The 60,948-nt window shown below is 30.1% G+C and overlaps 5 protein-coding genes across 7 annotated transcripts; 2 read left to right on the top strand and 3 right to left on the bottom strand.

Moving 5' to 3' along the window:
• Positions 1 to 6,944: 6,944 nt before the first annotated feature.
• On the top strand, positions 6,945 to 9,836 carry LOC113853208 (protein NRT1/ PTR FAMILY 5.1-like). Its single transcript, XM_027483706.1, has 4 exons — positions 6,945 to 7,047; positions 7,190 to 7,407; positions 7,775 to 8,331; positions 8,963 to 9,836. The coding sequence occupies exons 1-4, from the start codon at positions 6,945 to 6,947 to the stop codon at positions 9,834 to 9,836; spliced, it is 1,752 nt and encodes a 583-aa protein (XP_027339507.1).
• A 9,878-nt stretch (positions 9,837 to 19,714) lies between these two features.
• Positions 19,715 to 21,797, top strand: LOC113867161 (peroxidase P7-like). Its single transcript, XM_027502255.1, has 4 exons — positions 19,715 to 19,980; positions 20,418 to 20,609; positions 20,786 to 20,951; positions 21,094 to 21,797. Exons 1-4 carry the CDS (start codon positions 19,768 to 19,770, stop codon positions 21,483 to 21,485), a joined length of 963 nt encoding a protein of 320 aa, XP_027358056.1. The 5' UTR covers positions 19,715 to 19,767; the 3' UTR covers positions 21,486 to 21,797.
• A 1,713-nt stretch (positions 21,798 to 23,510) lies between these two features.
• On the bottom strand, positions 23,511 to 25,320 carry LOC113850591. The gene is made up of 6 exons (XM_027481178.1): positions 24,780 to 25,320; positions 24,576 to 24,690; positions 24,145 to 24,329; positions 24,015 to 24,076; positions 23,777 to 23,926; positions 23,511 to 23,675 (listed from the first exon to the last, which is right to left on the bottom strand). The coding sequence occupies exons 1-6, from the start codon at positions 25,318 to 25,320 to the stop codon at positions 23,511 to 23,513; spliced, it is 1,218 nt and encodes a 405-aa protein (XP_027336979.1).
• A 6,777-nt stretch (positions 25,321 to 32,097) lies between these two features.
• Positions 32,098 to 33,388, bottom strand: LOC113852547 (LOB domain-containing protein 15). Its single transcript, XM_027482853.1, has 3 exons — positions 33,221 to 33,388; positions 32,665 to 32,914; positions 32,098 to 32,550 (listed from the first exon to the last, which is right to left on the bottom strand). Exons 1-3 carry the CDS (start codon positions 33,232 to 33,234, stop codon positions 32,158 to 32,160), a joined length of 657 nt encoding a protein of 218 aa, XP_027338654.1. The 5' UTR covers positions 33,235 to 33,388; the 3' UTR covers positions 32,098 to 32,157.
• A 13,813-nt stretch (positions 33,389 to 47,201) lies between these two features.
• On the bottom strand, positions 47,202 to 53,294 carry LOC113869707 (probable inactive receptor kinase At5g10020). 3 transcript variants are annotated; one of them, XM_027506165.1, is made up of 3 exons: positions 51,923 to 53,294; positions 49,337 to 50,938; positions 47,202 to 48,008 (listed from the first exon to the last, which is right to left on the bottom strand). In XM_027506165.1, exons 1-3 carry the CDS (start codon positions 52,860 to 52,862, stop codon positions 47,431 to 47,433), a joined length of 3,120 nt encoding a protein of 1,039 aa, XP_027361966.1. In that variant the 5' UTR covers positions 52,863 to 53,294; the 3' UTR covers positions 47,202 to 47,430. The 3 variants fall into 3 exon arrangements, with proteins under 3 accessions (XP_027361966.1, XP_027361973.1, XP_027361980.1); XM_027506172.1 differs by having other exon boundaries at positions 52,067 to 53,248; XM_027506179.1 differs by having other exon boundaries at positions 47,203 to 48,073; positions 51,923 to 53,248.
• Positions 53,295 to 60,948: the final 7,654 nt, after the last annotated feature.

Raw genomic sequence — 60,948 nt, 5'->3', positions numbered from 1 at the left:
GTCTTTTGTCCTGGTATGGATAATCAATGCAAGTATTCATGCGTATAGGTATTTTTAGTCATCGTCCTTAGTCACAAAACAACATGCTTGCTTTTTTCATTAACTAAAAATGATTATTTTTGTTGTAAAGCTTTCATACTATGCAGTTTTATTATAAGCCACTATTTATGTTTGATAAAAAAATATTTGTTTTTATCTTTTTAACCTGATGATATCCAATTATTTAACAATAAGAAATATAAATATTTTGTTATCTATATATGCGTGTCTTCGTGTTAGATTTAATAATAGTTGGCAAATGTAATTATGGCAGCAGCAAATATCATAGTAAGAAATTTAAAAAAAAGGGGGAATAATTGAAGCAATTATGATTTCTTCTTGAGAATAGAATCATGCTGGCCTCTAAATATATATAACTGCTGGCCACTGAAAGATTTTCTTTTATTTGAACGATTATGACAAGCACAAACGAATAAATCTCAAGGGATTTGGGCAAAAAGCAGGAGTTGAATGTTTTATCATTATTTCCCCTTTTTCTATTAAAATAGTTTGCTTACCCACATGCGACCTCCAAAGTTATCCTAAAACATAAAAAAGGTTTAAGTTAAGAATGATTTTCTAAATAGGCTATGGTTCAGACAAAAATCTTCATTCTGAAAATTCTGTGATAGCGATTGATAGTATTAGAATCAAGAAAGGTTTTAGGAAGGCAACAAAGATGAGATGTGATTAGTTCTTGGCAACTTGTTACTAGTCATGCTAGTAATGTTAGTAATCATGCTAATATGGACGTATGGATGTTTTTCATAAGTTTCTATGAACTTAATCATTAAGTTGTCACACTTCAATTGACTGCTTTATGGTATGATTAAGTAGGATCTTTAATATCTCGAGACATTTCTTATTCCTTAATCATAAGGGTTTCACTGAATCCCTACCAGCTTTAGACAAAGCAGAAAAGTATGCGCTTCAAATCAATATCCAATTAGAAGAAAATATATTAATTTATTCTAACTATTGGGTCCCATTGTCCCATGGTGTGAGTGTTTGAATGGTCCTGAAGCAAATTGGAGGTCCTTTTTGCAGCCCTTCACTATAATGGATTGGAAGCACCAAAAAAGGCTACTTCTTCCTTTTCTTTTTTGATTTGTTTGGCTTAAACTCATTTTTCTGGCTTTGCTAGTGAAAGGTGATGCTGGCGTCAAAGTACAAGTTGGCTACAAGTCGCTTCGATTTAGCCTTAAAATCTATCTATATCATATTTTGTTGGTTCGAGGCATCAAAAAATCCTCTCTTTCCTTGTGGATGTAACATAAATTGAGCACTTTCACCGCTTCTCTTCAACACTTGACACGCATCATGTGAAGTTCCCTCACTTTTGGCTCCTTTCTTCCACGTTAGGGCTACGCCTGTGAGTGCTTCTTCACCTAATATGCTACATTACTAGCCCCTGATTTCAAAACAAATCACAGATTTTTGCTTACGGTAAAATAAGTACCAGTTTATGATCTTTTCATTTATTCCCACTTCAGCAAATACAGATGATAAATGTCATCAACCACCCCAGACTTTACTTTTCCATTAGAACCCACGAGCTAAATTAAAGATCAACTTTTTATGTATTTTAACTCTATATCATAAATCAATTCTTTAGATATCTTACATTATTAAATAATGTTACACCCGCGGACTATTTTACATAACTTCCATCTTTAACTATAATGATTATTATTTGTAAGATTTAAAAACAAAAATGAATCTTTACAAATTCCTCTAAAAATAATATTATTAACCGGCTTCAATCCGTACAATACATGACCCCTCAACCTCTGAATTAGAGGCGAAGGAGCTTAATGAAGTGACATGTGAAACTATGTTACACCAAACTTGCATCCGAGTTTGATTTAGATAGTAGTTTAAAGAAAAATGAGCTGAAAGAAGATTTCAAATTTGTGATTAACAACATTAGGTAATCAGTGGTGATTAGGATTTTAATAAATTAATTACTCTCGGTCTAATTAGGAAAGGTTTAAACTAACAATCAAATAGAAGAATAAATCCGGCGGTTGAAGCATTTCTTCCTAACCTCCACATCATTGAGAGATTAAACCTCAGAACCTGCCTCCACATATTCTGGACCAGATCATAAACAATATATAATACAAAACAATGAATAAACTATGCATTCGAAAAAAGAAAAATGGAGATTGGGATAATTAAGTGTCTTGCTTTCAAAAAGTGAGCGTTATGGCGTTCACAGATGTTGGATGATATCAACACAAGTAATAGACAATTTCAATCAAACAAATGATGGAATCTGTTGAGTGCTTCAGACTTGCAAAGGCAGTAAATGGACAATATAGCATTATGGCATCAATTAGCTAAAGCCAATAAGTAAAATTTATACTTGTGGCCCACTCAGAAAAAAGTCCCTCAAAGCCACCACCTCATTCTGCAACATGACAAGTGGAAAAATTTTTCATAAACAGTTCAATCTTTTAACATGTTTTTCTTTTTCTTTATAGTTTAAGGGTATATATACGCAAAAAGAATACTATTGATCAAAGCCATTTAAAAATAATAATATAAAACTATAACTTAATTAAAATGAATTACACATATCAAACAAATTATAATCTTATATTGTCTCAAGATAATTTTAGTTACTCAATAAAAATATCAAATAAAAATAAATAAAATATTCAATATTATCAAAGATTGAAATCACTTTAAAGTTATAAGAGAACACAATTTTTTTTATAATAATTTTAAAAAACGACAATGTCTCATTTTAAAAATATATTTAAATGGCTAACACAAAAGATTACGCAGAGTTGTCACGTCAGAGTTTGGAAGTAGGAGTTGGAACGGCTTATGGTGCTCTGAGTAGTGGGAACCCTCTTCTTGGTGGGATACAATTGAGGATCATATTTCATTCTGTGTGCCTCATATTTGTCTTGAATGGGACAGGGAGAGAACATCTTTTTCCTTTTCATTTATTATTCTTCAGGTATTTCTTATCATTTGAGGACATGTGGGCTCATCATTACTTTCAATGTTTTCTAATTTGCATTTACTCCAAAGTTGAAACTTGAAAGTTCAAACATATGGCAAACCATTAAATGGGATTTTTTGTCCCTTTCTTCCAATGTGTTTGTTTATGTAATATAATAATCTCTTTCATATCAGCATTTGTAAACACGTTTAAGATATGTGGTACGTCCTTGTGGCTCATGTAATTAGTTTACTAGGATCTGTGAAAATGAACAACAATGACTAATTACCTACCTATTTTGTTTTAATTTCATAAACTAATCTCACCCCTTTTGTTCTCATTGCTTTTACAGTGACAAACTAGCAGTGGCGAATTGTGCTCGCATATCAATTTTTCCACATGCCGTGGAACTTGACCACACACACCCTCTTAATTGTGGGGTTGTGCTTTTGATCAATCACTTCAGAAATGAAGGAATAGAATCACTGGTTTGCATTTGCACAAACAAACCTGATTATGCAGAAACAAGCATGATTTAAGCAAACCACTTATTTGACATGACTGTTTGGTTTACATAAATCATGGACATATAAGAACTTTTACTTCCTGTGCAACCTCACAGATGCACAATGTCTAGTCACCAAGAATTGAAATAATGTACTGGAAGAGAGTTTGTAATATTTGTTCCCTCATTTTTGTTCTTCAACTGTAACATAATGAATATCTAAACAACACATTACTTTAAAACAATCACAAATGAGTTTGCTTTGATCATTTTTACAGTGATTTAATTTTGATATATTACTGTTATATGATTTTACGATATCAAGAAATATTTTCAAGGTACTACTTAAACAATTTAAAATTATTATTCTAAGCTAGTTAAAATAATTTATCATTAAAATATATGCTAATGTAAATAAAGGTATTTAATAATATTATCAATAAGCTATAAATGATTATGAAATAAATATAAAATATTATACATTTTACAAATGTATGAAAAATTACATAAAAAGCATATGATGTGTTAAATCATATTGTATTTCTAACAAAAGAAAAATTGTCACAATTCATATTCTTCACCATCGTAATAATAAATAACATAAAATCTCAATGATAATAAATCAAAATAAAACTTATTTAACAAAAAGAAAGAAAGAAAAGAAAAACCCATTTTATAATACGGTTAATGTTTTCCATTGTTTCATTTAAATATTCTAAGAGGGTAATTAAGCTATTGTGAATTGTCCAATACTGAAGTATTCTAATATTAACCAATTAGACAAGATACGGCCACTCCTTATATATAGCTTGTGTGCCCTTTTAAAGTTAGTATATTTGACTCTTCGTTGTTACATTTCTGTTCTGTTTCCTCATCAACCAACCATTTCCATCGTTAAAAAGAAATATACATATGTATACAAAATAATAATAATAATAATAATCGTCGATATTATGTGTGAGCTCTCACAAGCAACAAACATTACAATAAAATAAGGTGAAAGTGATTACAAACCTTTATGTACGATTGCGGTTGACGTTTCACTATCAAAGCACCCCTACTCTGTAAAACAGGCGATTTTGAATTTTCATATGCTTCATACCCAAATAAGATACAAATAGCTTTGCAACTTTGTGAAAAATTGAAATGCCCATATATAAAATGCTTCAAAAAGTGTTTTCATGACAAGTATTTATTCTACATTTTTTTGGGTATGGAATCCACCCCTATTTTTATTGATTAGAGCTGTCAACGAACAGAGAGAATATTAGTGGACCTGTTTTTTAGCGTGCTATGGTCTAGTTATATTTTGATCCTTATGATAGCCAATATTTTGATCCTTTTGCTACAAAGCTTCGAAGGAAATAAGCTTATTAATGGCCAAGAAAACAAATTAAAGGTTATTCTTTGCCACAGTCTGGAGAAGGATTCTTGGTTCATTTGTCTTGGTCATATATCTCAAGTGACTGAAGAGATTTTCCCAAGTTTATCTGGTTAGATAATCAATATGTTTCATTCACTATTTGCTTAATGCATGCATCTTTCAATGCACATGAATCATGAATGCAATTTTTTTCAGTTTAACAATCACGTGCAGCCTCAGAATTATCATCTTTTATGTTTTCTGGTTTAGTTGTTACCCTACAGTTAATTGATATTTTGCATTAATTAAAAAATGAGCTAATTTTTAAATTGTGTTAGGTCTAATATATTTTTAATGTAGGTTCTTCTATCATCATATTTTTAAATAAATAATTTTTCAATTAGCTCTTATTACATGATAATTTATAAAATAAAATTGATCATAAAATTTATTAAAATAAATTTATTTGAATAAGTTATGTTAAAAATAATTGATGAAATAAGTTAAAATAACTTGTGAGAATTATATATTGTTTTAATAAATTCTTCGTAAACTTTTTCAAATGGCACGTGATCATTCATTAGTAATAAAATTAAGAGCTAACAAATAGATAAATAAATTTCTAAAAAATAGAAGAATATAAATTAGTATTAACTTAGAAAATAAATTTAACACACGTTTTTATATTTCTAAACTAAACCATTATCTATTCATTGCGTTATTTTTTACAAGTTGAGACTTTTACGTGCATATAAGTTAACTATACACGGACCAGAGTGGTGCTCACACATTGCCAACTTCACTTGAAAGTTAACTATACAAGGTCTCTGTTTTCTTCTTTTTGGGTGGAACCACAAGTTTCTTTTTTTTTTATGCGACTTAGCAATTGGAGCTTGTGGAGCAGAGCCCCACGCTTTAAAGTATGGAGCTGGGCAAAGACTTCAACTCGAATTTAGATAGCTTGTAATTTTATTTTTGAATAATATTAGCAATATATTTTTTTAGTATACTTTTTTATAACACACTTTTTATTATTAATTAAAATTTTATTAAAAATTATATTAGTTTCACTTTTTTTCACTCATAAATTAATGTTTTAAATTTTTAATAAATTTTAACTAATAATAAAAAGTATATTAGAAATAATGTTTTAAAGAATATTTTCCTATCATTCTTCTTCATTCTTTAATTAGGACAAGAATAAGTGGGCAGAGGATTAGTGGGTATTTAGTGTTATGTGGCAATGGAATTCAATGGGCATTAAGCTAACGTAAAAACTTCTCCTTACATTGTTTTCTTCCCACATTTTCAAAGGGTAACAATCACAGCCTAACATGTGGTGTACTACATCATCATATTTTTTCTATTTTACTAAACTCATTTTATAATTAATCTTACCTGTTTAAAATAGTCAATTTTTATCAAAAAATTATTTATTACATTAAATATAAAATATAATAAATATGTTTTAATAAAATATAGTTTATTTAACATTTAAATTCAATTTTAAAGATTGAAGTTAATATTTGTTTTATTTTTTTAACAAACTTTAGTCACTTTATTATTGACAGCACGTGGAATCGGAAAATTGAAATACAAACCAATTCAATTATTATAATTTAATCCAACATGTTTTATATATTCAAATTGTATTTAAAAATTTAAAAGTTGTAATTTACTCGAACAAATCTAATTAATTGATTGGCTCTAAAAGCTGAGGTGTCGAGAAATTTCAGAATCTTTTCATAAACTCGAAAGAACGCTTGAAATTGAACCTGAAAAGTCGCACAAGCCAACTTATTTTAGATTATGGGCTTGTGGCTGGCCCAGCCTCATATTGCCCTTTTGTTTAAAATAAAAAAAAATTGTAAAATTTTCAAGCTTGTTTAAAAATAAATAGGCACATTGACCAAAGTAAATAAATAAAATACGAATTTAATGTGCCTATTGCTGATTCCCTAAAACCACTTTGCAATTGTGTTTTGACATTTTGGTGCATACGGGTGAGTATTGTTATTTGTATATTTATTATAGCTTAGCTTCGATCTTTCTTGATTACTTCCACTACAACTTGGGTTGACATGGAAGACACAGGTTACACTCTAGATGGCACAGTGAATCTTCGTGGCAGGCCTGTGCTTTCTTCTAGAACTGGGAAACGAAGAGCTTGCAATTTCATTCTTGGTAAATTACTTATGAGCTGTGTAATTTTAAGTTTTAGATAAAATGTTGATTTGAAAAGGTATTAATGCATTTTGCTTCTTGCTAACAAGTGATTATCACTATATTATGACTCATGTGACAATGAGTGTATTACTAATGCTAGTTTACCAAGCATTGGAAAGATTTGCCTACTATGGGGTTGGTGCCAATTTGGTGAATTATATGACAACCGAACTCCACAAGGACTTGGTACCATCAATAACCAGTGTGAATAACTGGTCAGGCTCATCATGGATAACTCCATTACTAGGTGCTTACATTGCAGATTCTTACTTGGGCCGTTTTTGGACAATCACTTTATCGTTGATCATATATGCTACAGTAAGTTGTAGTTTTCATTTTGTCTTCATTAACTTTTGCATGCTATTTGACATTGGATGGATATCTCGTTAATAAGTCAAGGACACTAGCAGTGTGAATTTACGTATATTTCAATACTACTAATTGTATTTTCTAAGTTGCATCGACGTTTATTCGTGTTTTAATGTGTTTATATATATATATATATATATATATATACACACACACACAAGTTAAAAATTAATAAATATTTTTTTTATTGAAAATTGTATTAAGAAGAAAACATGAAAATATAATATCTTCTACTACAACTACCATTCTTATTCTTTTCATTTCTTGAAATAAAACTTCTCACATGGTATATCTTAATACAAGGGTATTTTCACAGGGACTTGCGCTTCTGGTGTTGACAACTTCGCTGAAGTGCTTGAAACCAACATGTACGAATGGAATTTGCAAAGAAGCATCTAACATACAACTAACATTATTCTATTTATCAATATACATTATTGCAATTGGAAGTGGAGCAGTGAAACCCAACATGTCAACTTTTGGTGCTGACCAATTTGATGATTTCAAACCCAGAGAGAAAGAGCTTAAAGTTTCGTTCTTTAACTGGTGGTCGTTTAACACTGCCTGTGGCACTTTAGCTGCCACTTTGTTTGTTGTGTACATTCAAGAGAGATTTGGATGGGGATTGGGTTATAGCATTTCAGCAATTGGTATTCTACTTGCCTCTTCTGCCTTCTTTATGGGCACCCCAATATATAGACATAAACCAAGAAAGGGAGAGAACCGTACAATGGACTTCATCAGAGTCCTGATTGTTGCTTTCAGAAATAGAAAACTCCAGCTTCCTAGTTGCCCTTCAAAACTGCATGAGTTTGAGTTGAAACATTATATTAGTAGTGGAAGACGACAAATTCATCACACTCCTCGTTTCAGGTTCGCTACTCACTACTCAGCTCTTGCTTTTACTTGTTTTAGCTTGCGAATTTCAATTGAGGGTATGCTTAAGTTTCTTCTCTCAACACTGGACTCTAATTCTATCTTGATAATTGGTTGCATGATTTAAAATGGCTCAAATAATGCATTAAGAAAATTGATGAATATTGACTCGTATTTGAAGGAAAAACATGAACTGATAATCACAAGGTATATATATATATATATATATATATATATATATATATATATATATATATATATTCTTGTCCAATTAGTATGTGCTTTTGCATTTTTACACTAGAATTGCACAGAACCGTTATAACTACACAATAATTTATGATTCTAATTTCTAGCACGGGAAGGAAATTAAATTTCATTAAAACCATATAAAATGGGTTTGATGGAAGGATAATATAAGTCTATAATTGTTGATCCTGGAATACTCACGAAAATAGTCACTATGTTGAAGTATTTTTTATGGTTGTAAATTAAATTTCAGATTTTCATTCACAAAACTTGTTGGTAGGAAGTGCTTATGCACAGACATAAACATACAAAAATGATACAATTCTTCAATATTCCTACTGATTTAAGTACTATACTTAAATTGCCAAATTTGTGTCTCAAGGTTCTTAGACAAGGCTGCAATAAAAGAAAGCAGAACAGAAGTCTCAAATCCCCCATGTACAGTGACTCTAGTAGAGGGAACAAAGCTTATTTTAGGAATGCTTCAGATATGGTTACTTATGCTAATTCCTAGCAACTTCTGGGCAGTAGAAGTAACCATGTTTATCAAGCAAGGCACAACAATGGAGAGGAGCCTTGGCCACAACTTCCGTGTACCAGCAGCCTCCCTTTGGAGCTTTGTAGTAGTCACCATGCTCATTTGTCTCCCCATTTATGACCATTTCTTTGTACCATTCATGCGTCAAAAAACCGGCAACCATAGAGGAATCAAATTGCTTCAAAGGGTTGGCATAGGAATTGGCGTCCAAGTCATAGCTTCTACAATCATTTATGCTGTAGAAATTCGAAGAATGGATGTCATAAAGAAGGAACACATAGTTGGAACTGAAGAAACAGTTCCTATGAGCATATTCTGGCTCTTGCCTCAACATGTTCTACTTGGTATTGCCAACACATTCCTTATCACTGGCTTGCTAGAATTCTTCTATGATCAATCACCAGAAGAATTGAAAGTCTTAGGCACAACCTTCTTCACCAGTACCATAGCTGCTGGTAACTACTTTAACAGCTGTCTAGTGGCTATGATAGATAAATCAACAAAGAAGATCGTTGGTAAGAGCTGGATAGGCAACAACCTCAATAATAGTCACCTTGATTACTTTTATGCCTTTCTTTTTGTGATATCTGCACTTAATTTTGGGGTCTTTCTGTGGGTATCAAGTAGATACATTTACAAGGAAGAAAATACAACAGAGGTGAATGATATTGAGATTTTGAGAGCCGAGGAGAATGAACTACAGTTAGTAAAAGCTTGAACATTAGCATCTGATATAGTTAAAAGTATCAAACCAGACATATAGCAAAAATGGAAAACCCAAGCCGTGATTCTGTTACTATAATACAGTTGCTGTACCTATTCATGTGTGAAACTGTTACTGCAATTAGTATACCGAAATTAATGAGCAATAAGTGTAACTAGCATTTCCGGCAATGTGTGTCTGATCACAAAAGCATTTAGCATCTAGAATCATTACCCGTCGTATCTCACCCTTTTACCATTATTAAGATTGTGCAGAGCAGATTAGGATAATGATGCAGAATAAATTTAAATTATTTGTATTGTTTTTAATGTATGAATTGGATGATACTTTATTAATTATGTTATTTAGGATATTGATGCCTTTTCTTACATTTAGGACTTTATCTCTAATCCGTATTTTAGTTATAAAAGATTACATTTAATTAGAATTATGCACTTAATTAAGATTTATATAGGATTTCATATTTAAATAGCATTTATTTAAGATTCTTTATTTCTTATACCCATCTAGAGCCGGTAAAATGGGTTGGCCCGATAGATTGAGTCCAAAAAATCAGTTAAATAGACGGATTTGAACTCTAAAAAATAAGGCCTGAAATTATCTTGAGCTATTTTGGTCCGATCCGAATAAGTTTGGTACCCGATAGGACTTTAACTGGGTTAGTTCATGCAGGTTCAGACAGCCCATATATATGTATTGAGATTAAACCTTGAGTTTAAAAGAGTTTGAAAGGGAACATATTTTAGTTTCAAAACCCTAAAATTACAAGTCTAAATTATATACTTTTGCACCGTTACAAAAATAATAAAAAAATAAACTAATAGCCATTTACAACTTAAAAAAAATAAAAATAAATAGTATAATACAAAAATTAGACATAAAAAACGAGTGGTCTATTAAGTTCTTGCAAAAATAACTTAACATGGTATGTTACAAATACTAAAAATAATAATAAAAAACAATGATTTGATGTTATAAAAACAATAAAAAAAAAATGACATGTTACAAAAATAAGAAAAAAAAATTATTTGAATTGTCGGGTCAGCCCACATAAGCCCGTAACTCGTATAGGGTAAGGCTTAAAGAGTAAAAATATAAGCTCATTTTTATCTTGAGCTAATTAAGCTCAATCCGTCTGAGCCTGCTACCTGTATCGGGCCGGGCCAGGTCAAGCTGCCCGTTTTGACAACTCTATACTCATCTTATGTAAAGAGGACTTTTTGCATAATTGCTTTAAAAAAAAAAACCTTGAAGATTATATGAAACGTGATTTCAAGAAGCACTTTGTTCAAGAGTAATAATAGATTCATGGGCTAATAAGTTTTATTAATTACTAATAAATTTATGTTGCATATTTATATAATCTACTCTAATGACAAAAATATTATCAATTATAAATTATAACACTATATATAACCTATCAGACTTCGTCAACTATTTTATAAATTTAAACTTACTTATTTAATTAAATAAACTTTTTTACAAGCTTATGCCCCATTTGTTCTGTCAGTCCATTTACTCGCAAGAAATAAAAACTTTCTAGCTCACCGCCGCATTCCTCAATTTTGGAGTGGGAATATGTTACTGTTGGTATATATAAAAAAATTTAGTTGTACCTTTATATCCCTTTATCATGATTAATGTGTATAATTTTTTATTTAATTTGATTTTTTAATTATTATAATTAAGTCCTTTTGTTTTTTTTGTTTTTACATAAATTCTTAAAATTCTCAGTTTATATTTAAATAATTGAGAATTTAAAATAACTTTGGCATCTGAAGTGTTTTGAAAGGATTATGACGGTTGAAGATTTGGTGAAATATTGATCAAATATAAGAAAAGATGTGAAAAATAATATTAAGATTTTGAAGAGGGAAAAGTTTTAGAGATACTTAGAGATAAAATTTGGATAACATGCAATACCTGTATGTTTTAAGTACGTTGAGCCCATAACTGATACAAAGGGTAATTTATTAATTTATTTTGCTATTAATACAAAGGGTAATTTCAACCATAAGATCTAGTTAGGGCAAATGAAATGAAAGAATGTTTTAGTTGCGATATAGATAAAACAAAAACTGGAAGGAAAATTTTACTGCATAGATTAAAGATATGCAATGTGTTTGAGTCAGAATATAATAAAAACAAATATTGTATATTTGGGTTAGTATTAATTATTTTTTACAGCGAATAAAAATATAATTTACTCTTAAATTATAATGCATCTAAGTATTTGATTACAGAAACATGTATAAAAGCCTCACAAAAGACAGTTTGGGTGAAGATTTTCTTCATCTAGCTAGTGTTGCTGTTCTTAGTGCTTAGTCAATCTCATTGTTTGTATTATATAATACGTAAAATTAGTGAGACCATATTTTATTACGAAAGATATCTATACAATAGTACTTGAGTCAATGATAATATCCTAATTCCTCTTGGTCATAAAAAAGAAGAGAATCTAACGTAACAAAGTAGTTAAAATAAGTTTTGAGTGACTAGTTCTAGAAAGTAAACTATGCAATACTACTCGAGTCAATGATAATATCCTAATTCCTCGATCTTCAGCTCAAAAAAGAAGATTAGCTAACACAACAAAGTAGTTTAGATAAGTTTTTAGTAGCTAGTTCTAGAAAAGGCAATAACTCTCTTTTGACTTTTTAAACTTTTATAAAATGAGCAACGACCAAGGAACAAGACATCTTTTTGCTTTAACATGCAGCTGCGTGATCATTGTGATCTTTGACACTTTCTATATTCCAAAGATGGGAATGTGAACCCAATCAACTGAGTAAGATGCTACTTTGAACTTGAACACTTAATTAGGTAGAAAATTGTATGTCTGTCCCCAACTTCCATATTTTAAATTTAGAAAAAATTACCAAATATTTTGTATGTTATAGATGATACGTTTAAATTTAAATAAATTTAGAATAAATAATTCAAAACCATTTAAGCAATATAGACATATGCAAAATTAATTAATATAGGTATAAGTTACTTTTAAAAAATTGAATGGGCTAGCAAGACCGGAAGAGAAACATAAAAATTTGATGTAAAAGAAAAACTAAAAGTAAAAAAGAAAATTTTGAAACATATGCAACTTAAAGATGCCACTGAACATGTAGATTAACTGATATTATATCTTGAATTTAAATTTCAATGAATATAACTATGTTAAATACTCAATTTTTTATATATACAATCTCTATAAAATTATATAGTGTTTCATTATATTACTTTATTTTAATAGATAATACATTTTTAAAATATAAATAAATATCATATTTTTTATAATATATTTATAAATTTTTAAATTATATGAAATTTAATATTTACCATAAAAATAGTAAAAAATAATTCAACAGTTAAATAAATTAATCTTACATTTTATAAAATGTTATTAAATTGTATAAGTATTTAAGTTTGATATCTAGTATTAACATGTTTAATTAAAAATAATACTTCCGATTTAAATAAACTAACTATATTAGATTGTTTTTATATTCTAATAAAAAATACAAATTATCCCAACACTTTGTGTACAAGAATACATACATAAGTTACATAACTTTAAATTACATATGAAAAATTAATATTCATCTCAGCAGCTCTAAAACGGGCCACTCATTTAATTTTTTGTGAGTTCATCAGTAAAATTTTTTATCCATTATTCATTCTTCACTTTACCAACTTCTCATACATATTAAAATAAAACAAAATGGTTTTTGCAGCAAAAGTTATCAAGAAAAGCACAAGTATTTGTATATAGTTGAAAATGTCATCTTCTCTATTATCTGTCGAGTCTTTTGATCGAGTCTTAATCAAAGCAGAATCTGTCAAATAGAGAAGGCCAAACCGGTGCACTGTGCAGTAGTTTACCAGCCGGAAAAGTTCCTGAAAGTCTATAATATATTAATAATGTTGCTTTGAAATTTGGCATGGCCACTGCTTTTTATGTAATTTATAAAAAAAAAATATGTAGCTAGATTTTTGTTTTTCACAATTTTATAAAACTGAGTTTATAATATTGCTAATGTTTTAAATGATTAAGTACTTTGTATAGCTTTAACATTTCAAAGTATTCATACTAAAATCTTAACTAGTGATTTTTTATGCATTGAACAAGCATTATTAAATTAAAATGATCTAATAAATAATTTAAAATATGTTGTATGATTATTTTAAAATGTTTATAATTTTTTCAAAATATTATAATTACTAACAAGAAATATTTATATATAAAATAAAATTGAACAAGAATAAAATTTAAATTTAGATTAATATTAAATTGAAATAAATATTTAAAATAAAAATACTTAACATGGTAAGAAATAACTAATTCTTAAGAATATTTTTATTTGAGCAAAATATTAAAAACATTCTTGCTTAAAAATGTATATAAATTCTAATAAAAATATCAAACCTTTTGAAATATTATATCCTCTTACTATTTTAGCCTGTAAATTTTCTCACTCACGTAAAAAGTGAAGTGTGTCTTTTTAAAAATATTAATTAATATTTAATGTGAATGAAAAAAAGTTATAATTTAAAATAGAAGAAAGCTATAACATTATTTTTATTTTCTTTTTCTAATTCTGTGAAGAAATGCTGTAGGACCACATGTTACCCGAGAAACCTACAATGCGGCAATATCCAACCACTTATCAGAAATTAAGCTCATTAGCAATTACTTAATTAATCAAGGGCGCATCAGGTGGCACGGAAAATTTTTATAAGAGAATGTTAATAAATATATTAAAGTTATTAATCAATAAATTTAAAGTTTTAAAAATATAAAAAATTATTATTAATTTTTTAATAAGTTTATTATGATTTATAATAAAATATTTATTTATTAAGTATTAATTAATACCCTAAGTACGTTCATTCATAATACTCTTAAGTACTTATTTTTAGTTGCTTAAAAATTTATTTAATACTGTTTTTATCCTTAAAAACTATAATATGTTCAATATGACATATTTTATTATAGTATAAATAATATATTTTAAATTCAAATATATAATGTAAGTAAAGTTATATTATTGAGTAAACTTTTACTTTAATCTCTAAAATATACAGTGTCGTTTAAATTAATCTCTTAAATTTAAAAGTTAAAAATTTAGTCCCTTAAAATTAATAATCATCAATCTTAATTCTTACTGTTGAGAAACATTAAAATTGAGTAATAGAGTGATGATTTGTCATGTTAAGTGATATGTGATAGTCTATTTTCAACACAAAATAATGTTGTTTTTAAATTTTTATAAAATAGTTCATTTTCATCTATGACTTTTAATATTTTTAAGCAACAAAATCCTTTCTCATCATCTATTCTGTCTTCTTCTATGACATCTTCTTTCTTCCTTTAACCATCACTATAATGACAACATTCATACTGCAAAAGTCTTTCGTCTTAAAATTTTTAGTTTCATAACCAAATTTAAGTCTCAAATCTATCATTGAACAACCAATTGTGATTGATGCAATAAATAAGTCTCATATGTAAGAAAATGAGTATATTGACTATGTAAGTTTTTTGGAATCTATAATTATTGATCACGCTGTTAATTATGTTCTCTTTTAAGTTTCTCTGCTATAAATGAAAAAATTATTTATTTATTGTAGTCATGTTGGTCCTTTTTTATTAAGGTTAGTAATAAAGTTCATCTTAAGACTTTTTGATTTTTTTGGTGTTTTCAAATTTGTCTCTTATAAAACCTTTATATATATTTTTTTACAATAATTCATTTGAAGCTAATAAAGGAAAGTTGTCACAGTCTTCCTTAAATATATTGTTAAAAATGATGGTTTTATTGTTCTTACACTTGCTAATCCATTGGAGTAATGACTAAATAAAAAAAAAATGTCATGCAAGAAAGCAAAATAAAAGACGATAAGAGACTTTATCATTATGTTAAAAATTATAGATAAAAATAAATTATTTTTAAAAAATTTTAAATCGATGTCATTTTGTATTAAAATAAATTATCATATGACATTTAACGTGACAAATAATCAATTTTATTATTTAATTTTAACTTTTTTTAATAGTAATTACTAATGTGATTAACGATTATTAATATTTGGGACTAAAATTTCAAAATTTTAAATTTTAAAAACTAATTTTAGTCAAATTTTGTAGGGATTAAAGTAGAAATTTATCCTTAAGTTGATCATATTAAATTTATACAAAATGAGATGAAAAATCTCTTACACTCATTTAAACTTAACTAAAATGCCATATATAAGAGCTAGAATAGTACTATAATTAATAAATATTTGAAATTCTTAAATAAAATGAGCCTTAGGAATTATCTTAATGAAAAGCAGTGTGGAGTGGTGGGAGATTCGTTACATACTTGATCAAACTTCAAATGGTTGAATGTGAGGAAGTTTCAAGCATGGCTTTCACTTTCTGAGGGTCAAAAGAACAGGCTTCAAGTTTTCTAAATAAAGACACTATTCTTAGCCTCTGCAATCTGCATGACAGATTTATCGAAATTAAAGGACAAGGGACCCACATGTGGAAGTCCACTATCATTCACAAAATAAAGGGAAGGCCCGAACGGGACAAAAACCATAAAAAGGTCAACATCCATTAGAAATCCCTTTCTTTTGTAACTCAATCTTCGATTTTCTTATATGTATTTTAAGGTTACACGACCCAAAAAATTATTTATAATAATTTTTCACTAAAAATTATAATGATAATATTAAATATATTTTTATTAATAATAATAATTTATTATTTATTAATTTTTTATTATATACCTCTAACTATATATAAAGAAAACTGTTTTATAATATCTCTAGTCATTAATCATCATTATGGTATTCTATCCGATCTTTAAAGAAAAGGGAAAATATTAATTTTTTAAGTAAATATTCTTAATTATAATTTGTTTAAATGAAAAGAATCAAGCAATAAATTATCGCAAACATGCTATTTTATATCTCATTTATTTTGTATAAAAGACTATATACTAATCTCAAGTTAAAATAAGCATTTTATTCCTTTTCTTTTTCTAAATCTTTTCACCCAAACATGCTCAATGCTATTTTTTATATTATTAAATTATTTAAAAAATTTAACTGTATAATAAAAAAAATGGCACTAAGAAGATTTACACAGTCAACCAAATTGATAGTAAAATATTTCTATAAGAGGAAGATTCACTGCCAAAAAAATGCTCTTTAGGATGAAAGTATCGTGCATGAAATGTCACGAACTTATACCTATAAATGTGTTTCTTTATTATATTATTTTATTTTAACGTATAATATATTTTTAAAATATAAAAAAAGTACCTAACCTATTCACATCCTCACTAATTAATTTAAAGGCTTAATAGGTAAAATAACAATACTAAAAAATAATTATTAATAAAATATGTTAAACATTGAAATCGTCCCTGTTAATATTATTTTTTTAATAAAAATAAAACATTAATTTAAAATATTATGAGTGTACGTTAACAGTATAATGATATTACTTAGTCAACTAAAGTAGCTGCTTCATTTTGACAAACACTTTAAAAGGAGATGAGAATTGAATATTTGGAAAAAGCAAGATGAACCTTAGATAATAAGCAAAAGCCAAAGTATGGAAATTTAACAGTCAACGCTATTTAATTAAGAATGTCTACGAACTCACAGCGGCTAGTGAAGAATAATAACGCTCCATCGCTAACGGTGTCAGTTAGTTGTTGCAGAATACTATTTGAAGGACACCTAAGGAATGTTTTAGAGAGAGTATTTGGAGGGAAAAGAAAGCAGAATATTTTTTTTAATTTTAATTTAAAAAATTATATATTATTTATTATAATAAAAATATAATTAATATATTAATTTTATGTTAACATATTATTTTAAATTTTAAATTTTAAATAAAATATTAACTTTAAATATATTTTTATTTAAAATATAAATTTATTTTCTTTCCCCTCCTTTTCAAAGTTTCTTTTTCTAAATAATTTATATATATATATAAGTGTTATTTAATTTATAAATTATTAATTATTACATTTTATTTTAAAAAAACAAAAAATAGTAAAATAAAAAATTTAAATATTTAAATATTTTTGTATAAATATCTAAATAAAAAAGTTGAACAATGATTGCTTTATAAATATATGTATTTATGTATTTTAAATCAAACAGCTGCTAGAGGTGTTCGTTTGTGATTTGAAGCATTATTTTGAAATATGTATACACAAGATAAAAAGTAATTGACTAAAAATAATTATATATGATATTAGTTTTTAGTGATTAAAATAATAAGACTTTCAATAATCATTAAGGGCTCAGGTGAAAAATATTTATCTACTTCAAAAATAAATAATAAATAAATAAATAAGAAAAAATCACACCAGGTTCGTTTATATTTCTACCATTAAGTTTTGACATCAAACACAACATATGAATTTTCGTTTTCAGCACTAATATAGTAGGATTAAAAAAAAATTACATGTATAAAAAAATGTCATATACTAATAAAAAAAACAATCATTAAAATTATTCCCATTGGTATAATTTTTTCATTAAAAAATTATTTAATTTATATACATATATTATGAATTTTTATGATAATATATAATGTATTATATAAAAAAATATTAATATAAAATTATTAATTAAGATTATGTTGTTAGTATATGACAATGTTTTTAGTAAGGTCATTATCAACTTGATTAGATTCACTCAAGATTGTTAAAATATTGGTATTTTAAATAATGAATAGTATAGTGAGGTGATTGTTAACAATGCTACATCATGTCAAAGAATAACCCGTGACTATTAGTCATGTTGGTGTTACTAATAATAGTTTTATAACTCAATCGTAAGAAGCTATACTTGAAGAGTTTAAGCTTCCGATCTCACTGAAATCAGACAAGAGAAGCAGTTTCTTTCTTACTTCTCTTGAACGCAATTATATGATTGCTGTGGGCAACATTCAGCCAGCAAAAGCTGAAAATAAGCCATGAAAACCTGTGGAGGCTTATTTGTGCTTGTGGCATTCACACGACAAGGTAAAACCCGCGTTGAGACTTAGCTAGGCTGGCCAGCATACAGATAAGATAATGAAATTGCAAAAGTTATTTTCATATATTATTTTGTTTAAAGTAACAAGTAACCTTATACCAAACTAATATTCTCAGCTGTACTTTTTCTGTTTAAATCGAAGTCAATTACGCATGACTAATTAAGATTATGCTCGTTTTAGTGCTTGGAATCTTTATTTTAATTAAGTAGTCAAATTTGCCTTTGGCTTTGTTCTGTCTTGTTGCATGGATAGCATGAAAAATAGTTATTTTTATACCAACATTTTCGATTATATTATATAAAAATATCATACATTTTCTCTTCTTTTTTTTTTCTATTTTTTATGTTTCACCTATTTAACACCCATTTAATCAGAGGGAAGGAAATATTTTTGGATGAAAAATGTCACACATCAAAGCGTTATACGATGGGCCCCTACAGAGGAAAATAGTTTACCAAACAGTTGTAAACACTTTGACAAATAAGGGCAGGGAGGCAGCTAGTCATTGGATTCACAGAATACATGACGCGGGTTTTCACTTCTTTATCTTTGAATTGATTAAATCAAATCTTTCCCAAATAAACCACATTTTTCTAATCCGTCATAATCATAATTCATAATTGAATATATGAAATTTCCATCACACTTTTTTGAAATCTCGAATGATCACCAATTATACCATGCAGTGAAGACTTGTCCTTATATTCTACGTGTTAGGTTAGGATGCTACCTGTCGAGCCTAATCACCTTGAGTTGAGACATTGAGAAATTGAGAACCGTCGCCAGGGACCATTATAAATATGGAACTTCCATTAACAGATAAACCACACCCTCTTAGGCACAAACACAAACACTTTAAGTCAGCTGTGTGCTTGAGCAATGGCTTCGTTTAGTTCTAGATTAACTATTTGTTTGGCACTGTTTGTCCTAATACTGGGTAGTGCCAATGCACAACTTTCTACAAACTTTTACTCCACTTCTTGTCCGAAACTCTTCTCCACTGTGAAATCCACACTGCAATCTGCCATATCAAAGGAGGCCCGCATGGGCGCTTCTCTCCTCCGTTTGTTCTTCCACGATTGCTTTGTCAATGTAATTATATTCGCCTTCTCACACTTATATATATAAATATACATATATTGAGCATAGCCTCTGCTTCAACTAATTTTATTACACTATGAAATCATTTTAATTACTTAAGATATTAGTAATAAATATTTTCATATAATAAACACTTTTCATCAAAAATAGTTTTTTACATCTGTTTCTTTATTTGTGTCTCTTGAGTTGTTTTAGTTTTTCATGCATAAACATGGTATGTGGCTTTACTCTTTGAGAAAATTAAATTAAAATCCATCTACTGTTAATAACGTTCTTAACTAACAAGTTAATCTTGATGAGGATTAATATGCCACTTTTTGCATCGACTGTATATAGCCGACACTTTGCTACTTTATTCAAATTTTGTTTACCAAAAAGAATGGAGACCCGGGATAGTGGATTCTAAACAGTTAACATTATAATTGTAGGGATGTGATGGTTCAATTTTACTTGATGACACATCAAGTTTCACCGGAGAGAAGAACGCAAACCCCAACAGGAACTCCGCGCGTGGATTCGATGTCATCGACAACATCAAATCAGCCGTGGAGAAAGTGTGTCCAGGAGTTGTTTCATGTGCTGATGTCCTTGCAATCGCTGCCAGAGACTCCGTGGAGATCGTAAGTGGTCAATAATAAATAATTTTTTTTATTAAATATTATAATATTTAATATTGTTTATTGAAAATCGATATAATATGTGTGAATTAATTGCTACATAATCACATGCATACATGCAATTAATGGCATGCAAAGCAGGCTGATTATACTTAGTTGATTTTGATCGTATATATTAGCTTGGAGGCCCTTCTTGGAATGTTAAACTTGGACGAAGAGACGCTAAGACGGCTAGCCTGTCTGCTGCCAACAATGGCATTCCTCCACCCACTTCAAACCTTAACCAACTCATCTCAAGATTCAGCGCTCTTGGACTTTCCACCAAGGACTTGGTCGCATTGTCTGGTACAGTTACAAAGAAACATATATATATGTCACAGTGATTTGCTAGTTAATTACAATTCATATAGTAAAATTTCCTAGCTTAATGAATTAGTTTCATGTTTAATTATCCTTTCATTAATTTGAAGTGACACATCTTGGTTAGGTGGGCACACAATTGGACAAGCAAGGTGCACCAATTTCAGAGCAAGAATCTACAACGAGACCAACATAGATAGCTCTTTTGCTAGAACAAGGCAATCAAGCTGCCCAAGGGCATCAGGGTCAGGGGACAACAATCTAGCACCCCTCGATCTCCAAACTCCAACCACCTTTGACAACAACTACTTCAAGAACCTGGTTCAAAACAAGGGCCTCCTCCACTCTGACCAACAACTATTCAATGGTGGGTCCACCGACTCCATAGTGCGTGGCTACACCACTAACCCTAGCTCCTTTTCATCTGATTTCGTTAGTGCCATGATGAAGATGGGAGACATTAGTCCTCTCACTGGCTCCAATGGAGAGATCAGGAAGAATTGTAGAAGGATCAACTAATTAATTAAGTCTAAACATCAAGGGTCCTACACACATACATGCAATTAATTGCGTTTGATATGTGCGTATAATAAGTTGTTAAAACATGTTTTCATTGTCTTTCGGGTTCCGTGAGCTTCCTAGCTAGCGCATTTGATGTGTACTTTAGTGTGTCCTACCTCCCTTCTTTTTGTTTCTTTTTTTTTTTAAATTGTCTTATACAATATTGTAGGAAAAAATTAAGCCTTTGTCAAGGCTCAAGAGGGGAGATTGGTTTGATGTATCAGTTCGCTTGTGATTTTCCCATTATAACATTCCATTGGGATTCTCTTTTCCATTTGCTTCTTAATTATGTTGAAGTTCTTTTTTGAATTTATGATCTTAAAATAATGTTTCTGAAAATTTTACACCTTTTTTTATTATTTTATGCCAAAATAATCTAGTTCAATTTAGTATATCATAAATTTTCAATTTTAGCATTTTTTTGTCGATATTTTGGCAATTAAATCATTGAAGTTTTCTTTCTTTTTTTACAATTATTTTGGTCCGGAAAGCAGCCCCCACAAATTGGCCATAAGGAAAGTACACAAAAGATCTCACGCGGAAAGAGAAAAGGTAAAAGAAGGTCAAGTGAACTTTAAGATATGAACCGACTCAGACCAAAATAAAAGATGAACCGACAAACGATCTTTACATACTCTCTAGAAAGTTGATATTAAACTTCTTTTCATTTTCACACCTATAATAATAATAATAATAATGAGGAGGAGGAGGGGACTAGAATGAATCTCAACTCCAGCATTGTCTCTAAAATAAAGATAAAAAGAGTGCAGAGTAGTATGAAAATGTGTGTCAGATTCTTAAATTCTAAATAAGAAATCAGGCAAAGAAAAAAGAAAAATGTTTCATATCTCATAATTATACTTGCTGAATTTTTTTTAAGCATGTCATGCATTTCATAAACTAAAATTACATTTATTTTAAGATCACAAAGTTGGGAAAAATTTCACTGATATTTGTGTGCCCTTATTTGTTCAATTGATTTATACTAAAATTTTAATTCAAGTTACCTCCTTATTTCTTCTATTCTTTTTTAATACTGAACCTTAATAGATCTTAAGGAACGTCTGACTGAGGGGAAAGTAGATAAGAATTTTACTTACCATGCGTCAGCCTGAGTTGATTTTTTTTTTTTTTTTTAAGTTGTAGACTTTCTGGACAAGAAGGAGAAGGCCGTTACAGAGCCCAGAGTAGGGTACTAAAACGTTGATTTGTCTGAACTTACTCTTAGTGTGCAAGTTGAGTTTTATTCAGAATAATATATTTGACAAAATTAGAATTAATATATATTAACACAATTGCTATTGAATACAATGTTACGAAATTTTAACAAATTTAAGACCAAGCAATCAAAGTGCCGCATAACTATTGATTATAACTGTCTTAGTCACTTTTTATGTAAAAGTTTTAGTACTAAATATCATTATTCATATATTAATTGAGACATAATTTGTAAGATATATAACGTTTCCAGTATAAGAAAATCAACAGAAAGAGATTGGTAATACAAGAAAATCAGCATAGTTTATAATAACAAATGAAGCTATATATTTCATGTGCTAACTTGTCTTTATGTTCTTGGAGATCATGTGGCTGTGGGATTTTGAAATACTTTATTATATCTTTTTTCCATCCATATGATTGCTTTTGTATTTCCTTTAACCATTTTCTGTGCTGTGGTTTTATTTTAATGTTGTTAATTCCATTCTAATGGGAAAACTTTCACATGTTAAGTTCTTAATTGTATTATTCAAGACTTTGAGTAAAACATGTACTACGAGAATTTAGCGGAATTGCAGTTTGGAAGTTGGTCAAAATAGGAAATCCTGATTAATAAAACTGTACTGTAGTTGGTCAAATTAACCATTGGGTCACTTTACATAGGAAATATTATTTTGTAGAAAAATCTCTTAAAAAAAAAGGAAATATCCACCTACATTTATCACCTCTGAGAAAGTCTAATTACATTGGTTCCATGTATAATAGTTACAATGGGTTGATATCTATTGCGGTTGGGAGAACTCCACCACAATGGCGAATCATTTGCTGTACAAGTCTGTTAATATCCTCTTGAGTTCTTGCCCTTGACATTGCATCTTCTGACTCAAGTGCTCTTCTCAATAATTCGATCTCCTTTGTAATGCTTTTCACCTGAAACAACATATATACATAAATGACATGCTCATCGTCAAAGGACCACACACATTTATATTCATATCAAATCAAATATCATAATAACCAAAGCACTCAACCTTTCTATAAGGCCATCGTTTTAATTTTGCCCTGCGGCAAATTTTCTTCACCACCGTGGGGCATAAACTCACTTGTCTCGATGCTTCCTCAATTGGTAGATGAAAGTAATCGCTGAAATCACTCAATTTCATCCTCCTTGCTCTCTCCCTCTACCCAAATACAATCAAAGTTAATAAATAGATTAAACAAAAGGGGGAGTAAAACAAACACAGCTTCAAAGAACAAAAAAAGCAAAACCTGTGACGCGAGGGAAATTTTAGTACCCGTTCCATTCTCAGCCTCTTGCTCCATCTCATTTGCTACAAACATAACCATTGAAATTAGCATAATACAAAATTTGTTATTGTTATATAAATTATAAACCAACCTGAATTATTTGGATTCAAATCGATGCATTCATCACTTAAATCTTCAGTCCAGTCTAGTCCAGTGCAGAGGGTCTCATAATAGGTAGACAACGGATCTTGCACAATAATGTACCCCGATGAAGCTTGCTGTGCGCAGTAATTTACTAAAAAAGTCTTAATTTCATCTGAGTTTCTGTAGCAAAAACTAGAAAAGAAAGCAAGGTTATTAAGGACAGAGAATAAAGTAAAAGATTAAAAAATAAATACTAAAATACTATTAGCCAACACCTTTGAATACAAGGAATTTATTTAGATACCTGAATTGAATTATTATTAAACTAAAAAATAATAATAAAATTTGTTTAGATAACAACGCGTAGTTGAACTCATCGAATGACATGTAAATAAAGTTGAAGAAAAAGCGGTACCAAAATTTCGAGTTAGAACGTACTCAATCATTTCATATTGAACGCTATTAGGATCAGCCCCTGTGATATTTTGACGGTGAATTGCATGGGTAATCAAGCCGAGCGTTCCATGAATCTCAAGTTTTTGAAAATTTGTACCTAAGATACATCAAATTAAAGAAAATGAAAAGGGTAGAAATGATGGTAAAATGTATTCAATTTGAGTATGTAATTCAAAACGTACTTACCGTTGGTGTGAATTATTTCTCTCAAAACATGACAGCAACTGCAAAAGAATGGGGCTGGTGATTGGGGCCAATGCGAAAGTGGTAACACTTCGTTGAACTCTAAATTCTCATTTTCAGGGTCAGGCAACGATGGACCCTCTGGAAAGTTCCCTGTTCCTCCATTGTTGTGCATGAAGTGATCTTGGACCATTGGATCCGCAAAGGGAAGACTACCCTGTTGGATGATTGGATCCGCAAAGGGAAGATGGCCCTGTTGGATGATCGGGTCGATTAAGGGTTCAAGTCCAAAAGAAGTATTTAGTTGTTGGGACAGTGCATTGGGTGCATCATTGGTAAAATGAGCGAGTGTGGCGTTGCTCCAGTCGAAAGTGTTTGTGTCATGAGAAGGAACAAACCCCGCGTTTTCCATCACCACACACACAAAACTTGTTCCTCTTTGGGCGATGAAAATGGAAATGGGCGTGCGTGTGATGGGAGTAGCGGCGCCAAAGAGACAGGGCCGCCACGATTCGTTGGTTATTTGAGATCCTGTGAAAGGCATGTCGGAATGGAACATGGAACACATATATATATAAAGGAAAAAGAGGCGCGAGTGGCAGTTATCAACCGTTGGAATATTTGAACTCGGTAACGTTGGGCTTTTCAACAGACATGATGCATTCACACTCTTACGAATGTACCAAACACGCCCTTATCCCTGAACAAAGATGGGAGGTGAGTTATTCCATTTTCGAAGGTGGCATGCGGAGAAGTTCATGAAGGGTCTGATCATTTGTTACAGGGGGAAGCTATTCTTTTGGATCCTTCCTGCTCTGGTTCTGGTGCTGCTGCTTCAAGACTTGACCATCTGCTCCCATCTAAAGCAGCAGGTTACATTTAGTTCTAAGATGTTGTAGATTGTATCTACCTAGCTATCAACTTCTTTGCATAAGAAGTGCCCGTAAACGAGTTTAAATTTACCAGTGGTATCATTGCAGTGCATAAATTTAATTTAATTCATAACCCACGTATTGTAGCCTAGTTTGTAGCATTGGAACCCCCACCCCCCACAATCTGATGCAAATTGAAGTGCTATTTACTCTTAATTGTCAACTTTTGATTCCACAGGTCAGGATACTGATATGGATAGATTGAATAAGCTTGCCGCTTTTGAGAGAAAGGCTCTTCAACATGCTTTACTTTGTGAGTTAGATCATTTCTCTTGGTCCATTATATTTTCACTTATTTTCTTGTTTCTAGATTGTTTAGAAGCTTATTTAACTGTCTCCAGATTCTTTGTTGGGCATCTAATTACTTCAGGTTTCTTTCTTTCTTTTTCCTCATTATTATACATATGCTAGATATGTATGTTTTAACGTTATACAATTTATGAAAATTAGAAAAGCTCCTTAAAACACATGCCTAGCTTTGGGCACACAGTAATTTAAGAAGAGAATCGTTTCATTTGACAGTTCCAGCAGTTGACAGAATTGTCTATAGTACATGTTCATCAACCAAATTGAGAATGAGGATGTCATGAAATCTGTTCTGCCTATAGCCGAATCATATGGATTCCAATTGGCAAAACCCTTCCCCCAGTGGCAGTGGGTGGTCTTCCAGTGTTCGAAGGCTTTTAGTATAATAGTATTATTCTTAGGCAGCATCAGTTATCTGTCTATGGTCGTGTCCCACTTGAATAAACCCCAAAATCAGTATTTGAATTATGAACCATATTTGGTGGAGTGGAGGGAGAGGAATACAGATTGTCCTGTGCAATTGGGCATGCAAGTTAACAACAAAAATGATGGAAGGTTATCATTAAGGCACCAATTAATTGCCCCATTCACAACATTGTAAAAGACAGAGATATGAGCATGCATGAGTAACACTCCCTGGTGGATGCTTTCCAGGCTTCAACAGCGTTAGGACTGTGTCAAAGGTACTCTTATATTGCATGCATCTTATGTCAAAGGCCCAACACATTTTGTGGGCTTCTCTCAAGGAGAGGGTGTTCACATTTGGGTAAAGAAGCGGGCCCATGCCCATTTGATTTTTTGCGTTCATGTCCAAAACATGCACAACCATTGTATTGAATTCCATAAAATATTTTAATTTAATTGTGAGATTAAAAAATAAAATCAAACTAAATCTTACTCTTGATGTAAGTAAAGTCACCATCTATTGATAAGAAAGGAATTTATTTATATTATTTAAGTCTTTAATATTTGAAAAGTTTAATAGTTTCGTATACAATATAAATTCATCTAATCTAATAATTAAATTATATTGATGATCATGTACTCTAATTTTATCAATAATTTAGACACTCAAAAGTATATAATTTAACAATTATATTTGCTTATATTTACATAACATATTAAGCAATTGTTAGAATAGAGAGATGCAATATAATATAGATTAATTTTTAAGACAGAGAAATTTGCACACATGACAATAAAATTTTAAAAATTTCAATCCAACAACAGGATTAATATATTTAATTCTTATGAAAGGTTATTAAAGAGTTTAAATATATTAAGACACTTAGACACTAGACCTTATTCTTGTTGCTATATTAAAAACTTGGAAAGAAAAAAGAAGAAAATGAGTTTAAATAGGAGTGGTAACAAGGGGCAATATTAGTGATGATATTTGGTTATTTGCTCCTTCTACACTGTCAACACTTCTAGCCCCACTCCTCAAATCCTTACTCCTTGGCACCACCACCCCAATCAACGCCCATCATTCATCAAGCCAAAATCAACGGATGGTATATTAATCCAAGTGAAGCAAGTTCTGCATTTAAAGATAAGATAGATAAATAAATAAGAATATATTAGACCAAACATTACCTAATTAATTAGAAATTGTTGTACAGTTGATAAAACTACATGTGCAAAAATTTTACGTGTAATGTAGGGGTTAGAATCAAAATAATATTACCTTATTGTGAGTGTTGTGTCATCTAATGTAAATGAATTAGGCTGGTGATCAAAAAGTGTGGAAACACCTAGTAAGATAAATGAATGAATGATCTAAACTACCTTGAATCAAATAAAATCAACAGATTTTTTTCACACTATTAAGTAATACCTCAATTGGTACAGATTCAAATTTTTTAGACAGGAGTGTAACATTAATTATAAGTTTCATAATCTATCAAAGCTAACAGTTCGAAATAATTAACTCCATAAAATATGTGTTATTTTTTTGGGTGAAAAATAATATAGGTGAGTTGGGCAAACATTATCTCAAATATATTTTGACTTACTTTTATTTATCTAATTTGATTTAACCTAGTTTGACATAGTCAAGCTACTCGATAACTCAATATTTATTTATTTTTATTTGACTGATGTCTAAACCAATAATAATAATAATAATAATAACAGTAATTATTATTATTAAAATATTAATAATTATTGATGATCACCTAAAGATAAGTAATTTTTTATGAGATTATTATTAAGTGATTGTTATTACTAATTACAGATGAAAAATGAGTTTACTTTTGAATTAAAAATAGTAATTTAAAGCATTAATGAAATTAAATAATTAATTTTCTAATCAGAACGATACTCCTAAACTTTTATATTTTAAACTTAATTTCTTTTCTTTGAAGCAAATATTATTCCTTTAAAAATTAAAATACAACTTCTTCAAAGCCAAAAAAAAAAAAAGAAATATCTTCCAAAGGAAATCTCAGGGTGGTCACGGATAGACTTATGAATCTGCCCTCACTTATGATAAACATTTTGTGGGATTAAATTAAACACGACCCCGATAGCATTGAATTGGTCAGTCTAAAAATATGAAACATTTTCTTTTATTAGTAAATTTGAAGTATTTTATAGCTCAATTCAACCCAACCTAAACTCTATTTTTAACCCTACTTTTATCTTCTTCTTTTTTTCCTTTTTATGAATATTTTTAAAAGTATAATGTATGCACAATTTAATAACTTGATCAAAATTAAACAAGATTTCATTATATTTAGCAATTAAAAAAAAACTTCAAACTCGCTATTTAATCAGTTTAGGTGCATAATATCCCTTTAGAACAAGTCAACCAGTGCCCTAATAAAACTTACTCACTGTTGCACTAAAATAATATGCACTATTTAAAAAAAAAATCGTTTATCTTGCTCCCTCCCTAAATTTTCCTTTTTAAAAAAATAAAAGTTAAGATCCAAATCAAGCTGTTATTCAGTGGACTGAAAAATCTGTTCGCCCAATCAGCATTGATAAAATAAAAATAATATTATTAGTGTACCTAATAATGTTGGCAATAGCAATTAAGAAGAGTTGAGTGAGATCCAAGTATGCATGCTCAGTGAATGGCTTAATCTTGGAGTCCCCTCTCTCTCACATGCATCGATTATGAATTCGAGAACACAGAAATAAATGATGCAGTGAAACCTTACTCAATCCGATTAAATTAATTAACCATATAGTATACTCGATGGCTTAAATCATGAATTTTTCAATGAGGCCAAAAATTATGTTAATTATGGTTTCGAAATGGTAAAAGGAGCATCACAAATTCGCTCAAATATTACAAGTAGTGATGATTGGGTTATGTCAACACCGGGAAGATGCCACGAGTTGAAGCAATCATGACATGGGACCAATACATGTCACATCTACATATACAAAGGTTCTAAGTTTTTTATGACATTCAAAAGCAAAAATACGTACACAAGTATGCTTTGGTGTGCATCATGCAGAAAAAGAAAGCTCAAATATAAAAGAGAAGAAAGTGCAAGTCTTTTTCTTCATATTTCTTGCTTATACGACTAAGACTTCCTCTTCGTGCCCTTTTCGACCAACTGAAATCCTCACGCCAAGGAAACTCACTCTTTAGAAATTAAATAGCTGTCAATGGAGTATGACAATTCAACAAATACGTAGCAAAATATCTACTTTAATTTCACCCATTACCCTTGTTTCCTTTCTATTTCTATATTTTTTTCATTTTATTTATGTCTTCAACTTAAATTGCATGGATAGCATCACCTCTCTGCCTCTGTTGATAAACTCTCAAATTACACGCAAAAAATAAGCACCAAAAGATGCCATCTGTATCTTTTTTTTCTGAGAATTAATTAATGAAGCATGCAACATAACCATTGGACAAAATATAAACCGATGTTTCAATCAATATACGAAACGTTTCTCGATCAGAAGATGCTGATCAGTAAAAAGCACGAGAAAAAAAGTCGCCTGGTTAAGGATTTTTTTTTGTATATGTATCGCATTTAAAAAATTTATACTAATAAAAAAGAGATTAAATTAATTTTTTCATTATATATAATTTATTTAAAATTATATTATTTGTTACATAATATTATTATTATATATTAAATTTTTATTTTATTTTTCTATTTTTTTATAAATTTTTAATTTTGAATAAAATATAATTTATATTTAAGTAATTTCTATTTATTATAAATAATATATTAATTTAATAATTAAATATTAATAATAATAAAATTAAGAATATAAAAAATATATTAATATAATGTGATTATTTTATTTTTAAATTTTAATTTGTTTAATTTTAATTACGTCTTATTTTTATTTGAAGATTTAAATACTTTTTAATTTATTTAAATGTAATAAATATAATAATTTATTAAATAAATTTATTATTTAAATACGTGTTTAAATATTATTAATTAAAATATTTCATATACGATACCCTGAAAATTTTTTAAGAGTATTACAGAATTTATTTTTTTTAATTTAAGAAAATGTACCTAAAAGATATATTATTTTCATCAGTCTTCTCTTCCCATGTATAAAAAAACGAAAATATTTTTAGTTGTTTTAATAATTATAAAAATATCACCTCATTTTTCTTTTACTTTTTAATCAATAAAATGAAAATGTTATAATTATTAAAAAAACAAAAATATTTTCTAGAACTAAACATAATTTTTTTTCTCACCATCAAATATGAATTCCACGCATACTTCATGGCTGCGATTTAATATGTAGGTTCTTTGGGATCCATATTGGGTCCCTTTATTTCAGTGCTAACTAGAAAACGAGTGAAACGAAGATCTAGAATGTGTCGGCGAGTGCAATTAACATTTTTGATATATAACATGTGTAAAATTAATATGAAACTATATCAAGTTCAACTAACATTACTGATGATGAGTCACATCATATATTCCGAAGCCATAAAACAGAAAATGAGAATGTCTTAAAACTGGTTGCTCACTCAGCTAATCAACTTTTTTATTGGTGAAGGTAAGAACCTGACATTAAATTCCGCTTTCATCTTTTTTCTCCTATGTGTATATACTTTGAAACGAGTTCTTTGGTAAGTGAGGTAGTGATTTATGAATTTGGTTCTTCTAAAGTTAAAATTTGTATAAAATGAAAAAGTAAAAACTTATCTATTATTAATTTTAAATTAGTGATATTTATAAAACAAATTTAATTCAAATTAAAAGTAAATAAAAACTTATATTTTCTCACTCACTTTAGAACAACTCAATGGTTATTTATATAAATAGGTTAAAATCTTAAGAAGATCATCAACCATCCAAGGCAAGAGGAGACAAAAAAAAAGAAAGATAAAATCTACAGTAGAAGACTCAATTCCCATGCTAGCTAACAATATCCGCTAAAAGGGTTGGCAATTAATTTAGTTGGGTTATATAATACAAATGATATATAACTTGACGTAAAATCATGCTTCCCAATTTCCATATATGTATAAACCAAATTTCTCAGAAATTAATTCTGACTCAATATGGTGAAGATCACAAGCATACCTTTTGTCTCCCGCAACTTGAGACAGCAAACTCAGATACTTCAGTGGCACAGATTAACATGTCTAAGAAATGTTATATCATAGTCACGAACCAGAGCCGTCACGTGCAAAATTAATTCTCACCAACAATACCAGGGATTCCCTCCTCCCACTACCCTTTCCAATCTTCCCAAACCAACTTGAAATATCATCAATGGAATATAAAGCAAGATTTTTTTTTCCTCCACTTTATTGTCCCTTGCTTCATAAAATAAATTGGAGAAAATTGGCATACGTATATACCAAGATGGCATTGTCTCTACATTGGTTGTACATGAGGCTGGGGTCGAATTACAGTTAATCAAAGGATCAAGGAGCAATTAATTTCCAAATGGTAGTAGCTTAAGCATAAAAGGAGTAGAAGAAATTAATGTTTAATTAACCAACCATATCAAGAGGAAATTTTGGGCATTAATCATATGGATTCAGACAAAAAAAAACAAAAAAAAAAAGCATACAGCCGGGCCACAACAAGATTTTGTATCAATACTCTCCTTTTTTTTACTTACTTTATTCCACCTTGGTGCATCTTAAGAGAGAAATAAATGGAATATTTGTTTTTTAGGCTGAAAATTTAACCAAAATAGGAAATATTATCACTTGAAATTGTGCTATAATTGGTGGGATCCCTCTGTTGGATGTACATGGAAGAAGAGGAAGAAGTTGGAGGAAGAGGAGGAGGAGGTGGTGGTAGGGGAGGAGGAGGTGGTGGCGGTGGAACAGCAAGCGAAACAGCCCCAGAGGAAGGTAGCATTGTAACATGAGAGGAGGGTATCATGTTGGCTTCCCTGAGTTTGTATTTAAGTATTTCAGCCCTCACTGCATTAAGTTCAGCTTGTAAAGTTTGAACTTGCTGTTGCAAAGCAGAAATTGCACCCATGCATCCATACACAGGGTCTCTTAGCCTCACATTAGCCTCATAAACTAGACTATTTGCAGCATCAGCTCTCTGACACTCTGGTACTTCCTAAAACAAATTATAGCATAAATTATGTGATATGATTCAAACCTATTATTCATGAAATTGATACCTATGATAGATAGCCAGTGTCATATGTATACTGTGTGAATATATATTTACCATTAACATCTTTGAGACGTTACTGGCACCAAAAACTTTGTGGACAGAAGCAAACTTTTGGGGCTCATGAGGAGAGAAATATGGAGAAAAGGGACATTCTTGAGCACATCTTCTTCTCAGTAGCTTACATGCTGCGCAAGGGGTGATAGTATTTAGGGTTCCAGGAGGGCCCAACATATGTCTTCTTCCCATTTGAGAAGAAACATCTCCTTCCCTCTTGATCTTCTTCCCTATCTCATCAAATCTCTCCCTACAAATGGTAGCATGAAATTTAGTAGACCTCATTCACAACAAATTAATTATCAAATATCAATTTTGTTCAGGGATGCCATGCTTTATTTGAACTTCGATCACAAAATAAATTTAGAAAATTAAGGACTAAAAACTATGTTATAGAGCATCGATCGACTATATTGTTTGAAAAGTAAGATTCTACATAATGGTAAAAATTTCAAGCAGCTAGCTGGCTGGGAAGCAATATATATAAAATATACAAAGCACGGTATAAAAAGTTAGATGAGATTCCAGAGATGGAGACTAGATTTCTCTGTGTTACCTTTCTCTGGACATTCAGGCATGCCCTCTCTTTGAGTATGAAGTAGGAATGAATCACTTAGGGAGAGAATAGAGAGCGAGGTGCTAGCTAGGGAGTCCAAAAGAAAGAAGAAAGGAAAATAGGGGTAGAAAATGAGTGTCCTTAAAAGGCAAGGTATACACAAGGACAAAGCAGTCCAGCTATAAATTTAAAAGAAATAAACAAAAAGGGTTATATGGAGAGAGAAATACAAAGAAAGTGTGTGTGTGTGTGTGTGTGAGAGAGAGAGAGAGAGAGAGAGAGTGATACATATATATTTTTGTTTGTTTCTAATGTTTTAAACCTCTCTGGTTTATGTACGAGGATTTCAGGAATTACGGACTACTGTTAGCAAAGCTAAATAGCTTATCATTCTCGGGAATAAAAAATCAAAAACAGTTCGTGGAGAGAAAAAAATCAAAAATAGTTCGTGGAGAGAAAAAAGAGATATATTGTTTATGTTGTACAAATGCCAGCTAAATGACTGCTTGCTCACGTGTGAGTTCTTAAATGTGTTTGACTTTCTTAATCAACTTTCTGATTCAATTGCCGCCATGCATGTGGTTCTTGCTTCTTATTGAGGGCAGGTCTACCAAATTGGCAGTCTTTTTATGCTCACATATATTATCAATAAATTGAGTATGTTTGTGTTAACATCATCTTATTGACTGGGAAATTAAAAAATGTAATATATAGAGATTGTTTATTCAAGTGATTAGCCATTAAACAAACGTTAAACCAGTTGCACTTCCACAATTAAAAATGTTCGTATCTTGTCAAATTCAAATAGCCCACTTTGAGATCGGAATATGCTATATAGCTGTTCTTGTTTTGAAGAAAAATGTGTATTATTTTTATTATAGCGTGCATCCAATCACCGTGCTGAAACCGCAAGCTGACCCTTAGAATTAACATAACACAATGCGGACTCGATCACTGACTCAGTAACACCTTTATAGTAGTCAACAACTCCACCTTTTGATATTCTGATTAATGACGATTTATACCATGTATAAACATATATAATTTCTAATGATCATTTTTTTTTTATTTTAGAGTCATTTATATGTTGAAAAGGTTCCAGTTCCTTCTTTGCTGCTTGTTTAGTTGAGGAAGTGTCTGATCAAAAATTAAATATAACCCTCATGAGTAGCCACGCCACTTCAACGTGTAGAAGAAATTAAGGGTAAATTTGAAAAGAAACATAGTAATCATCAGCATAGATTAAGAAACACACAGTCATTCTTTAAGTTCATGATTATGAAATTGCTTCCAAATTTTTAAGCCATCTGAAAACGATTCCTCCTCAATTAATATTATGTCACTGCAACAAGGAAAAAGATTGGACACCTTTCAAGATAAGTTGATAATCTTTGGAAGAAAGTGACTTTTGTCAATATTGTGTGATGGATAGAGGTATGATGATTTGGGACATTTCACCCAAGCTTTCATATGGGAAAATCATTTTCGCATTTAAGAATCTAACACAGTTGCTTGATTTCAACAACTATAATTTCGCATTTTAATTCCTTGTGGATGACTAGGACAGTTAACTGCTTAACTATATTTGTCCTTCACCCAAATGACACATACACATTTTCCCTTGAAGCACACCTTAACTTAATACAAAGAAACCAAAAACTCACCTTTCAGTTGCGCACATTTGATGTAAAGTCTAGAATCATTTAACTTGAGATAATCATGAGATGGAAAGAGCTACTTAGTCCACCTAGCAGTAATTAATATTGTACTTTAACAAAGAAAAGAACCTAAATTAGATTACGCTGAGATTAGTACAAATCAAGTTGGCACTGATCTATGACTGTCACTCAATATATAAATCTATATTTGTTGGAATGAGACCATATATATTAGGATTACCAATGAGGCAATGACTATTCTTTTTTTTTTTTTTCTTTTGGGCTAGGATTTTGAGAAGTGTTCTATCAAAGTGGGTGGTGAAAGAGAGGTGAAGGACAGGAGAGAAGAGTGTATTTGGAGGGGTGGTATTAAATTACGTAAAAGGGAATGCTTAGACTCTAAGGGAGGGGCACCATCCATTCTTGTTTGACCCGTATTTTGAGGCTTACAATTCGCCCCGTTGTCTTCTCAACGCCAACCTAACTTCACAATACTAAAAAACTCCATCCTCATTCTGTATGAGTGCACCAAAACCCAGAACCCACCACCCCACCCATTTCTATTGCATTCAGGTTAACTGGCCAACTCGTGCATTGGTTCGGGGACTCGGATTCTCTCTACTTAAATGGTACTTAAAAATGTATCGTTTTCAATTTTTTAAGTACCAACCCAACAATGGAACATTCGTTTTAAAATTCAAAACTTATAGGGTCAATAATGCATATCAAAGTCTTTTCAAAGGAATACTGAGCCTGACGCTGAACATCTTCTTACTTGAAGTGTCACTATCAAGAACTTGAGTCTTAAGGACATTCTACTAATGCCTTTTATTTTTATTTATTTTTTTCCCCTCTCTATTTGCTTGGAGAATGGAGAGGGAGCAGATGATTTGAGGTTGGCATGCGAAATTCTTCCTCAAAATTTTGTAGGTTTTTCCCCCATCTTTTGTAATATACGTCTTTATAATTAGCAAATGCTTGAATAATATATCAAGGAGCTGAATTTTCCTTGAGTCATGAATTTTAAGAAAGTTTAAAAATTATGAGTTCTGCAGCATGAATATGAAACTCGCTAATAAAAATATTTTTCAGTTGAAGTAAAACCAACACAAATAAAAAATAATTTCACCTAAATTTTTAAAATATAGATAATATGTTATATCATTTTATAATAATTTTTTTTGTTTTTAATTTTAGTCATCTTCATACAGATAGAATTATATTTTATTATTATTTTTTATTTTACTTTTCAGTATACAAATATTTATTAAATACTTAAATAAAAAATTATTCAAATTTTATTAAAAAAACTTATATACAAATTAATAAGTTAAGTCTAAACTTTAAAAATTTTAAATTTTAATTATTTTTACAAATTAAATTTAAGCTTTAGATACTCGTTTATGTTTTTATATGTAAATACATAAATTTTTATTTATTTATCTCAATGATTATTCATTGCTTATAAAACCTCGTTTTCTTTTCTTTTATTCACCAAAGTAATTAATTCTGAAATCTACTCCATCTAAATGATATATGTATATTTGATAAAATCATTGTATATTGGGAATGAACTAAAACGTATTAAATGAAATTATTACTATTATTATTATTCTACTAACTGGGTCCAAGCTAGGGGAGTAGCTGATTGGCTACAATACTGGACCTCATAACGAATTGGTCTAGAGTTTCTCTTTTTTTTGTTCCGATGAAATGTCTTTCATGAAATGGAAACACTGACAAGTCCAACTCACAAAATGGGTCCATACAAATAAAATTATGTTATTTGATTCTCAGCATCAACTTTTTTTCATTATCATTTTATAATCATTTATGGTCATAAAAAGCAACCAAATAAATTTTAAATTTAAACAAAACGAAAATCAGCCTATTTTCTATAATTTTATGTATACCATTTCAACATTATTTGATCAATATTGTCAGTTTAGGAGACTGATTTTTCGAGCATAGGGATACAAGATTGAATTCATATAACTTTACTCCTGGAAATTCTGCTTCCATCGGAACAACATTTGTATCTATATGCATTGGGATTATGGATATTAACTTGAAAAGGAAAGCTAGCAACGTTCTTTTCTTTAATATTATTAACTATTAATTAAAATTTATTGAAAATTGTAAAAATATAAAAAAAAATTATATTACTATATTTTTTAACTTGAATGCAAGCTTTTAAAGTAGATAAAGTGCTCCTTCGCAACACCTTAATCTTCCTTGACATTAGACAACTGTCATTTGTAATTTGAGTCAAGTGTTCATATTAATAAAAAAGACCACATGATAGTCCTTATCTTGTAGGCAAAATGTTGTTGGTCCACATGAATAGCATATGTTGGGTTAAGTACTTGAACGGAGGTTGCACACTTCTGCAAACAATTTCTACGAGAAGAAAGAAACAGTGATAACTTTGATATTCAAATAGACCTAAGAAAGCTACTTTCAAGCTAGTCTGCAAACTTAAAGCACCGCTGAGTAACCATAGATGCATTTGAAAGTATACTAGAATATTATAAAAATTTAAGCAACTAACTTTTCATGTTGTTTATATATAAGAAACGGGTTCTACACATAACATAATTTTTCACATACTTATGTGAACAATTCATAATACAATCTCATTAAAGATAGTTTTAAGTGCCTAACTATTCTTTCACCTAATGCATGTAACATTATATTAAACTTATTTTTTATAACTTATTAAAATATTATATCTAAAATACAAATCAATTTTTAAAATTTTTTATTGTATGCAAAATTTAACTGAATTAGCAATTATCATAAACTGTAAGTCAAATTTATTCTTGAATTCTTTAGATTTAGGGATAGCTCGTGACCCACATTTTAGGCCAAAATATCAATTCTACCTAACTTGGAATTAAACGTGCTCACAAGGTACCTATATAATGTGGATATACATGGACCTAATGTGTCACAAGAAGACAACTTATGCAAGCTAGTTTAGCTAAAGCGATTGGAATTATGTCGTAAGTTGTCCCTGAACATTTGGACCACTTTCAGTGCTAAAAATTGTATCAGTGTGACCATAACGATATGTGAGCCACACTAGTAGTCTTGTGGGTATCATTGACCCAGAAAGGTAGAGAAGGATCTCTCTAGGAACATGGCGATGAAGTTTTAGGGGCAATGCTAGAGATCTTAATATAATTATGATCTTGATTTCATCCCAACAATGTCAATTATCAAGCCTTTAGATGGAGAAATTCCACTATCAATTTAAATTTTATTAAAATATTATAAAATTCATTTCACAATTTAAATTTATATTCTGAACTCCTGTGACTTAATTACATCTTAATTCACAATGCAATGTGTAAAATATCAAATAGCCAATTAGAATAAGACCATAACCAAATCCAATTAAGATAACAGAGTTAGACGCATGTTTAAAACCAATAATCATAGAAAATGACTCCATAAATTAGGCCCATGTCATTGGATAGTACTTGTGTATCCACCAGTGGTTGGTTACAGTCCATAAGACTATAATATTAAAAATGGTAAGTTACCAAACCTCGGCTTAATGATTAAAATAAAGCTTTTTTAAAAAATAATTATCAAATTAAAATAAAATTAAAACTTATTCTCTGTTTGAGTGTTTTTTTTCCAGGTCAGCATGTATTTCGTATACCAATCAGATGAAATTTTTTTTATATATTTTAAATTTAATAATTTCATCTAAAAGAGGGACGAAATATGGTGTATGGTGACATGTGTCACTCAATTCGTATCTGTCAGAGGCGAAACAAAGGACAAGTGTCTTAATACTACAAACTCGCCTTAATCTAAGACGAAATTATAGGATTTGGACACGTGTTTGAATCTTATAAATTCGTCCACAAATAAGACGAAATAGACTAATTTCGCCTCTTGTCAGGACGAAAAGCAGTTATTTCGCCTACTTCCCAGATGAAATCCTTTTACCCTGCGGCCACTCCACCATTCCTGCACTCTTTTATCCAGCCAAAATTTCCTATATATAATGTTTGAAATCTGGGTCCAAATCAGCGTAAAAATTTGCAAGGTGGGTCGTGAAATTGAAAGGAATATCTTATTTGAAAGCGATTCTTGCAAGCCAATTTTTGAGGTTAGTAAATTTCAAAACTTTATTTAATATTTTAGTTATTAAAAAGTTATAATTATTATAAATAGAAATAGTTAAAATTTATGAATAATTAATAAATATATTTTTGTGTATATTAAAATTAAAATTTAATATTTTAGATAATTATAAAAAAAGTATAAAAGTTTAGTAGATATTTAATATAAATTTGTTTAATTAAAAAAATAATGTTATATTTATTGTGAATATTTTATTATATATAAGTTGAATATGTAGTAAAGATATAACATTTTTTATAATATAAAAATGATGTGAAAAATAATAATACGTTTGTGTGTTACAAATAAATTATTTATATTATTTATATAAATAAGTATAATTGTAATTAATTATTGATATGTTTTTTTTTAATAAATGCAGGATGAATGAGATTATTATTATTGTATATTGGAATGGAAAAATTGTTGTTGGAAATGAAGGTGTGACATTTGAAGGTAACAAAAAAATGATAAAGATAAGAAGAGGGATAAGTTATATGAATTTAAAGAAAAAGATTCATGACAAGTTGAATTTTAGTAATAATCATGTTATATCTAGACTAATTTCTCGTTTTATGGTTGATTCAAGCGCTAAACAATACAATGCTTTGGATATATGTGATGATGAAGATATTGATTGTATGATTAGTGCGTATCAACAACAAGGTATTACAAGGTTTATTGAATTATATGTGGATATTGCGTTTGGTGAAAGTTCAAGAGGTGGGTCGAATATGTTGGACTTAAGCTTATCAATGTCACCGCCTAACCTTATGGAAGTGGTCAATATAAATGTTACAGAAGGTATAAATTATATTGTTATAATTTTTTTTAAAATTTTTTTTTAGTGACAACATATATTAAATAAGTGTTTGTATTTTGAAGGATGTAGAGATTTATGTAGTTATGAAGTCAATAGTGATGATGAGACAGATGATATTGATGAAGGACATATTCCTTTAGACAACTCGTCAGATACGGACATTGATGGTGATTTTGATTCAAACTTAAATTTACAACAAGAAAATGTTGGAGGTAAGATTTAAAAAGTAAATTAATTAAATTGTTTATTTTATTTTAATCTTGAATATTGTATGTTTAAATGTAGCTGTAGGTGAAATATCTTTTTGGAATGTAAGTCCACACTACAAATCTATTAATTGGGACCACCCAGACCAAGAAATTGAAGCAGAAGAAATTAGTGAAGATAATTTATGGGTTATTGGAGATTCGTTACATATGGGTTTGTTATTTAACTCAAAAGATGAAGTTAAAAATGCCTTAAAACAACAGGCAATGAGAATACATCAGAATTATTTTGTTGTTGAGTCAAAACCAACAAAGTTGCATGTGAGGTGTTTAAACCATAACAATGGTTGCACATGGAGAATAAGAGCATCATTGCTAAAAAAGATTCATGTGAAGGGTAAGCATACATGTCTCAACCCTACAATATCTCAAGACCATACCAAACTAGATTCAGATTTGATTTCTTCATGTATAATTGGTAAGTTTTGAATAATCTCTGATTTCGTGATGTATTTTCTATATAAAGATACTTACCAAATTTTATTTTTATTTTGTGTAGGTATGGTTAATCTTGAACCATCATTGCCTATAAGTCTAATTCAAGAAAGGATGACAACTCAATTTGGATATAAAATTTCATACAAAAAAACTTGGAAGGCAAAACAAAAGGCGATTGTAAGAATATTTGGTGATTGGGATGAATCATATGCTACATTGCCAAGATGGTTAGAGTACATGCAATTTCATGCTCCAGGTTCTATTTATAAGATTGAAACAAAGCCATTTGTTGTTGGACATCAGGAGGACAACAGATTTAGAGTATTTGAGCGATTGTTTTGGTGTTTTCATCAATGTAAGAAAGCATTCAACTTTTGCAAACCTATTGTTCAAGTAGATGGAACATTCTTGTATGGTAAGTATCGTCACACATTGTTAATTGCAACAATACAAGATGAGAATAATTGTGTCCTACCACTTGCATTTGCCATTGTTGAAGGGGAAACTCTATCAGCATGGGAATAGTTTTTGGCAATGATTCGTGTTTATGTAACAACCAAGACAGAAATATGTTTAATATCTGATAGGCATCAAAGCATCAAAAGTGTTGTTTCAAATCCACATATTGGATGGCAACCTCCTAATGCATATCATGTTTATTGCATTTGTCATATTGCCAGCAATTTCAACCATAGATTCAAGAACATTGAATTGAAAAAATAACTGATAAAATTAGGTAACATGATTTAATTCATATTTGGCTTTCTGTTACTTTATATTTATTTGAATTGTGAAGTCATGTAGAGCTTGCACATTGCAGCATATATACCTTCGAAGCTTGTATTTGAAGAGAAGTTGAGAAGATTCCGCACTGAATCACAAAAAATACAGAGGTGGATCGACAACATATCGAAGGAAAAGTGGGCTATGAGTCATGACGTCGATGGACGCCGTTATGGACATATGACGACAAATTTGTCAGAGGCTGTTAACAAGGTATTGAAGGGAGCAAGAAACTTACCTATAACTGCTCTTGTCAAATGCACTTATGGACGAATGGTTGAATATTTTGTGAAGGTGGAGAGAACGCAATGAATGACTTGAACCATGGTAAGCGGTATTGTTCAAAACTAATGCTAAAAATGCAGAAAAATTAATAGGAAGCATCTTCGCATCAAGTGAGACGATATGATATAGCAAGAACAACATTCGAGGTTGAAGAAGCCTTTAATCCTATCACGCAAAGGGGTGGTAACAAATGGACTGTTGTTCTGTGTAGAAGATACTGTGAATGTGAGAAATTTCAAGTATATCGATTTCCATGCTCACATGTGATTGCTGCCTGTGCATCGGTAAGTATTGACTTTTGGCAATATGTTGATGATGTTTACTCTGTGCAAAATGCCGTTCATGCATATTCATCACAATGGTTTCCCTTGGGAAATGATGGTAATATTCTTACACGCAATGAGTGGAAGTTAGTGCCTGATGAGACACGAATCAGAGGTAAAGGAAGACCAAAATCATCTCGCATTAGGAATGAAATGGATTGGGTTGAGTCACAAAGTAGAACCTGATGTAGTAATTGTCATCAAATTGGTCACAATGTACGTCAATGTACTTCTATATCACTTAATCAGTAGTATTGAGGAGTTTATATATGAGACAGCTAGTCATTTGTTAACTATCAGCATGTGGGTTTGTAGTTTATATCCTTGGCATTTATATACTTGTAATTTATATCACCTTATTTCTCTTTATAAGAAACATGAATCACATAAGTAAATGTAAATCATACGATGAATAACATAAGTAAATGTTCATGGAATGATGATTAATATGAAACAAACTACCATATGTCATAAAACATCTAGTAAAGGTACACAAAATATGTATAATTAGTTTATACAAAAACTTAAACTCTATCATCGTGCGGCTGGTCGGGCTGATGTGGGGTCAATATGCACTCCCTAGGCCCATCTCTGGCCCACGATGTGGGTTACGACGAACCTCTACATGTGGAACATCTACGGTTGCTTCAAAGTCAGCATTCAAATCTATTCCATGACTATATGAGGTATCATATGATGTCCCAATAACTGCATCTGGTGCTGGTGCTGGTGGTGTTAGAATAGGTACATCATATGGAGGCGGCGTCAAGAATGGTGATGGACATGGGATATAACACTATGTGGTCAGGAATGGTGATTGAGGAGTCTGTGGCGGATGCTGGGTGGCCTGAGATGAGTGAAAATATGTAGGTGCACTAACAGGCTGTGTGTAGAAAGGAAACTGTGAGGGAACACAGAATACTTCATCAGGACGCTCAGGTATAGGTGGAAGAGACCAGTCTGTCGCATGTACCTCTGTGCGTCTACGCTGTAATCCCCTGCCTTCCTTACGGTCCCTCGGTTGACGGACATCTACAACTGGATCCTCAGTATTGCCACTCTGTATTGGAGGCTCAGATGAAGAAATAGGTTCCATAATACGGTTCAAATCATTCTTCAAAACTAGCATAGATTGACACAGGTCTCGCATCTCATCAAAGCTAAAAGAATCATGGCCATCAGTCATCAAGTAGTGGGCTCTCTCAAGTCCATCGCCCTATAAAACAAAAGAAATTGTATGTTAACAATGTCATTACAAATACACATAAGTAAATGTATTAAATAGTTTACACTTACAAGTAATGATGAGACAGGTGCGTCTCTTGTCATCCAACGTCTAGTGTGAGCTCTATACCACCGCATATACTCTGAGTTGAAACTTAGCTGACCAATCTGGGGGTCATTGGTCATGACCCAATCTCTCCTTCTCTCCCAAATGTCTAATACATCCCTCAGCTTCTCTTGCCAATTCTCTGTTGCCTTCCCACGCAGAGTCAAGTCATGTAGTGCATCTTGCTGATATGGGACACGAGGTATATGTTGAACCATACCAAATTGCCGCATTACTCGATCTAGTTGGTGCCACTCACACACCTGAAAACATATCAGAGGCACAACAGCCCTCCATAACTCCATCCCTTCACGACATATAGCTGGTAACGAATTAATCAAATCAATAGAATATGGTTGCCAAATTATCTGCACACATTTTACATCATATTTACATTAGTTTTCATAATGATAACTAAATTAAAATATGACTATAATATATGGCGTGGGTGTTAATCCAGGTTTACCTCTTCACCACTAAGCATGTCAAATTTATATCTATAATAAGATATGTCTTTCCTCCCTTTCCTATTCCTTTGATTGGCCAACCACCTACAAAAAGATACATATATTGTTAATACAGAAGGTATGTTAAACATATTAAGGACATCAATATTTAATATTACCTGGTAGCATATGGAAGATGGAGTCGTGTGTGAAGCAGGTTTCCAGGAGCTACAAATGGAAATCTATCCTATGCCCACATCACAAGTAATGCAGCTAATCCACCTAAATCATGCCGATCAATATTGGTGGCCATACACAGCTCTCTATACAAAAATCCCAATACTGCAGACCCCCAACTATATTCACGAATGACAGCAAAAATCCTGAAGTAAAGGTAAGTACCTCACTGAGACTCTACTGCTGGAGTGATCACTCAACATAAAACCCCCAATCAACCGCAACATATAAGCCTTAGCAAATCGGGTGATCTGTAAAGGATTTTATGCATGCATCGCCACATGGGTAAAATGTTGGTCTAGCCAACTCGTCTTCAAGAAGCTACCAACAAAATCTGCACGTGATGGTCTAATCTCTAGGCTCTCATCAACAATATCAGCATAATTACCTCCAATAGGTGCTATCACAGGTCTTCTATCAATTCGTAAACCTAACAACACAGATATATCCTGCAAAGTGATCGTACACTCGCCTGGAGGCAAGTGAAAAGTGTGTGTCTCTGGTCTCCATCTCTCTACTAATGCAGTTATCAACGGGAGGTCTAATGGGAACTGACATACGTGAGCAATCCCAGTAAATCCCGCAAGCTCTAAATGTGGAAGGATCTCCTCTGGAACACTATCCAAACCAGCTGGAATAAATTGACTCTTCCTAACCTTCAAAATAGGATGATCCCAACCATCCCAAATATGTTCAGACACATGAATATTCTGTAAACGCAACAATAAAGGATCATCTAGTCCAGGATGAATAACCCTATTCTGTCCTAAAGATGAAGCCATCTTCACAAAATATAAAATATAACATCGTCAAAATTTTAAACTTTAATATAAATTATACAAAATATTTTCATATCATGCATCAAGTATAATATCTCAAGCTGTTCTTATTTCATCACATAATTAAAATAATATGTATAATCATTGTAATACAAATGAAATCAAATACAATTATTCATAAGCAATTGTAAAAAATTTTACTAAATAAATTAGTTATTTGTTCATTAAATTTAACATGTCTTTTTAAAAAATTTACTAAATACAAATTTTGTTTATTTTTTAGTCATGATAAATTATAAATTATATGATTAATAATTGATTTCGGCTAATTTGTATCACTCCAAAAATTTATATTCCATAACTAATCTTCTTATTAAATTAAAAATTATTTAATTAAAATAACTTAATATTCAAGAAAATATAATAACACTCTAAAATAAGATTTTAATAAATAAATTTATAATTTCATCATAGATAATATTACATAATTATAATTCTTTTTTCTCATCAAACAAATATGACCCCATAACTTAAATTACCTAACCAAAGTTCTTATTTCATTAAAGATTAAATAATTTAATTAAAATTACTTAATCTCATCTTATTAATATCAATCTAAATTAAAAATTTAATAAATAAATTTAATCATAAATAATATTACATAATTATTATTATAATTATTTATTCTATATTATTTAATATCACTCTAATAACTTAAATTACATTACTAAATTTCTTTTTTCTACCAAGATTATAATTTTTTATGATTAATAACTTAATCTCATCTTATTAGTATCACTCTAAAATTTAAATTCAATATATACACTTATTATTTTATCATAAATAAATTTTTATAATTCTAATTATTTATTTTAAATTATTTAATATCACTCCAATAATTTAAACCATAAACCATAATTAACCATAAATAAATATATTTTCTTTTTTTAATTATTTATTTAACTCAAATTTTTGCTACTATAATCTTTTTATATAAATGTATATGCTTAATTTTAATGCTCTCAATTTTTACCTTCTTAACATTTTTGTTATTATCTATTCATTAATCATAAATCAATCTTTTAATTTATATTCTTAAATGTTATTTAATCTAAAAAACATAATTTATGTTATAATTTTCTTACACTTTTTTCTATTTATTATTTCTTATATAATTAATCAACCATAGAACTATTTTATATTTTTCTATTTTCAATTTTATTTAACTATTTAAATTTATGATTTTTAATTATTTTTTACAATTTTTTAAATTTTTACTTCAAATTCTATTTATTTTAAATGTAAACTCTAATTTTTTTTCTTAATATTACTATCAAAATTTAATTATGCAAATTCTAATTATGTTGATATATCTACAAATTTTTAATCTAATATGACTCTAATTTTTAATCTAATATTACTGTAAAAAAAATTTATTCAACCTTTTAACATTATTAATAAATATAAAATTTAAAATTTTTTAAGAAATTGAAAAACTTGGATGGATGGGGAGGGGGTGGGGGACGGCGGCAAGGGCGGACAGCACCTTCTCTAGCGACGGTGGCCTCTCAACGACGGCAACAACTCCGCTGGACTGTAACCTCTCTCCGGCAATGACCTCCTATTCTCCATTCTCCCAACTTTCTCTAAGTTTCAGAACAACAACACCACAAATCACTCCAAACCCAATCGATCTGGTCAGTTTTGTGCAATGTATCACGAATCGCACTCAAAACTCACTCTAAAATGATCAAAAATAACCTCACCGAAGCTTTAGATCGTTGTTAATGGCAGTTTGCAGACGTTCGAAATGGAAGAGGAGAAATGAAGGAGGAGCGTCGGTGACCTCCTGCCATAGGACACGTGGCCCAATCAACGTGTTTCGTCTCTGCGTCAGACGAAAGCCACTTTTCATCTGACGCATAGACGAAACACTTTGATTGGACCACGTGTCCTTTGGCGGGAAACTTTATTTCAAAAAATTTAACCCTTTTCGTCTCATACTTATACGAAACTGCTGCCACGTGTTCTGCTCTCCGTATTTCGTCTATCTTTAATACGAAATGATTAAATAAAAATTAATCAAAAATCAATTCGTCTGACTTTTATACGAAACTGTAGCTGACGTGGCCTAAAAATGCCCCAGACAAGGAATTATTTTATTTTTTTTACATTATTTTGATAATTATTTTTTAAAATTGTATTATTTTAATCTTTAAGCCACCAAACCTCTAACTTGAAGATTCCTTGTTAAATGGCAAGGGTTAAAAAGCTATAACTAAGAAAAAACCCAATTACTTGTTCAACCGGATTGTTCAGAAAAACATGATCATCCAATCCGACTAAAGGGATTTTAATTTAATAATTTCCTATATAGGTTTTAAGATTTCAACAAGAAAACATAGAAGGAAAAAAAATAAAAGGAAAAGCTAACTAAAGGTTAAAATAAAAAGAATTCAGACACCTCCGTTTCAAATCAAAACACAAACATGTCGATTAATCAATGATTGTCGCTTTACAAGAAACTGTTTTCTTTTTCTAAAAAAGGGAGAATAATAGAAGAAAAGAATATGATGATTGGCCCAAAATAAGGCCAGAAACCAATTAAGGAGGAGAAAAGATGGGTACAAAGAATGAGAAAATAACAATGGGTCGAGGAACCAAAAATAAAAAACTAATTCCCAGACGCATGTACAAAAATTTCAAACCGATATTGAACAGAGATCGTCAAAAACTTGTCTGATGTTAGGCCTCTCATTTACAGGAAGAATACACCTGAGAGATATTGCAAGCAGTTCATCCATCTCTTTGGACGACTCCTCTCCACCTGTAATGTCTCTGTCAATACAGTCCATTACCCTTCCTTCTCGCTCACACAGCCTAACCCAATCTGTAAGATCAACAGCACCTGATTGCCCTGATATTATGTCGCCTGCACTTTTTCTTGTTAATAATTCCATTAAGATCACACCAAGTGCATACACGTCGGCCTTAAAGGATGGAACTGGTTTGGATGCAGTAGCAAGTTCTGGAGCACGGTATCCAAGTGCTCCTAGATTTAGTATCTGCTCAGCAATTCCAGCTGGTGTCATCAGCCGGTGCAGACCGTAGTCAGTAAGGCGAGCATTGTATTCAGGGCCGGCTAACAAAATATTCGTTGGCTTTAGATTTCCATGGGGAAGCCCTCGATCGTGAAGGTATAGAAGACATCGAGCAACATCAACAGCAACTCTTAATCTCTGGCTGAATGATAATGGAGAGTGCCTCCGGGGTGTGCTCTCTGTGCAAACAGATACATTGATATTACACTCACTAATAAATAGCTCATATCATGTCAAAACACCCCTGCGTGAACAAGCAGTGGTAAATAGAGAATTCAAGAGCTCTAAACATGTTAATGGAGAGTGCCTCCGGGGTGTGCTTACACACTAATAAATAGCTCATATCATGTCAAAACACCCCTGCGTGAACAAGCAGTGGTAAATAGAGAATTCAAGAGCTCTAAACATGTTTTAAGTGAACTGTTTCACTGTACATAGGAATACTATGACATAAAAAAAAGCCCCTAACATTTGGACAGATACAGCCCCTGTAACTCTACAGTCTACATTAACTACAGCTAGAACTAGAAACAGCCATGCAGCTTGTACAACAGCAAGAGTTTCAAGTTCAAACAAGAGAATATTGATAGTAGCAGGCAGGATAGATGACAGCATCCAACCATTTAATCATCCACACACCCCCCCCCCCCCCCTCTTCTCAAAAAAAGGAAACAAGATTTAAGAGTCAATTTGAACAGGCTATAATCTATTCACACTTAGCTGCCCCAAAAGGCAATGACAATGAAGGCCCCAAAATCCATGCTGTTCATATACACAATTCTAGTACAATCTTGTCAGATTACTCTGAAACAGTGGCAGGCAAGTTACAGGGACTAATAATGCAGTTTATCTTTGGCATCAAGGGTTGAAGAGACTTTCCAAGTTATACAACCACTCTGAAAGCCTTCTCTCTCTCTCTCTCTCTCTCTCCCCCCCCCCCCAAAAAAAAAAAATATTTCCTCTAAAAACAGAGACATGAAGGAACAATAAACAAATTCTTTTTTAAGAAAATTAAAGCAGGCTACAATGGGAAACATACCCCCCTCCCCACAATAGTTACATAGCTAATATTTTAGCAAAAAGTTGCCCAGCAGTTACAATTTCTCTTTTAGATGCTTAGGAATAAGGAAAAAACAAAACTAAAGTGCAGATATTAAGTTTATTTGATATTGTTCTAAATTAAAATTAGAGTTTCACCAAAATAACCAACGCTGGCCTTAATGCCAACCTTTATTTGGGGGGTTACCTACCACTGTGAAACTCCAATTTTGATAAGAAAACAATACCAAAACCACCTAAAGTCAAATTTTGTCCAAAAGGAAATTTAAATTTCTAAAAGGAAAACCCATGGTCATTATGAGAAATATGGCAAGATGTGTAGGAACAGTATAGGATGTAATAAATGTTAGCAATAAAAAAATATTTAAAAAGAAAAAATGAAAACCCCACAGGATTGGAGATGTAGGGGATGAAGGTGAGATATGCTGATAGAAAAGTCAATTATTACCATAGAGATGAAGAGCCAAGCTGTCCCCATGTATATAGTCAGCTAAAAGAAGCCTCTCTTGTTCTCTAGGCCCCCAATAGTATGCTAGCAATGGGACAATGTTTGGATGCCTCATAGAACCAATCCTTTTAACTTCTCTAGCAAATTCTTTTTTATGTTTGACCAGCCCTACCCGTAACCATTTTACAGTCAACATATGACCAGTGTCCAGAGTTGCTTTATATAAAGTGCCATGGCTACTTCTGCCAAGAACTTCAGCTGGAGCTCGAGATAATTCCTCTGCAGTAAATGCTAATGAAGAATAGAGGAAGAACAGTTCCCCAGCCAGCCGATCTGGTGAGTAAACATCCAACATCACTGGCTTTTCACAAGCCTCTATAAAACGGGGTGAGGATGACAATGGAGAACCAGGAGAAGACTTCCTTCCAGATGAGGTGGGCGGGTTATCCATCAAATTAGGATTTACAGATGCTGAACTAGTTGCTACCATTCCCTGAGGTACGCCATGCTCAGAAATTTCAGTTATAAACTCTGACTGTCCAGAGAGTGACCTTGAATTGGAAGTCAACAAGTGATCATTTGAAAAGCTCAACGAAGTTGTTGGGGGTTGAACATTTGTATGGAACTTGAAGAGAGAGGGCCTCGTAAGTCCTCCTAACTTGACATCTCTTCTAGCATTTTGACCAGTGAAATCACTTCTTCCATGAAATTCTTTTAATTGGGTTCGATGATAAGCCAATAAAACAAAAGCAATCATCACAGCAGCACCCACTGAAGCAAGAATAATTGCTATCCTGATATTACCCTTTGAACTATGATGTCTACCCTTATCTGGAATATTATCTGGCACTGAAGAAGTTTCAGGAGAATTAGTAGGTAATATTAGCTCTTCATTTCCAGGTTGAAAGGATGAAGGAGGGAACTGCCTCAAATTTTCAGGAACACGGCCAGAGAGATCATTATTGGACACATTAAATACAGTTAAGCTGGATGAAAGCTTATCAGGAATATTTCCAGTAAATTTGTTGTTCGACAAATCAAGGTACTCCAAATAAATGAGTTTGCTCAATTCATTTGGCAGCTGTCCAGAAAAGCCATTCCTTGCCAGATTCAGTAGCTTGAGCCCACCCATCCTACTTATATCAGAAGGCAAGACACCTTCCAAGGAGTTATTAGACACATCAAGATATTCCATTGGCTGATAAGGAGGCATAAGTAGTAATTCACTTGCCCCTGAACCTTGAAGCAGAAGTGGCCCGGTAAACTGATTTCCAGAAAGATTTAGCCTTGTCACTGATGACGAAGTAATTAAACTACGTGGAATGGATCCATTAAGTTCATTTAAACTCAAGTCAACAGTATACAATTTTGAATAGGAGCCTAAAATTGAAGGCAAGGATCCGGACAGCTTGTTTGAACTCAGATCAATAACTTCCAATGTGGCTTCCCAGTTCTGTATAACAGAAATGTCACCAGAAAACATGTTCCTGCTCAAGTCAATGACTGTACATCTTTTCAAAGAAGCTGGCAAGGAGCCTGATAAACTATTTGACGAGAGATTCAAAATATTTAAAGTTGTAGAGTTGATTATGGCAATTGATCCTGTACATAAACAAAGTAATGTAAATTAATTAACAGAGTATTGAGTTTACTATCTTCTTTCTCTAAATAATCTACAACACCCAAAATCTGAAATTCTTCACAAACCATGATGTTAATATTGTTTATCTACTCAATTAAAAGAGCCTCATGAAAATTTGCTTGACAACTGTAAAACCAAATTTATTTATTCACATTGAAACAAGTAAATTCAATTGCAAGACAGAAGCTCCAAATGATATACTGAGTAGAATAAAGCCACAAGCAAAACAAAAGAAATACATAATAGAGAAAAAATATAACACACCAAATCTACAATTTGAAGGAAAGATCTCATAGGTCATCACTGCACTAGAAATAAGATAAACAAATGAGCCAAATACCAAGCCTCATAAGATACAGAGACACCAAACCAACAATGCCTGACTGCAGGTAAGGAAGACCTTTATAAAGAAAGTTCCATTGGAAGAAATGTATAACAGAGGTTAAACACCATTCCCTCTCCCACTATTCACAGACACGTGTTGATTTTAGTTGCGTTGCTCATAGTTTCCTTTCAAGCACATGCAAGACGGAATTTAAAAGCTCTTATTAAAACAATTTACCCCCTCCACTCACAGCCAGTGACCATTTTGGTGGAACAAAATTTTATGACCAAAAAGCTTCCCGGTTTTCAGATATGCACCTTTTCTACATCCAATATCACAACACTGCATGTGCATGCACACAAATATTCAATCAACTGACATACACTCGACTTTTAGCTTCCCTGCTTTTCATTTAAATTCACATCGTGAGAACGCAGAATGAAACAAACTTTTTCACCCAATTTCAACAAGCGCATTCCCAAAAATAAGCTACCCGCATAATCACAGCTTTAAATAGTGTAAATTCAACCTTGACAATTGACACTAAAAAAAAAAGAAAAGAAAAATATGCAAATAAAGATCAATGCTCCAATAATCAGTAATCCTCAAAAACACTCACCAGTAAACCCATTGTAGCTAAGATCCAATTCCTCCAAAGAGACAGAATTCTGCAAAAGCTCATCGGGTACGGAGCCAAAGAAGAAATTACGGCGAAGGCGCAGAACCCGAAGGCTGGGCAAGGAGCCAAAAGAAGGAAGCTCACCCCTGAAAGAGTTGTTAGTCAAGTCCAAAACTTGCAAGTTCCGAAACAACCCGATGGTGTCACTTTCAAAGAAATGACCGTTCAAGTTGTTGTGACTCAAGTTCAAAAAATGAACGGTGTTAGCCAAACCCGAAACGTTTTCCACGGTGAGCGAAAGGCCACCGTAGAACTGGTTGAGACTCAAATCAACATACTCCACATTCCGTAACGTGGAGAGAAGGTCCCCAATTTGGGCCCAGAGTTGATTTGAGTGCAAATCAAGAACCCTAAGTTGCTGAAGGTTGTTGAGGCCACTGGGGAACCCACCTTTGAATTGGTTATTTGACAAATTGAGGTAATTGAGACCCCAAAGGTCGTTGATCCGAGCAGGGATGGGTCCGTAGAAGTTGTTGTGAGAAAGATCCAAATGCTGGAGCGAGCTGAGTGAGCCGAGAGAAGGGGGTAACCGGCCGGTGAAGTCGTTGCCGGAGAGGCTTAGGTTTTTGAGCATCTTGAGGTCGAGGAGAGTGTGGAACTTGAGTTCACCGCCGAGGCGGAGGCGGTCGAGGACGATGCCGGTGACGTTTCCGGTGACGTCGTCGCAGAGAACGCCCCTCCAGGAGCGTGGACAGGCGACGGTGGAGCCTGGAAGTGAAGAAGGGTTCCATGATTCTAGAAGCTTGAGAGGATCTAGGGTTATCCCCTTCTTGAATTCGAGTAGAGATCGGAGCTCCGGTGAGGAGGGTTCAGAAGGAGAACTTAAGAGAAGAAGCGAGACAGAGAGGAAGAAGAAGAAGCAGTTGGGTTTGGAATTCATCGGAGTCAATGTGGATGGAAACAGAAACAGAAACAGAAACAGAGACAGAGACACCTTAATTATTATTCATCTACACTCTACAGAGAGAGAGAGAGAGAAAGGGGAAGAAGGAACCCTAGGAAGAAGAGTAAGAGGTTAAGATTGACGTTAACATTGGATTTGGATGGAGAGAGAGAGAGAGAGAGAGAGAGTAGGGTTTGGGTGTTAAAGTGTTGCGATATTATAAGTATTTTTATATAAAAGAGAATGGAAATGGAAGGGTGTGAGGTGGAGAGTGTTGGTTGGTGGGGGCGAGTAACTACAGTCTGTAAAGGACAACCTCTTCGTCCTCTCCCTTCATTCATTCACTCTGTTTCTTTCTCATTCTGTTTTCTTCTGCTTCTGTGTGCTCTCTCTCTCTCTCCCTGTGAATCCCTCACTTCTGAGAGACACCAGCGGCAAACTTTAGGCCCCTGTTTCTACACGCACATGCATCTATCTGTCTATGTAACGCCGTCAATGCAATCACTCTTCAAAAGATCATTAACTAAATTAAATCAATTAAACGCAAATTAAATGGTCCCCTTCCATACAGCTGTCAAAATAACTTCATTCCCCCTTCATCTACCACATATTACATTCTTAAATCACTTAAATCAACCTCATTCATTAATGTTTAAACTTCTATTCACACTTCATTCATATCATTTTCATTAATGAATACAGAAAAGGCCAAACGGGAAAAGAGACGGCGTTACGGAGCAGATGAGGGGATAGTGAAGAAAATAAGGGGATGTTTGGCTATTCCCATTTTCATTACCACATGCCCTTTCTTACTTTCACTATTAATTATTATTTTCTTTTGATATGACCAAATATTTATTTGAATGATCAATCATCCCATTATCCTTCAATCATCTCCAAGGTCATTACTAATATACTACTCTTTAGTCTTTCCCATTCATTGCTGGCCCTTTCCAATTAAAGTAACGATACTATTATATATTTTTAACATAATTCAATTATTAAATTCTTAGTTTCATTTTAATATATTGTTAGTATAAAAGTTTTATTCAATATCCAATTAAAATTACTTTAAATAAAACTCATATGATAATTAAATGATAAGAATATATATTAAGAGTATGGTAGACTTTTATGTTAATGAAAAATGATACATGTACGATAATTTCTTATACAATAGATAAAGTTACCATGTAGAAATATATTGTAAAACAATATACATATATTTTAATATACAGGAAGAAGGATAGCCATGTGTTGTTTTAAACACATCTTCTGTGATTAGTTGACTTTTTTTTAAAAATATTAATTTATGAGTCATTTATTGTAATATTTTACAAAATATATTAGATTACGTGTTACGTGGGTAAAAAAATGTATAATTAGTATTTTTTTTAATTAAGAAAATTTTATCTTAATTCTTGTATGTTTGATTATGTGTGATTTAGATTTTAATTTTGAAATATATATATATATATATATATAACTTTTATATTATTCAATTGTTAAATTTTTTTTATCTAAAAAAAATAGCCAAAATGTTAGTTAAAAAAAAACTCATCTTCTAATGAATACCTTGAGAACTTAGTTAACAAACATTAAATGTATTATATTAATTTTAAATTATTTAAAAATATAAAATTGTTTATAATAAAATGTATGTAATATAATTTTTCCAATTTTTGTTGATTTCATTAAAATATTTTGATTTATCTTATTGGAAAGGAAAATTTTATTAATTATAAATGAAAAGATAAATTTTTATTAAAAATATTTGAATCATTTAATGCTTAATTTCTTATTTCTAACCATCTAGTAGGATTTATTATTGTTCTTTAACAAATGCCCTTAAATTATGTATTATTTTAGTTAGCAGTTTCCTATTGCACAGGTGTTTCATTTTAAAAAATTTTATTTTAAGATGAATATTATATAATACTTTTTATATGAAAAATTATATATCAATAATTAATGTGAATTTATTTTTATTATAATTTTTAATAATTTATAATTTATACATTTAAAATTTTATATTAGTGAAATTCTTTTTGCAGTATGCGAATATTTAAAACTAAAAAATGTTTTTAAAATTAAATTAATATATTAATGTTAAGTATGTTGTATGATTTTTTTAATTTAATAAATGTAAAAAGTATTAAATATGTTTATTATAATAATTAACATCTTATTATATTAAATACAAATAATTTTTTTTATGTTAAACTTAATAAAATGACATATTCAACAAGTTTTCATCAAAGTTTAATTACATCGATCAAACTAGTAAACTTAAAATTCTTATAAATATAATTAAAAGTAATTAAAATTGTCATCTTATTGAGTTAGAAACTCGATATCATTTAATTCATACACATATATTTATATGTGTTAGCATTATTGTAGATTTTGATACTCTTAAAATATTTTTAACTTACAAATAAGTATACATGTTAATTGTAATCAAAAAATATTTTATAAATTTTCAATATTATTCACATAAATATTGAAAATTTAACCAGTTCCTACTAATATTCTTTAAATGTTAAATGAAATTAACAATAAAGAATTTTGAAATTGTTAATAAAAATTGAAACAATTTAAAAAATTAAAGAAAATAAAATACAAAGAAGTTACAAAATTAATTTAATATAGATGAAAGTTTAGGATTTGACTATATATATATATATATATATATATATATATATATATATATATATCAATTGAGTTATGTTACAACAATTACAAATTATTTAATTGATTATTACTACATTTAATGATTATAGAATAATAATATTAATTTTATTTATATATTATCCTAATTATGATTAACAATAACAAATATATAAAAGCATTAAAATTGAGTAGTTAATTTAAAAGTAATAATAATAATAAATAGACAATTTTAATCGACAAATAACACTAATATTATAAATTCAAATTGGGGCTCAAAATGAGTTATGTCACAATAATTCACCTCAATTTTATAATAAATAATGTTTAGTTACACATGTTCATAATAATCAAACTATAAAAATTAAATATAAAATATTCATCATCCTAAATAATAAGAAAAGAAAAAAAAATCGTGGTTGATTAGTTTTGAAATAAACACCAACTATGTAATCAAGAACATGACCTCTTAAAAATTCAAGGAAGGTAACCATATGATATATAAAAATAAGAATACATAGATGTGAACGGTGAAAGAATTATTAAATGGAAGCTTTAAGATTTGAGAGTGAAAAAAATAAGAAGAGAGCTATCATTGTCAATTTATAAATGATCAATTCAAGGAGATGAAAAATAAATTCAAAATTTTTATTTAAAATTCAAAATATACAAATTTTTACTTTTTTCAATATTTTTTTTTATAATTTAACTCTTTTTAATTGAGTTACATTATTACTATTTTTTTTTTACAATAAAACTAAGAAAAAACTAGTCATTTAAGGAATAAAAAATAATATTAATAAAAATATACTAAAATCTTATAAATAAAATAATAAAATAACATTTCATCACACATATGTCAACTTGGTAATATACAATGCTTATTATTTTTAAAATTAGCTAATTATAACTATAATTTAGTGAGTATATATCGGTAGATATAATTGTTAATATGCATCTATTTATTTTTAAATGTTTTAATAAGTTATGATTAATTTTTTAAAAAATACATTAAAAAATATTAATGTGTATATATATATATATATATATATATATATATATATATATTAAAAAATACAATACACTGATATATATATATATAGTAAGTACTGAGCTTAGAAGTTTATAAATTAATTATAAGTTTGAGAAGTTAGCTTTGAATTTATTTAAATTATTTTATTTGTTTACGAATTTTATAATCAATTTATACGGTTGATTTAAATTTAGTTAAATATTGCATTTGTTATGTTTTATAATATAAAATAATATTTTTTATTTAATCATGAGTCTAATCAATTATATTTTTGATAAAAAAATTGATTAAAAAATCAACAAATAGAAATTTTTTATTAAAAATTACATCAAGATGCATTGAAAGTAACCAGAATGAGAGTATTTTTATATATTTTAAATTTCTAAATTAGCATTTAAAAAATATAAATATATATTTTTTATTAAAATGTAGTAATTTTGAATGAGTATTAAGTATCTTAAAGTAAAACAACAAATACTAAAATTATTAAGCATGAGAACCGTACTAATGATTATCGTTATTTAAAGACAATTGTATAGTTCCAATCCATAATATTGCAAGTTAAACTACAATCATATTTTACTTTCACAGTAAAAAGACAAAAATAAATGAATAAGATTTTTTCTATAATTATAACATTTTTAAATATAATTGGATATAAAACATACAAAATAAACAATTAATAAAAGATAGATTTGACTGGCAGATTTTTATTTTGTTAAAAACAAAAAGTTAAAGTGTTCAAATTTTTTGGTTTAAAAAATGTTAAAATAAATTTTAATTAACAAAATAATATTTTACCATGATTTATAAATATTTTATCGTCGAATGTTAGTGGAATAAATTTGAGCATCGATTAAAAGATTAATAAAAATAACTTTTCGTTATAAACAAATTAAAATATAACATTGCTTTGATATTGATGTTTAAAAGATAATATAAATGATTTTGTGAAAGGAAAATATATAAAAAAATTATAGTATTCTGAAATATTAGGACCAAATTATTTATATAAAAATAATCTATCTCGTTATTTAATCTTTGCAATTAATTTTGACTATAGTCGATAATTTACATAAAACTTACAGAAACATGAACATGCATCATTCACAACGTTGTTATTATATTTGATCTTTCATAATTATAATTACATAATGAAATTATATTAAAAGTCATAAATAATTTTGACAAGCACAAATGAATGAGATAAATCTTTAGTACTTAAAAACTTTTCGTTATTAAATTACAGAAGACAACAGCGTAGATAACAAATTCTGACCGTAACATTTTTATAAAAATATATATTTTTAAACAAATATCTATATTTTAAATAGAGTGCATAGCAATATCCTTTGAGATTTATTTTTACACCATCAAATTTTTTTTCTTCTAAAATGTTCTTAACCAAAAATATAATTATTAAATAGAAAAATGAAAACATATTTACTGAAAATAAAACAATTTATAAATTTATCTAATTTTTTCAAAATTTTAAAATATTTTTTTTTCACTTTTCATTTATGTTAAATTACATTTTTTTATTATTTTAGGATTTTTTATCTCCATTTTTAATTATATTTTACCATCTTTACTTCTCAGATATTTCAATTGTATTAAATGTATCATAAAAATTTTAATTTACTATTAAAATAACGTATTTGTTGACTTTTGTTAGACTTTTTTTAGAATAAACTTTTGAAATTAGGATTTTATTATTTAAAAATTATTTTTTAAAATTAAACTTTCACACTTTTGGAAAATAATTTTTGAAATTATTAATCTTTTTCAGAAATAACTTTCTAAAATTAGAATTTTATGCTTTTGAAAATAAATTTTTAAAATTAAATTGATTTTCATATTTATATTTGTACACTTCCAAAAATTAATTTTTGGAATTATTAGCTATTTCCATAAATAAGTTTTTGAAATTAAGATTTTATGTTTTTGAAAATAAATTTTTGAAATAAAGATTTTATATTTCCAAAAATAAATTGTTAGAATTAAGATTTTACACTTTGGGAAATTATTTTTCAAAATTAGTGTTTCATTCTTCCAAAAATTAATTTATGAAATTATTAACAATTTTTATAAATAAATTTTTAGAATTAAGATTTTACATTTTAAAAAACCAGTTTTCAAGATTAGTTTTTTGTACTTCCATAAATTAATTTTTGAAATTATAAATTATTTTAAACAAAAATTTCCACACTAAAATGAAAAATAGAGGAACTTGTCTTTATCACTCATTATGAAGGATATTTAAAAAAAAATTATAATTTTTTTAATGAGGTGCGAAAGAAAATTTATAATTTATAGATTGACCCCAAATTGCTCTCATCAAAATTGCAGTTCCACCACTCTACCCGCCGGCAACTGGGCCTCAAGACGTCCAAAAATGAATGGAGGCCCACTTCACATTTAAAACTTAACAAATTAACATTTAGTCGCTGACACCCATTCGGATTAATTTTTTAAATATAGTATTTAAAAATTATATATACAAAAATATAATATTTTTTCAAAAATTATAAAAAGATGGTGTTTAAAAATCGGCCATAGACAATTTTTTATGTAAATACAAAAGTTTAAATATGAAAAATCGGAAAAGTGATGAAAGCTTGATGATTTAAAAAGAAATAAAAAAATAATAAAATATTAAAAGTTCCCATTGACGATTTTTTTTATAAAAAAAAGTGGTTAAAAGTGGTCAAAAATTGTTAATGATGATTTTTGAAAAAAAAATCATATTTTGATAATTTTACCAAAAATCCCATATTTTGGTATTTTTTTTTATAAAAAAGATCATAATAAAAAAAACCCCACCCATTCTCATCACTTTTTTTTGAGCTCTTAGATTTTTTTAATTAATAGATAAAATACCCATTGTTATATCTCCAAAGTTTGGTTCAGTTTTATGGGTAGTGTATAAATTTTTTTAACCACTTTTTTAAAAAATATTTTTTAACATATATTTCAAAATTTTAAGTTTCAATTGAAACTTAGAACTTGTCCTTGCGACTCGTGAGTTAAACTAAAACAATCTCTATCAGTTGATTTATGTGTTAAGTGATGTCTAATAATACATAACAAAAATTTATATAATTTATTACATTAATAAAATTACATGTTATAGTTTTTAGTAAAATATATCATTATTATTTATTTACTTTATTTGATACACTTTAAAAAAAAATACATATTTTAGAGTGAGAATGAGAAAAGACCAAGATTAGCCAACCCAGCTCTTTGATGGTCGAGCTTTATGCTGGGGAATCCGGAGACAGCTCCAAAAAGAAACTCAAAACTCTTGAATTGAATACGACATTATATAAATGAATATCAATATGCCAGACCTTTATTCTTTGTTATATTGTGAACGCTGCTACGCTAGCTACTCCTTTATAGTTTGTTTGTTGTATTCAACATTCAACATTCATATTCATACACTTAACCCCCTTAAAGCTTCCAAAGTTTCTGGCACGTACTATAAAATGAGACTCTCGAAACCAGCGTTGTTTCTCTTTCTGGTTTTCATCTTCACTGTTGAAGGGCTAGCAGTTACTGACGAACGAGTTGTGAGTGCTGGTTCTGGGACTTTTGCCACTGTAGTGAGTTTCAACTTAACCTCCGTCGCTGTCTCTTGATTCTTCTGTTTGTGTGTTTTTAATTTCTGGGTTTCTGTATAATTATTGTAATTAGTCTTATGATTTTGCAACATGTGTGCAAGAACATACAATAAAGTTTATGTACAACAAATTTTTATTAAAAATTTAAGATATTATTGGATTTAATATATTAATAATATTAAATATATATTATCGTTTTTAATACAAATTTATTATTCATTGTTTATCTTTAAACACACAAAAACCGTTAATTTTAATTTTACATTCATTATTGCTCAAAATTAGAAAGGAATTGGATGTTTTTGGAGTAACTGAATTATTTATTATATTATATGCAGAGAAGAGGAGGGTGTGATGAACAAGGCAGGGAGTGCAAGGAAGGAAATGAGGGATCGGAAGAGAGGGTTTTGGAGAACAAAGATTACATCTACACCAACTCTTTGCCTTAGACGAAACGCATTGCTTGCATTTCCTTTATTAGATGGTGTGTTGTAGTTGTAACTCGTAATAATTCATGCTTTGTCTAAAGCTAGCAATTCTTGTAATTGTAAAGGACAAATCTTTAAGCTTATTTCAATTACTGGTTAATGCAATATTTTTTGTTAAATTATGCTCTCTATCACTCGCCACAACTGTATATAAAGTCTTATTTAGGTTAATTATCACACTTCTATGTAAAATTTACGCAGAGGGTAGCGTACGGAATGTTTTTGTTTGTCTAAAACTTCCTCGAAATTACGTATTTCGTTGACTA

Source organism: Abrus precatorius, unplaced genomic scaffold (genome assembly GCF_003935025.1).
Source record: "Abrus precatorius isolate BTA unplaced genomic scaffold, Abrus_2018 Scaffold10, whole genome shotgun sequence".
In the NCBI taxonomy this organism is placed as follows: Eukaryota; Viridiplantae; Streptophyta; class Magnoliopsida; order Fabales; family Fabaceae; genus Abrus; species Abrus precatorius.
The sequence above is the reverse complement of the archived record's forward strand: the minus strand, read 5'-3'. Positions and strand labels throughout refer to the sequence as shown.

Bases quoted from the DNA above. Each gene is read 5' to 3' on its own strand.
- LOC113852547 (XM_027482853.1), bottom strand. The intron at 32,551-32,664 runs GTAAATATATAT...AATTTGTTTTAG, and splicing joins ACGTCTCAAAGATGTTAATG to GAAGTACCAGAGTGTCAGAG.
- LOC113869707 (XM_027506165.1), bottom strand. From the start codon at position 52,862: ATGAATTCCAAACCCAACTGCTTCTTCTTCTTCCTCTCTGTCTCGCTT. The intron at 50,939-51,922 runs GTGAGTGTTTTT...GTTTATGTACAG, and splicing joins TAGCTACAATGGGTTTACTG to GATCAATTGCCATAATCAAC. The intron at 48,009-49,336 runs GTAATAATTGAC...CTGTTTGCACAG, and splicing joins CTTGGCTCTTCATCTCTATG to AGAGCACACCCCGGAGGCAC.
- LOC113867161 (XM_027502255.1), top strand. From the start codon at position 19,768: ATGGCTTCGTTTAGTTCTAGATTAACTATTTGTTTGGCACTGTTTGTC. The intron at 19,981-20,417 runs GTAATTATATTC...TTATAATTGTAG, and splicing joins TCCACGATTGCTTTGTCAAT to GGATGTGATGGTTCAATTTT. The intron at 20,610-20,785 runs GTAAGTGGTCAA...CGTATATATTAG, and splicing joins CCAGAGACTCCGTGGAGATC to CTTGGAGGCCCTTCTTGGAA.
- LOC113850591 (XM_027481178.1), bottom strand. From the start codon at position 25,320: ATGCCTTTCACAGGATCTCAAATAACCAACGAATCGTGGCGGCCCTGT. The intron at 23,927-24,014 runs GTTTTGCTTTTT...GTATTTGGGTAG, and splicing joins AAATTTCCCTCGCGTCACAG to AGGGAGAGAGCAAGGAGGAT. The intron at 23,676-23,776 runs GTTGAGTGCTTT...ATGTTGTTTCAG, and splicing joins AACGATGGCCTTATAGAAAG to GTGAAAAGCATTACAAAGGA.
- LOC113853208 (XM_027483706.1), top strand. From the start codon at position 6,945: ATGGAAGACACAGGTTACACTCTAGATGGCACAGTGAATCTTCGTGGC. The intron at 7,408-7,774 runs GTAAGTTGTAGT...GTATTTTCACAG, and splicing joins CGTTGATCATATATGCTACA to GGACTTGCGCTTCTGGTGTT. The intron at 8,332-8,962 runs GTTCGCTACTCA...TTGTGTCTCAAG, and splicing joins CATCACACTCCTCGTTTCAG to GTTCTTAGACAAGGCTGCAA.